Source organism: Bemisia tabaci, chromosome 8 (genome assembly GCF_918797505.1).
Source record: "Bemisia tabaci chromosome 8, PGI_BMITA_v3".
Lineage (NCBI taxonomy): Eukaryota > Metazoa > Arthropoda > Insecta > Hemiptera > Aleyrodidae > Bemisia > Bemisia tabaci.
In genome coordinates, this window is record NC_092800.1 from 30,953,418 (window position 1) to 31,025,506 (window position 72,089).

General features: G+C 40.4%; 1 long non-coding RNA gene across 2 annotated transcripts; it reads right to left on the reverse strand.

Moving 5' to 3' along the window:
• Positions 1-9,498: 9,498 nt before the first annotated feature.
• LOC140225237 (uncharacterized) lies at positions 9,499-38,301 on the reverse strand. Of its 2 annotated transcripts, none has more exons than XR_011900382.1 (3): positions 37,795-38,301; positions 12,206-12,326; positions 9,499-9,638 (listed from the first exon to the last, which is right to left on the reverse strand). It is a non-coding gene; the product is annotated as an uncharacterized lncRNA (long non-coding RNA). The 2 variants fall into 2 exon arrangements; XR_011900381.1 differs by having other exon boundaries at positions 37,842-38,298.
• Positions 38,302-72,089: the final 33,788 nt, after the last annotated feature.

Genomic DNA, 72,089 nt, shown 5'->3' on the forward strand with positions numbered 1-72,089 from the left:
CGAAAAAGTAACTCAGCAACCGAGAAATACGCAGTTCAAAAAGCGCGATTGAGCACAAGGGAGAATTTCATGAGCTGCCGCCCGTGGCTTTCTATGGTCCAAAACTCAAGAATAGGAAGAAATAAGTCGGATAATGACTAAAAGATCACGAGAGTTTCGTTACGGATGTTTCTTGAGTCGCTAATTTCGAATTTGATGTCAAACTGCCAGTATTTCAACACCCGAACCAATTAATTGTGAGCGAGTTTATGGTACGCTGCGGCGCGGCGTGCTGTCAGCCCGAAACGCACATTAGCGCCTGCAAACCTACAGGGATACTTCAAGCATTGCACAGTGCGTGAAGTAGCCGTGTAGGTTTGTAGGCGTCAGTGCGCGTTTCGCGTTGCCGCCGCGTAGCACGCCGTGGCAGAGTATTTGATAAAAAACACAAGGCTTCGTGGCCCATTGTTAGGAACCTCGTGTAAAATCCAGCAGTACATCTTTGGAAATAGATCAATGCTGTGCCTATTAAAGAGTAACCGTATATAACGTAAAGCGCATGTTACATACGGCCTGACATTGATCCAAGTTGCATGAAAGTTCCTGTACTTACGTCGGTATTAAATACTTGAGGGCTCATTCTACCGTGCTAAGGAAGAACACCGTAAGAGCCTTCGGACGTTGCCAAATTTCATTTGATGAGACACAAGTTTTCGGCGATTGTAGTGAAAATTTTCTTCCTGTTTTTCAAAGATGTTTAATCGCGATTTGATCCGAAGAATATGAAAATTTTCAAATAAAATTTAGATAACTTTCTTCAAAAGTAAATCTTTAATCTGAGAAAATCTGGCAACGCTCGAATGCTCATACGTTGTTTATCCTCAGCAAGGGAGCATAGGCCTTGTTTTACCCGATGAAGCTGTCGTCGCGCCGATACCATCGTCCGGTCCAGAACTCTGCCTTGTTACAGATAAGGACAGTAACCCTATTCTATAGTGAGCCTCGAAGCTAATAGGACCACCTAAAAACCGCGGACTCAAGTACTCGTGGAGTTACTGTCCTCTACTATTATACGGCAGAACTGAAGGATGCGCGCTTGCCCGCGAATAAAAAGATGCAATTAGGTGATGGAGGCGTACAACTTGAAGCACTAGGCGCGCGCCGCACCGCTGAAGATTGAAAGTGATCACGGATGTTGCCAAGTTTAAGGTTCTATTTAAAAATGAATGTCCACGTTTTGAGCACGTTCATGGAGAGATTGTGGGCACTGGGCCCCATAAGGACCCTATGGACCCGCAAAAATGTGGCTGCGACTCTGGATGGAAAGAGATTTTTTTATGAATCACTTGACAAGGTACGAATTAAAGCATCCTGAAATATGTTTCCTTTTCAAAATATCACGTGAAACACAATATTCACGACGGGAATTTCTCAAATTACCTCTCAATTGGACTTCATTTTGCAATTTGGAACTACGAATTCAGGCTAATCCATAAAAGCTCTTATGTACATTGGGAAAGTAATGGCACATACGTTATTTTTGAACTAGTCAGAAATTATAGCCCCCTATTGAGAAATGTGGTCCAATTAAGATATTAACTTTTTAATTTAGCGTACGTTACGAAAGATGTTAATTTCCCGCGCTTCAGAAAAACCATAATCTGCATAAATCAAATCGAATCCTAATACAGTTTTGGCAGGCTTCCCCGTCGAGCAATGCTCCTCCCATCACATCCCACCCTGTGTACTCCAAAATCTGAAAAACTTGCAACAACTGAGGCCAAGATTGAGGTTGACATATTTCCAGACCTCAGATAATTTTACGGTACCGTATAGGCTGCGCTTTAACTGAAAAAAGAACTCGGTTCATGAGGAAAATTCTTCTGGCGAATTAATTTTTAAAGGTATAGGACCTTATATTTCATAAAAAAAACACTTACTTATGTCCCAAAAAGTAATTTTCATATGTTTTTTAGTTCTTAAGTATGCTCGTTGCTTATACAAGGCGTAAAGTTATATGTTAATCCGACATTGCACACTTTGAAAATGACACATCCTCATGTAGAAAACTGAGTTTATCTCACTGGAGAATTTTAATTGTTATAATATTGATTGAATTTAACAATTTTTAGCCCCAAAATTTTTAAAAAACACTCTTTGCCCCTTTATTACAAAAGTTTTGGGCGAAGTTAAATGCCAATAAGTATGTTGACTTTTTTCGTATTTCAGGACTTGTCTTGATTGCGGGTGGAAGAGAACACTTGATGGTCAGCTATGTGATAGTTGGCTGATACGGTAAGGTTACTGCCGCCGGCGGACATAGCCATATATTAAACCTTGAATGCTTCACAGCATGGCTGAATTAAAAGCTGATTGGGAGTGACCTTTGGCTCACGCATGTAATGGTGAGGAATAGCTTACACCGGACATTTTTATGGCCGACAACATAAACAAACAGAGCATCAGTGGATTATTTACAAAACCTTGAAAAATTTAGTATGTTCTATCTACATTTCATTTCAGAGCCGAAAACGACCCCAGTTTTTGTCATCACTTAGTGAAAATCAAATTTTCAAAAAACAGGTGTGTTATAGTTTTTGCTGAACAAATAAATGCTTGAAAAATTCTAAGATCATTTTCGGCCTCAGCAGTAGGAAGTAGGCGGGAGTAAACCCAGTAGATTCGTAAGAATTTTTTTCCCCGCCTTTCCAGAGACATAAAAATCAGATTAGTCTTACATGGTGGTATACAGTGGGTAGAGGATGCCTTGTGACCAAAAAACCTCGTTATCAGGAACTGCTAGCCTGGAAAAGTAGTTACTTCCATGTCCTCACTTGAAAAAAAAAGTATAGTAAAATTATGTGTCCACTTGAGTTTTTACACAGTGCTACTATTTAGTGTAGATAAGCAGAATTATGAAATGGACTGCATTTTGCAATTTGGAACTATAAATTCTGGCCCAGTTTAAAAACAACGTACGTGCCATTAGTTTCCCTATGCACATAAGTGTTTTTTCCAGAAGAGCCAGAATTTATAGTTCCAAATTGCAAAATACAGTCCAAATTATTCACCAGCAGTCCGGTGATATTTGGCCTGCATTTTGCAATTTGGACCTATAAATTCTGGCTCATCTAAAAAAACAGCTATGTGCACAGGGAAATTAATGTTTTTGGAACCTTAAGATTCCTTGAAAACCAACCTTACCAACCCTAATAGACTCTAGCCTGAGCTTCCCAGCAAATAGCCACTTCAAGATGAAAGTGTTGCACTTCACCAAGGGAATGTTGCCCACTAATTATTATATTAATAATTATTAAAAACTTATTTTATTATTCATCCGTTGGACGTTGATTGGTCGTTGTCGGAGGGGTGGCAACGATGTCGCCGGGTGATCTGTTGCCTGCGTCGGAGATAGTGATCGGCACTGCCCGAGTCCTTCGCCTGGTTTCAAGCGCAGTGCACTCGCCGAACTCCAACACTCAGCGGTGAACAGTGATCAGCCAACGGCCCAGCCGGCCGCTCTAATCCCGTCCCCTTCGACTTCGACTGGCAAGCTCCAGGCGCCACCACCTGTGCTCTGTTCGGCGTTCGTGCCCACCTCCGCGACACGCATTCGTTCTTGCCACGCTGCTCCAGTAAATATCACTCGGAGGGCACACGCAGTTTAATGGTTCTCGATTTGGTCCTCAAAAGAATGGGATTTCCTGAAAAGAGTGCGTCAGAAATGAGACGGTACAGCGGGCTGATTATTGAAATTGATAAACAAAGCTATAGACAAAGAAGACATAGGTGGTATGGGGCTATCCTATTGGTTGAAATAGGTGGCTCCTATAGACTAAGGGAGAAACTGCATGATTGACTAAGTATCGGGTCTCTCGTGGGTTGTCGTTAATTAGTCTATCACCTGCCTCTTTTGTACATCGGAACCACTTGCTTATTCCACCAATAGGATCCCTCCATATCTCTTTTGTCTTATTTGTCTACAGCTTTGTCTATCAATTTCAATAGTCGGGCCGAAGGGGATCGGATCATGGATGCCAAACACACCATCATGACGAAACAACTTATATGGTAGGCTCAGGTTCAGAGGATGGCATGTGACAGCATGCCGAAGAGGGTCTTGGATTGAAGAGGGCGCCTTTGACGGATTTATGCTAAAAGGAACTAGAGACGGGTGGGAAAGATGGGGTGTGCTCGTGAAAGCTACATAAGAACCAATGTAAAGTGGGGCTGGTTCCTTTTGGGAGAATGGAAAAGTGGGAATTAGCATTAAATCAAAAGGAACCAAGCGCCAAAATATGCTATAACTCATGAGCCGTGGGCCTGTGGCAAGAGCGCTGTGAACAGGGCTCATGAGTTAAAGTGCTCCGATGCCAATTTCCTCATCCCCGTCGTCGACGCTGACGTCACTGGTGCCCTATAATTCCCATTCATTCTTCGGCCCTCAACTAACGAGCACACTCCTTCTTTTCAACTTGTCTCTGGTCCCTTTTAGTGGAGATAAGTCCAATTATAGGATGGAGGAGTAGAGTGGAGATGTTGCATGTGTAAGGAATTTGCGATTTGACTGTTGATTCTTATGTAAAAGTTCGCGAGAAACACGATGGTGCCACTGGTTTTCTCTAAAATCAACTCCCAAGCTCAAAAAAAGCTCTCAAGTTGAGGCCAAAATGGAGGGGATATCCCACGCTATCCTGAGAGTCATCCTCTACATCAAGACAAACTCTCCATGCAAAGCTAGGGAGCAAATACATTGACAGGGCTGCCACCTTATTTGAGGACTCTAAAACTGAAATCACGGCAACCCTGCTAATGTATTTGCTCCCTATCTTTGCATGGAGAGTTTGTCTTGATGTAGAGGTGGACTCTCACGATAGCGTGGGATCCCCTCCATATTGGCCTCAACTTGAGAGCTTTTTTTGAGCTTGGGAGTTGATTTCAAGTGACTTTTTTATGCTTAAAAATCCGAATTTGGGGGCAAATTTTTCACAGCATATGAATTACGACTATAGTTTTATTTAATTTAATTAATATGCCAATATTTTTAACAACTGCACTTATGCGCCTTGTCCTCCAATCCCCTCAATTATTAGTCTGAAGATTGATCATGTATTTTGTAGGTGCCCACAGGACCGTCCGACTTGCGCCTTCGAGCCTCGAGTCCGTTTTGATCATGAATTGTTGGGGTCGGCTATCAGTCTTGGGTCGCGGTGATCATCCAGGAGCGGATGAGTACATTGCAACCCTCATCACCCACAATCCTAACCCCGGGGTCTACTCGCGCTCCACCGAGGAGCTTCGTGATTTCGTGTTGTTCAGCGAATTTTCCCTACTGACCATTCTTTACACGATAGAGAAGCATCGCCGGAAAGGTTACGCACAACTTTTATGCAATGCAATGTGTGAGAAGGTGCTTCCCTCGGGATTCATCGTGGGAGCAACGGTCGTGAAGGTCAATACAGCATTGTTGGCATTATTCAAGTCACTTGAATTTCAACAGAGTCCAATATTTTTGTAAACATTCTTGCGGCACCACCATCGATGGACGAACCTCTTGAAGGACCAGCAAAATCAAGAAATTATCGTTCTTTCGTGTAAAAAATTGCCGGAAAGTGAAGTATTTTGTATTGAAAGTGCCTGGGAACCGTAACCCAAGTAGCAATTTTCAACGGAAAAATCGCGGTATACTGCGATTTTATCGGCGCTAAAATTGCTAGGATCGTCAATATCTGAGCGATTATCCTCGATACTATCGCGATTTTATCGCCTGGCAATTTATCACGATATTGTCGAAATAAAAATCGCCATAAAAGGCGATTCAATCTCAATTTTATCGACGATAATTGATCGCGATTTTATCGAACCAAAAATTGCAATGTATATCGGTTTAATCGCCACATAACGCAATTTTTAATTCGATACTATCGCTATAAATTGCCACCGATAAAATCGCTATTTTCCAGGATCACCGCTACTTGGGATAGGACGTATTTAAATCAAAAGACTGTACATCCACTCTGACAAGAGCTCTAAGTTCCATCAGAATACATGTATGACAGGGTTCATTTCAGAATGGATATGGTTACTTTTCATTTAAATACGCTCAATACGAAGACCCTGCAGCCTGCTTGGCACGCCCAAAACACCAACATTTTGAAACACCTAAGCCATCAGCTAAAGATCTTCAATTTTTTGAGTAGCTGAAACAGTCATTGACAGTTTTAAATGTTAATTTGATCCTATATGCTCTGAAAAGTTTGGTTTTATCAATATAAATTTTATCATATAAGAAGAGCAGACTTGCACGTGCACTCAAAATGACGTACCACATTTAGAGAGATATACGAATAGAACTTCACATGTCCTAAAATTTAACAGTCAATTTTTTTTAAATTTAATTCTCTTGCACGAAATCAGTATGTGCATACGACTGCACAGAAAATGGTGTATATTATTATGTTATTCCAAAAAAATTACCCCAATAAATCCGTGCAAGTAGAAATACTGTTTTATTCACGAGAAATCGGAAAGGAGCATAATAATCTTGAAACAAGGGACAGAAATAGCGAGGGATTTTTTCCTCTCATTTCTGAGAACCCTTGACACCATATTAATTGAACAGACACTGTCCACTTAAAAAAGCACAAGATTATCGTAAACTATCACCTCCTCCGCCAAAATTGAAGTGCTTGGACCCGATCATCATTTAATTCAGCCGGACATTTGCCTGTATCACTAGTCATTTTGACACTCGCAGTCTTTTCAATTACAAAATGTTTTAATTTTTCCGTCACGAAATTTCTTCCGACTACATCTAAGGTAAGTTAGCTCGAAGCAAAGTCAGACTAATGTAATATACATATTTCACAAGCACAATTTATTTTCAGTAGACTTTTTAAAATGTGTATTTTAATCGATTTTGAAGAATTTAAACCTTGTGCAACACCCTCATTTTTGATGGATTAGGTATTAATTATTTTTTTGCAATTCTAATAGTTTCTAAGTACAAATTACATCCCATGAGAGAAAACACGTTGAAGGCCGCCGTTCCTAAAAAATGTAACGATAAATTTCAGATTATTCGACCCGTGCTCCCCTCTTTGTAAAGCTTTGGTGTCGTAGGTCCCTATCCTTTAACATATAGAAACAAAAGTACGTGACGGTCTCCTCGACAGCCCCCCCCCCTTCCACCAGAGCTTCGTGTATTTTAAAGGCAAGGATGGCGATTAGGTGTCGCAGAGCGCCCGGGCGCACTGCAAAGCGACTCGAATGAATGAATGATGTGCCATTAGTTCCCCTATGCACATAAGTGTTTGTTCAGATGAGCCAGAATTTATAGGTCCAAATATCAAGATGCAGTCCAATTGTTTTGTTCCCTCAAAATTATATTTGCTTGCTGCTAATTCCACTTAGATTCCCCTTTTTCGATCCTGTTGTTACAGCGATCAAATGCGCAACCGCCGCGCCGTGTAAAGTTTTACCTTCAGTTCCAATCAAAATATATGCTAAACTGCGCGTTTTAAGTTTCGAAATTGCATGGATTCTAGTTGCGGAAGGAAAGTTCAAACTGATTTTTTGATGCTTAAAAATTGGAATTTGGGAGCAAATTTTTCAGAGAAGATGCATTATAGACTAGTTTCACTTGAAATAATTAACATCTCGAACTTCGTATAGGCCCGTTACATTCATACAAGGGTAGATCTAGAGCGACGCGATTACATGCAGCATGCTATTTCTCCTTTTTCCACTATGAAACTTACAATATTAGTAATGTTTGACGTAATTACTGTTCAATTTGGGTGGTATTGCATTAAATGATGCGGAATGAATCTGTGAACGGTGGAATGTGATTCGGATCAAATTTAAAACCCATTCCTTAAGCACCCATTTACTAGATGCGTATCGCGTAAAGACTACTCCTCATTCGTGTGACTAATGAACAGCAATTACATTCTGCTTATCATGACTCTGATGTGAGAATTTAAACTTTTTTTTTTAATTTAAACTTTTTTTAACAATTTTTTTTTCAACGCCTAGAATGCCTAGAGTGACTTTTCTGTGTAGGATTCAAATGTGTACAGTCTCACTATCTGCTGCTTCAATGAGGATACTTTGGCGTTACGAAATGCACTTTTCACTACTAAGAGAGTCAAATGGAGATCCTGAAAGACCACCATATAATTATGCGCGGTGCCCAAGAGGTTAGTGCCCCTTGCACAGGATTGTCTAATTCATCACAACTTTGAAGTTCATTGGAAACAAAACATGGTATACAGATGGAGAACTCCAGATCAGCAAAAATTAAGAAGTCCGATGTAAGTGACAATAAGTGATGGTGTTTTCTAAAAGAATCTGAGGTTTCTTAAATGTACAATTCATTGACGTATTAATTCCTCATCACATGATGAAAAGCGGCCCTTAAAAAAACAACGAAAGAATTGTAGAGTAATTTTTTAACTTCTTTATGAACTATTTTAGTGACTAACGAGACTTTGTTAATTTAACAAGACACGCATTCTTGAATGAGTAATTATTGCTACACATGATAGATTATTCTCAACCTATCTTGAATATTGAAGGCGACATGCGAATTTTGTAAACTCCATACTCATCCTCTCGCTCGTTTCTTCCCTAAATTTACACTCTAATAAATTCCGGCGCTCCCATGGCAGTATGGCAGTGCCGTATAGCACCCTCCCCCTTGATTTTTAAGCTACTAATATTACATTTAAATACAACCTGTATACATCATTGATTAGACGGCCTAGGTTGAGAAAATAATGAAATGCACCGCCGCGCGCCGTGGCGAATTTCATCAATTACTGTGGTGGTTATGAAGGGCCTAGATGGCACCTCTTCGGGGTGAGCTCTGGTAGGTACCAATTTCTACGTTTTCATTTATTAATGAAAAGACAGAGAAACGAGGCTAAAACATATACATTTTATATTTTCTATACATTATGATCTTATTTTGTTAAAAAGGACATCGTTTTGGCAACTTCAGCTTCTCCCTCTGCTTGCAGGATTTTCTGTTGACGCTATTGCTTTGCTCTTCAACAACAAGGTGGCCGCAGGTGGCAGTGGTGGCGGTGGTGGCGGTGGTGGCGGTGGTGGCGGTTGTGTCGGTGGTGACGGAGGTGGCGTGGGGGGGGGGGGGGGGGGGTATCGAAAAACTCATTTAAACTGAATGACAGCTTAACATAGTTCTAGCTCTTTCGATTAATTCTCTCCTGCCTAATGATGATTCCTGAACAATCCTGATGATTCCTGTTGGTGCGGTGGTGGCGGTGGTTGGCAGCTTCAGCTTCTCCCTCTGCTTGTAGGATTTTCTGTTGACGCTATTGCTTGGCTCTTCAACAACAAACACCGCAGGTGGCATGCTGATTTGTATAAGTCTTCTATATATCTACCCTCGCGATATTTTTCTTCACTTTTCACTATCAAACCTAAAGCATCCGAAAACCACTGAATTTCAGGGATATTTTATGGGTGTGCGATACTCAATGTGTCACAGTCAGATTATTATGAGCTTATTTTGTTAAAAAGGATATCATTTTGATAGCTTCAGCTTCTCCCTCTGCTTGCAGGATTTTCTGTTGACGCTCTTGTTTTACTCTTTCAGCAACAAACACCGCTCGTTGAGCCTCTTGTTGTGCAACCTACAAAAACAAAAAAATTATTAAAGCAAAAATTAGGAGGACTGTGTCTCATAATTACGCAGGCTTACACGAGTTACAATGGCTGTAAATTTACAGAGTTGAGAATTTTTTTTATCTAGTATGAAACAGCCAACAATAGATTCATAATGCTTACTGTCTGATGTTGAATAAAATGTTGTCTATAGGAACAGATGAAACCGCCACGATGGAGTTAGAGAAATGTGTATCTTGGTCAAATTTACAGTCCTGAAAATTGGCAATTTTGTGTCATCGTCTTTCACTTTCTGAAAGTTCTTGAAATTAGGTATAAGAATATTGATCAGTTCTCCCTTGAAAAAATAAAATTAAGAATGGGATTACAGCAATCAAGATATATGCAGGAAAGTCCAGATTTGATGAGATTTGAGTTCTTAGTAAAGGGATGGGCTTTGAAAACTTATTACTTGTTATTTTTAGATTTGATACATTTTTTTAATGTTTAGTGTATCGATTTGTTGCCATGCTGTATTTTTTAATTGTCTAGCTGTACTTTGGGTTTTTACCTGCTCATTGTGTAATAAATGAATAATTGAATAAAACGATAAAAAAAATAAATTGTGCTTAACTAGTTCTATCATCATTATATATTCAGCATAAGATTAGAGGTGATAAATAACTTGAATTTATTTGATAAAATTATTTTTGACAAGTAACAGTATAATTGAGGCGCTGAGTGCGAGAAGGGCATCCTTTGGTTGCGGTATTTCAAACATTGTAGAGAATATAAATTCATGCATTTCATGGAAATTTTTGTAGAATATTCTTCATAATTTTAAAATGCTCATAGATGTAGAAAAAATTCCGGAGAAGTCACTCATTAGATTTTTCTCCGAGATAAAAATTAGCCACGGAGATCCTAGGATGCTTACATCGGAGAGGAGTCCTTCTTACACCCAGCATCTGAATTGTGTGACTTTAAAGCCATGCTCACTCTTATACCTAAACTAGCCGTGATTAGCTCGCTTTGCGAGCTGACACGCCTAGCCGGGGAGTGCCCTGGACCCCCAGTTCTTCGCTTCGCTTCGCGATGAACTTGCGACTCGCTCCGCGAGCCGCCACCGCCCCACATAGTTTTTAACATTGATGAGAAGACAACATTTTCGTCTTCATCTTCTTTTTCACCAAGTTTTATAGAAATTGATGTCCAGGAGCCGGGACCGCACTATATAGCGCAACCGCCATCCTGTATTTTGAAATGTTAAGAATCTGACAAAAAATTGACCCGATGAAAAACACCCCCTGATATCGAACTTCACGAAAACGATCGAAGTGAAGCCAAGACATATTAGGCTACGGCTGCCATCGTGGATTTTAAAATTTTTGAAATCGGACCAAAAATTCGAGTTTCGCGTCGGAATATACCCTCTAATACCGAAATCCAGTAAAATCGATGGATCAAGAGCCGAGATAGCATTTTAGACCACGTTCGTCATCTTGGATTTTTGAATTTTGAAAATCTGACAAACATTCGAGTTTCCCGTTGAAAAATACCTCTGAGGACGAGTATCACGAAAATCGATCGAACAGGAGGTGACTTACGATTTTAGGCCAGGGCCGCCGTCTTGGATTTTTGAATTTTGAAAATCTGACCAAACATTCGAGTTTCCCGTCGAAATATACCCTCTAACGCCGAATTTCACTAAAATCAATGGATCAGGAGGCGACTTCATATTTTAGGCCATGGCCGCCATTTTGGATTTTTGAAAATCTGACAAACATTCGAGTTTCCCATCGAAAAATACCTCCAGATACAAGAGTTCCACGAAAATCGATCGAACAGGAGCCGACTAAGCATTTTAGGGCACAGCCGCCATCTTGGATTTTGAAATTTTGAAAATCGGACCAAAAATTCGAGTTTCCCGTTGAAATATATCTCCTAATACCGAATTTATCAAACATGGATGGATCAGGAGCCGAATTAGCATTTTAGGCCGCGGTTGCCATCTTGGATTTTGAAATTTTGAAAATCGGACAAAAATTCGAGTTTCCCGTTGAAAAGTACCCCCGGACACCAAGTTTCACGAAAATCGATCGGACAGGAGCCGACTTAGCATTTTAGGCCACGGCCGCCATCTTGGATTTTGAAATTTTGAAAATCCGACCAAAAATTAGAGTTTCCCGTCGAAATATAAATCCATTTTCACCCAACTCCGTCGAAAATACCACCTAAAACCTGAAATTTCGTTTATAATGCTATGACGTCACGTGACAGGATTGAGCCTGTTCGGCACGGTGCGTGTGAACAACCTCGTATCTCCAATGCATTACTATACGGAGAAACAACTTTTCGCTCTTACGTGCGTCCTGGGCAACGTATTGGAATCGGAACAATTTTGATCAACTTCTCACGAAAATTTCTAAGCGTGTACAAAGTTTAAAGGAAATTAATTCGGCCAATTTTTCTCTAGGGGGAGCAGAGTGAGTGGTAACAACAGCTTTATATAGATTAATGCATAAGAATATTTTTTTAAAAAAAAACTAAAATTACCTACAGTGATGAGAGATTTAAAAAATGGTCGGAAACTTACTTGTTTGGCTTCGACTGCAGCTGTGTATTCCTTCCGAAACTATAAGCTCAGTGATGGGCACATCATGAAGGATGACATCTCTGGCTCTTTCTATTAGATCTCTCCTGACCAATAAAGAAGCCTGAAATATTGAGATAAAAATTTTTAGTCCTTTCAAATAGATTGCTCTGACTGAGATAAAGCCCCATTTCAATAATCAAACACTCAACTCTCAAACACACAGGGTTTGAGTTTTTACTTTCAATAATCGGCCCGCTGAGCTTTTTCCTGATGATTCGGATAACCGGCACTCTACTGCGCTCGTTTTTCAACTCCAACTATGTAAGTGATCCTGCGAGCCGATCATTGAAATTGATAGACAAAGCTATAGACAAAGGAGAAAAACGAGATATGGAGGGATCCTATTGGTGGAAGCGGTTGGTTGCAATGGACAGAGGAAGTAAGTAATATACTAACTAAAGGCAACCCACGAGGGGCCCGATAGTTTGTCCATCATTTCCTTCCTTAGTTTATAGGAACCACCCATTTTAACCAATAAGACAGCTTCATACTCTCTATGTCTTCTTTTTCTATCGCTTTGTCTATAAATTTCAATAATCGGCCCGCTGAGGAAAGTGACGTCATCGTACCGAATGTAGTTTTGGTGCGATTTGCAGTCGAATGTCTTTGTGAGCACTACCTTGCTAAACGCCGGATGAGCCTTCAGGCGTTGCCAAGTTTCCTTCGATAAAATACGAAATTCCCGGAAAACTTGTAGATATTTTTCTACTAATTTTTTACAGGTTTTCAATCACACTTTAATCTATATTATCCGAAAATTTCAAAGGGAAAATATTCATAACTCTCCTGAAAAATTAACATTTTACTGGAGGAAATTTGGCAACACCTGAATGCTCGTACGGCGTTTTTCCCTATGGCAGAGCATTGCTCAAGAAAAATGTGATTGCCCTCGGGAGAGGGAATCTTAGTATCGAAAAACTTATTGGTGAGTTACTGATGCCAAAAGCAGGGGCCGAAATCAGTCGGTCCTATCACCGTGCTTAAAGATATTTAAGACGAGTCTCGGCTGCACCTAAGTCCGGCTTAGCGCTCCTGATTGGCCGGTGGTGCGGTTTGGACTCGTCGATGGATGTTGCAACTCCATCTCAAAGAGCCGACAAAATTCGGCACTAGAGAAAACTAGTGGCACCATCGTGTTACTCGCGAACTTTTACAGAAGAATCAATTGTCAAATCGCAAATCCCTCACGCATGCAACATCTCCATTGAAGCTGAAATGTCAAGGTGCCCAATCCCCCAAATGCTGTGTATGGTTCGATGGAGGGCAACAGCAGTTAGGTGTCGTAGAGCGCCAGAGAGTACTTATATACATCGACATGTACATTGTACATATTGTACAGAAAAATGCTCGAGGATATTATTTGACGAGGAATACTGTTACTGTAGCTTTGAGTATCGATAAATCATACATAATAATATGCCCATCGACACGAGGATGGGATCTCCGTATCGAAAATTGCCAACAACAAATTTTGCCTTCATTTTATTTAGCTGCAACCTCGCAACACTCAGTTGTTACAATAGTCGTATCATACGCGCTGTAATATAGCTGGATACATAGGGCTAATACCTTGTTAAAGAAAGAATAAAGAGAAGGAGCAGAATTAGAAGAAAAAGTAGAGGGAAAAAAGAGGGAAAGAAGAGGAGGAATAAGAAAAATGAAAAAAGTAGGAAAAAGAACCAAAAGAAAAAGAAATGAAGGATAAGAAAACGAAAAAGGAGAGAAAAAAGAAAAAGAAGAGGGGAAAAGAAAAAGAAGGAGGAGAGAAAAAATAAGAAAAAGAAAAAGGAAAGAGAAAATAAGAAGAACAAGAAAGGAGGGAGAAAAGAAAGAAAAATAAGAAAAAGAAGGAGAGGATATACAAGAAAATGAAAAAGAAGGAAAGAAAGAGGAAGAAGAAGAAAAGAGGGAGAGAAAAAATGAGAAAAAGAAGGGAGGATAAAGGAGAAAAAGAAATAGAATAAGAAGAGGAGCTGAAGAGAAAGGAGAAGAAGACAAGTTGGTTTTTGCAATCGCTAGCGATAGCAATATTCGTCATGGGAACGTTAGCTTCTGGGATATGAAAATGTTAAGGTACAGTTCGTTTGTAGTATCTTCTGAATTGAAGGGGCTATGTAATTTTGTGTTGACATCTCTTTTTTAACATTTTTAATTATTTTCTTTGCATACAAGAAAGCTGTTATGTACCAATTATTTATTTTCGTTGGATTATATATGGTTTTAGGAAGTTAACGCATTTAAGTTTCAGGTTCGCTTTTTCGGCGTAAAGTATACATAAGGTATCCCAAAAAACTTGTTCTGTAACTTCGAAAGTAAGATAGATACAGACATGATCTTGATCTCATTTTAAAGATCAACTCAATACCCATCGATTAAAACCAAGATCAGCTCAATCGGATAAAAATTGACCGAGTTATGGCAATTTGAAATCAGCGAGGAAAGTTTACGCCTACGGTTTTTAAGGAAGATTCTTCATCGCCGTAAATCGAAAAGTCGGCCGATAAAGTGATGCTTATTGTGTTTTTTTATTTTCGAGGTGTCATTTATCAACATTTTGTACCATCAAACACAACAGTTGACAGTGCGTATTATTGCAAAGTACTAAAGGAGTTGAGAATGCACATTTCCCGGAAACGGTCGGACTTGAAAGCTTCGTGGATACTCCATCAAGACAATGCGCGGCCTCACACATCGAGCTTAACACGTGAATTTATGAGTAAAAATGGAGTTGAAACAATCCCTCATCCCCCTTATAGCCCTGACTTGGCTCCATGTGATTTTTGGATGTTTCCTACGCTTAAAAAGGAGCTTCGCGGACGAAGATTCGTATCGAAGACCGAAATCCAGAATGCAATTCAAAACTTTTTCAACTCCATCCCAGAGGAAGAATTCAGGAAAACAATGTTGGATAAGTGGCAAGAGCGCATGAAAAAGTGCATCCGGTTTGATGGACGGTACTTTGAAAAGCAAAAGGAAGTTATGGAAGATTCGGAGGAAAGTGGATACGAATATTTACTTTTTGAATCCTGGTAAGCGAAAAATCTTCCTAAAAACCGTAGGGGTAAACTTTCCTCACTAATTTCAAATTGTCATAACTCGGTCAATTTTTATTCGATTGAGCTGATCTTGGTTTTAATCGATAGGTATTGAGTTGATCTTTAAAATGAGACCAAAATCATGTCTGTATCTATCTTACTTTTGAAGTTACAGAACCAGTCCCGGTACTTTTGGGACACCCTACGTATGATATTTTTACTCTACACATATGCCCGAATACGCATCGTAAGGGACCTATGTGCTTCCTAAGTTGCCAAGTATTAATTATTGTTAGATGATTGGTCTAAAACATTCAATACAACCAGTAAAAATTAGCTGTCCCCTACGAGATTCGAACCCCCGCTCGCACAAAAAGTGACACTCTCCCAGAATCAGAACAGTGGCGTAGCTAACTGAGCTATCTCACCGCTCGGATGATGTGGAGAAAAAGAGAACAGTTAAGTGATCTCGGACGCTGAGCGGGGCTTCACAAAAGACGTCCTTGAGATTTCAACAGTTCGGCCACTGGCGTCCTAAGAGACAACGGATTAACCGTATTACTCTGTGAGACATTGTTTACCTATGCTGTCATATGTCACAAGGTTCATCACACCATGCATTTGCGATCGCGGCAGTAAGCTGAGGCAATATTTCTGTATTCATGGATTAAATCCATCAATCGAGTTCTGATTTTGGCTCATATATCCGTAACGGGTCCTCCAGAGCAATTTTCCACCTTGTACGATGGTTATTATTTCTTTACTATCTATGTTTAAAATTTGAGGTGGGATAATGGCGGCTTCTCAAGAGCAACGAGGTAGGCGATCTTTTGCACCAACGAACAGAAAACTGATGGCGAAAAATAACCAATGAAAACCTCCCAAAAAAAAGAATTTGCCTAAAAACGGAACTTCGTGGTTCTGCGCAGATTTACCAGTCAGACACGACATCTCAAAGTGGAAAAAAACTCGCTGAAAGCGAATTTTAGAAATCAACACAACTTGACGTAGAGACATGATTGGCTAAAAAATACAACGGTTTTTGATACATCGGAAAATCTACCAAAAATCGGAGACTGGGCGAAACGCTCAAGGTCGCAGAGGTATAGGGAATCCCATAGCGAAAGCAACGGAACGATTGTAATATCATGGGGAACTCCGTTCCCATGACAAAAGAAAAAGAATAAGAAGAGGAGCTGAAGAGAAAGAAGAAGAAGAAAAAGAGGGAGAGGAAAAAGGAGAAAAAGAAGAGCAGGAAGAAAAAGAAGAAGAAGAGGAAGAAGAAGAGTAGAATGAGCTCCCGGATTGTTAAAAAAGTTCATGCCTCTGGCCCTGGACCCTATCTAACGCTCCATTCTTCAGAGAAGTTACGAGATCTGCAGCAAGACACTTTGCCTCTGCCCAGCTCTCCACGAATACCTGCAAAACAGCTCGACAAAGGCGATGAAAATAACAATTTGTTCCAGAAAATAGCTTATTAGCGGTTATGAGTCCGTTCCAGGTGCAGAAACGGCCGGCTTCGAGCATCCGAGATTCCGAGGTGGCGGCATGAGGCAAGCAGGACCTTGCCGATTGTTCCTCTCGCGATCCGATCTCCTCTGGAAACGGAAAGTTGGGCGTTTAAAGTTTAATGTCTCGTCACTCCTAGTCGGATCCGTTAATTTGCGACTTGGAACCCGATAGGCGCGGCGGGGGAAGGGGGGCCAGGGTCCGACTCGGCGCGGTCACGTGGTGTGGTCCACAATGAAACTCTAGTCGTGCATCGCCGATTTCTTCATCCGTTCCTTAAAAGTGGCCACGTCCCTCGAGGACCGGTGTCCCTCATGCTTTGCACCCTTGCCAGATTTTTCAGAATGGGCCTGCTGCAAACTTTTGCTAGAGCAAATATAAGAGTTGTTCCTATCAGTAAATATCTCAAAAATCACGGTGGCCGCATTGGCAAAGTTTGAAATGTACTCCTAACTTCCCAACCTGCGTAAGAAATTAGCGTTTTTTTGGAGCTTCCCGCTTCAAAAATGATAGTACGGCACAGCAGCCCGATTATTGAAACTATGTCAGCCCGACACAAGACATAGCCCTATCTTAACCATGCAATACCTATATCGCAATTCGACGTCTTATTGGACTGCTTTAAACCTATTCAATAATCGGCCCGCAGGTAAACATTGGTGGTATTTTGGTGGTTGTTGTCCCTCATGTTGACTCATATTGCTTAGTATCCTAGTTCACATGGGTTGGATGGGACGACACCTCTAACGAAATGTTCACCTGTGCTGTAGTATCGTTTTCGAAACAGGAAGCTCAAAAAAACGCAAATTTGTTTTGCAGATTGTGAAGTTAGGAGTGCATTTCAAACTTTGCCAATGCGCTCATCGTGATTTTTGAGGCATTTACTGTTATAAAGAACTCTAAGTTTTGTTCTAGCAAAAGTTTACGACAGATCCATTTCTTATTTTGTTATTGATGGAATGGAACTTATGCATATGTCAAACATTTGCGATTTAAGAGCTTATTCTGATTTGAGATTTCACGAAAACTACGATACTGGTTTTTCCTGCGATGAACGCCAAGACTCAAAAAAACTCTCAAAGTTGAGGCCGCAATGGAGGAAATATCCAATGTTGCCCTGAGAGTCCACCTCCACATCGAGTCAAATTCTACACGCACAGATAGAGAGGTACTACATTAATAGGGTTGTCATTTTGTTTGGAGACTCCAAAACTGGAATCACTGCAAACCTGCTAATGTATTTGCTCCCTGTCTATTCTTTGACGGTTGGTCGTGGCCACCATTTGTCACATTTCGGAAAATTCTACTATAAATACTCATAAAAAAACCGAAATAACTATGTTATGTCGTCGTCCCTCTAACGTAAGGGCGTATATATCTCGATTTCCAAGTGAATCCTGTTTTCTATATAACGCCATGCTTTCCAGTGCTCATGTGAAAATCGAGTAACGCCCTTATGTCAGTTTAGCGACGATGTGTGCAACAGGCTCATAGGTGATAATATTGATCATTCATGAAGTGAAACAGAATTGAACTTAAAAATAAGACGAATTTTACGGATCTAGATCTCATGCTGATTCTAGCACAGGTTTTTGTTCAATCTGGCGTCCCTGATTCTCAAGTAAAATCTGGCTAATTAGTCGGAGAGAGCAATCGTTAAAACATCACTATGAAAATACTATCAAAATACTCCCAGCGATGAGACCATGCCTTCGTCCACAGCGGATTTCCATTTTTTAACAGCCGAATGAATCTCAAACACCTGTGTTTGTGACATGAACTTAAGTCTTGTTAATGACTGCCAGCAAATGGGTGTGCGGTTACACTAGAAACAAGTCAATCTAAGATAGTACGGTATAAGATTCAGTATAAAATGTAAATTAAAATGTAATTTTTCGTTTTCTATCAAAACAAATAAGAATTTTCCATAGAGTTCATACACGAAAGAAAATGTGGTAATAGGACTCAGGTAGGCTTCACAATGAAAGCACTGTAAACCTTGATAACATTTATCACACGATTTCGTATAATATCTGCCATACTTTGATTATCTGCACCCAGAAGTCTACCTATGCTGACAATCAGGTTGCTTGTGGTTATACTTACCCCAACTTATTTATGCCTACCGTGCTTTTTCTCCATTCAGAAATGACAATTTGATTGCATTTTGCAACAAGGATCCAAGAGCATTTCAATGTTGCTAGGGTTGTGCAGCTTACATTCTTTACAAAAAAATTATTCAATTCATGCAAAAAATTAGATTAACAAAGGTAATTTTCGCCTTGAATTTATAATCTATTGGGAGAAAAAATAAAACTTGTTTAGATGATCAGCTCACACTTGCCAGTTCAAAAAGTTGCACAATCTTAGCGACATTGGAATGCTCTTGGCTCCTTTTTGCAAAATGCAATCTAATTTACCCGATCGCATGTAAAAACAATACCTAAACCTGTATTTCAGCGCTAAACGCGATTTCCTCCATTTATTTCGTCAGGAATAAATACTTGTACAGTCCGATGAAAAACGTGCAGCAACTGGCAGGTGATTTTTTGTATTCCTGGTGAGAGAACCGTGTCCCAGTTCATCGGACCAGGTTTCCAGGTCGATCCGCACCGCGCGAGTTATGGGGCCTCGCAGAGATGGTGACGACTGGAAACTTCTAAAATTCGCCTGAAACCGTTTTGAACGCGATAAATCAAGACGGATCTTACTCGATAAAAATAGCAGTACATCTGAGTGTCCGCGCACAAAAACCTGTCAAGGACGCGACCGGCCAAAGTTCCAAGTTAGGAGAAAAACTCGGCTGCCTATACTGCCGTGCTGAGGAAAAACGCCGTATGAACCTTCAGGCGTTGCCAAATTTCCATTTACAAAACACGAATTTCCTGGTAAAATTGTGAATATTTTTCTTCCAATTTTTCAGATAATTTTGTTCGTAATTTCCTCTAAAGTTCCTGAAAATTTCAAGGAAAAATATTCAGAACTTTCCACAAAAATAATCAGTTTATCGAAGGAAATTTGGCAACTCTCGAATGTTCATACGGCATTCTTCCTTAGCAAGGCAGTATAAACCCCTGATCTCGGATGAGAAAAGAACCTGCAGACATGAGTTCTGGCTCTAGAATTTCCGCCACCTTACATCATTGGGCATTTTCAAGCTGATCGACTGAGGATACCTTACGGGAGTCATTAAAATCGTCACCCGGCTGACAAAAAGGCGTAACTGCATCCTGAGATGAACCCGGAAAAGCATTGAATTGTACGGACAGTAGGGTTCATTGCAACATTTACTCACGCCCTCTTTGTCAGGAGGGAGACAAATTGAGAATTCACACTCTGCTGAATAAATTATGACGTAAGCACGAGTTTCCACGCCCTAAATTTGAGACCGAACAGTTGCGTTGAGAGAAAAAAAAATTGAGCCGGTGGAGAGACAAGTTCCTTGCTCTTTGGCTGAGACTCGGCAGGGCCGGATCTACGTTTCACGTAGGGGGGTGCAAACCCAGATTTTGGCGCCCCCCACGCCGGGGGGTCTGGGGGTATGGAATACCCCCCAGGAAGGCGGGGGGTTCGGGGGTCCCCCCCGGAAAATTTTTGAAAATTACAGCGTACCAGAAGGCCGTTTTCCGTAGTTTTTAGCGAAAAATTGATTTTTTTAAGTTTGATTTTTGAGGTCTCAAAGAGCGGTATACGCGCATGTAAAAATACTTGAAGTCGCATTCCTCAATACATTCTTTATGTGTGCTTTCTATAAAGCACTGACAGATACGTACTTACACTTCACATTTTATGAATGAATATTGGGTGTACCAAAGGGTAGGTTGAAGCTCCAGCGAATGAAGGAGGTAAGTATAAGTAACATTTTTGTGATTTTTAGAAAGACGATTTTAATGTTGAAAAGTTACGTGGGGTCTTGCAGCAAAAAAAAATTATTTAAAATGGTATTTTGAGATGAGATTTGTTCAAAATCACCGCTACAGGTATTTTGATTTTTCAGTAATCTCACTTACTCCCTTCATTCACTGGAAGCTTTTTCAACTGTGAAATTGTATCGTAGGGAAAGGCTTTTTTGAGGGTTAGTTGTTAAACAGAGTACAACAAAAACAAGAGAAAGAAAAGGATAAGTAGGTTTTAATCAATCCCATTAGTGGAACGTGCCAATAACATGTTTTAAAATTGTACTTTTCGTGCCTTCCCTGGTAAAAATTGGCAGTAGAATGTGTGTTCCAAAATACTATAGACCTAAAGCCGGCTGTAAGATTTCCAATAGCTTCTGTAGCCGGCTGTACAATTTCTTATAGCCTTTTATAGCCGATGGCGATTAAGCAACAGCCAGACGATAAAGTTTATGCTAAACGTTACTAAATACGGATACTATAGGACTTAGTTAGTTTTTGGACTACCGCTCTCTTTTTGTGCCGTAGTATCTTGATTTATTTTGCGAGGAAAGCTTCGTACTTTTGAAGGATGCCCGTCATTCTTAATATGTTGGAGAACCTTCAATTTCCTGTGATACTGGGCAATACCTCTGGTGTGAAATAGTTGCTTCAGACGCCGTGGCACGCTGCGGCGCGGCGGGCGGGCAGAGAGCGCAAAACGCGCATTGGCGCCTACAAACCTAACAGGGATACCTCACGCATTGCGCAATGCGTGAAATATCCCAATTGAATCGGTTTCTGTTAAACGGGCGTAAGTCCACAAATCCAAATTTTTCAGGAGAGGCAAAAAACTGATTTTCTCGTTATGCAGGACACCACTAAATTTCAAAAAGGGTTCAAAGGTTGTATAAACACCCGTTTAAAAGTTCTGAAATGTTTTTTTGGCTCAGAAAAATTTTAGTACCCTTTTAGGCTAATTTTAAGTTTTGGACTTACGCCCTTATACCAGAAAACGAAGGATGACTGAGACAGTTTCAAGCCAAAAAACTAATATTAAAGTAAGTTTGAAAAATGTAGCACATGGTTTTTTTCTTTTATATAGCATAGGGAGTTATTATATGTTTTTAAATTTATTTAAAGGCCTAAATTTTCTAGAATTACTCCTATTTTTCCAAAATTAATGAAGGTGACATGGGATATTTTCATTTAAAAAAGTGTTGAAACCAAGTTTTCAAATTTCAATCATGTATTTTTGTGATCAATTTCAATTGATTAAGCACTTTGAGAAGGAAAGAGGCGTTAAGAAGTTGCCACGAGCGCACCGGTAATCGACCGATGACCATTGACTATTCGGATGCTATCTCGTAGATTGGCGCGGGAATTTCGAAAAAACAGTAGGATTGTAATTTTTAAAGTCGGAAATTAAAAAAATTTAAGTTGAGTGAAACATTAATTTTTTTTTTTTTTGTTGAAAAACATTAGTTGCACAGAATGCCACTAATTTATTTAAGAGCTGATGACCTAACCTAACCTAACCTAACCTAACCTAACCTAACCGAACCTAACCGCTAAGTCTTTTTTTTTATTGAGAGTTTAGTGGCTTCTATTCCTTTAGGAATCTACAGCCATCTATAGGCACTATTTATTGTCCGAAGACATCAGGGAGTTTGGTAGACATCCATGCTCGGGCTTACAAATTTTCACGGATTAAGGCCGAGCGAATTCTGCTTACAGATCCACTCGTCAGTTCCATGAAAATTTGTCGCCACCACCGGGATTCGAACCCGGGACCTATTGATCTAGAGTCAGACGCGCTAACCACTAGGCCAAAGTCAGTAAAAGTCGCTGATTTAGCTAACTATTTTCAATATTAAATTAATTGTTGTAAAAATGAGTTTTGACCTAACCGCTAAGTCAGTAAAAGTCACTGATTGAGCTAACTATTTTCAATATTACAATAATTGTTGTAAAAATGAGTTTTGTGACTTATTTGGACGAAGAATCATGATTGGGGGATTTTACAGATTGGAAAAAAAAAAAAATTACTTCTGTGGCGAGAACCGAACTCGGCATATTCACGGTAGTAGACGAATGCTCTACCCGTTGGACCACCGGTGCTAACGATAATAAAGTGGAAATAAGTAGTATATAAGTGTAGCGTTATTGTTGTTGAAAAGAAGATGCATCGTTGACCGGTGACCGACGCGGATGGTTGCTGGGGATTCTGCAACTTTTCATGCCTCTTTCCCATAGAGTACATAGAATCGTAATGTAATTGGGAGAGCTGGCGCCACTTTTAAGCATTTTCCATGTCCCGAATTCCGAGACTCCTGTGTGGCGCCGGGTCACTTTTTCGATACATAATCGATTGTTTGCGATACACGGGTACCCGGCCATCCGATGACAACAACAACAGCAAAGGAGATAGGAATTACCACGTATTCCACACCGCCATTTTGGATCGAAAATGTATCGAAAAGCGACCCGAACTCGGCGCACACCGGGCTCGGAATTCGTCGAGCAGAACATGGCGCCAGCTCTCCCATTTACATTACGACTCTATGTACTCTATGCTCTTTCCTTCTCAAGAGTAAACATCATTTCGATTTGCCCTTCGCATTCACGTGTGCTGTGCCTTCCAGTCTTGCTTTTTTCACAATATTTCTTTTGTACTTCTCAGGATTGTTCTTCTTTACAGGTGTAGGAGGAAGACTTATATCCGTATCACACATTTTTATTGCTTTCCACAAAAAATTTGAAAAAACAAGAAGTTAACACGAAATAACAGAAGATAAACTTCGCGCTGATTTTAGGTTATGTTGATGTTTTGCGTGGAGATTGATGACTGTTTTGTTTACTGAACTCATGTTGCCAGTTTTCAACACCGCGCCGGTGCTGCTCTTTCACTTTTTCTTGGAAAGATTCACAAGTCCAACCATTTTAATGGCGCATTTATTTTTGCTGCCAAATATATTTCTGGTAAAAGGGCAGGAGTCCTGGACATCTGCCCTTATGCAAGAAATTGGAAATTCCGCCCCCCCCCCCCCCCCCTATTCCACAGTCTTCTATACATAGGACTTCCGCCATCTTTTCAGAAAATGTGTATGTACCCTAAAGGAGGCTGAAAATGCAAAAAAAACGATTTTGAAATTTTTGGACTTACGCCCGTATAACAGAAACCGATTCAATTAGGTTTGTAGTCGCCAGTGCGTCGCCGCCGCTCCGCTTTGTGTTAGGCTCTAATATTTAATCTGGCGGAGTCAGCGTTTTTCAACTCATGATTTTGAAATGTTTGCACACTCTGTATGGACTATTCTCATTTAAATTGATGAAAAAAAAAATATGTTTTAAAGGAAAATAAGAAAATGTAATATGTATGTGTTTCGTATATATAAAGGTACTTCCGTATCAAACTTAATGATTTCCAAAGCACACGAATTTCTACACAATTTCTTATAGCCTTTTATAATCGATGGCGAAGAAGCAACAGCCAGGCGATAAAGTGTAAAGCCCGGTGATAGGAACTATAGCCCAAACTGTATACTTTTTTATAGCTTTGTATTGCCCGGCTATATGATTTGCTCCGCTTTCTACAGCCAGCTATATAATTTTCAATAGCCTTCTCTAGTCGGCTATAAGAACTCCTATGGTATTTTGAAACGCAGCTCCTATCGCCAATTTTTACCAGGGTTTTTTTCTGAAAAAATGTCAATTAAGGAATCAAAATTAACCGTGTAGGCAACCACACTTTCGATTGACAGAATGGCCAGATTTGTCAATCTTTCCCGCGACATGGTCGACCGCAAATAATTTTTGATGAGCTTTAACTTACTAAAACTGCGTTCACAGCTAGCGGAGGTTGTCGGCAAAGTGCAATACATACGCAAAGCGATCGCGACATTTGGGAACGTATCTTTCTGGTCATTTTTCGCAATTAAATTCAGAAGGTTAAGAGGGCTTAATTTTTGAAGATTGCCAGAGAGCTCTCTGGCTTGTACCCGAAAGACTTCTGTTTCCTCGACAAATTCATAGGGATCTACGTCCATCGCGTACTTCATGGCGAAATCTTTCGCATGCTTTTTAAATCGTCATCATTCAACTTATTCATCTCTTCGCCGTTTAAAAAGCCCTTTTCCCAAAAATAGATTCAATTTTCCCGTCAATCTTACACGAAAGAAATTCTAAAATTGTAAACGCTGGAATCTTGCAATAGGTTAGTTCTGCTGGTCACAGAATCATGCTCCTTAGAAGATATGAAAACTGACAAATTTCGCCCCTTTTTTCTATAATGTTATTCCTGTTTCGGAACCTACATCTTTTCTTCCTCTCCCTCCCTCCCCTCCCTCTCTCACTCTCTCCAAAAAAAGTCATTGCCATTTTGGCGCCCCCCCCCCCCCTAAAGTAGCGCCTCGTCTTCTTTCATAGTTTAAGTTTACAGTCATCACTCATTGTTATTTTAATTTCGTTCTTTCCTTAAATCTAGCGCCTTTTTCACCCCCGAGTTAGCCTCGTTAACCCATCGGAATTCATTTAACGATTCCGTGTGCATTAAAAATATTGGAATTTTCAATCCATACCTTTAATCTTGACGCCTTATGCTCAGTGCTGACTTTGACTTCAGCTTTCAGGTGCTCTTCAGAAGATATGAAAACTGACAAATTTCGTCCCTTTTTTCTAATGTTATTCCTGTTTCGAGCTTTGTGGCGATTAGGCGTGGTAAAGCGCCAAAGATCGCTATAAAAGCGACTCATATGTATGTATTCCTGTTTCGATGTTCGTAACCTCCCTCTCCTCTTCCCCCCTTCTCACCCTCCCTCCCTCTCACCTCCTTTCTAAAAAAAAGTCATTGCCATTTTGGCGCCCCCCCTGAAGTGGCGCCCGGGGCACGTGCACCCACTTGCCCCCCCCCCCCCCCCCCTAGATCCGGCCCTGAGACTCGGTAGAATATCTGCAAAATGTATGTAAAATTCTACAAATATCTCGCCTCTGCAAGCGCTGGATTCATGATATGATGCACTGAATATGATACAAACTGAAACATCCATGTTTCCTGGTCAGAATTTTATGGAAAATGATTCGGACAACGAGAGGATTGAAAATCAACTCTTAGAAAAGATGTAAGTATTTATGATTGGACTACATTTTTCAATTAGGAACTAATATTTTCTGCTCATTTGAGATCGAGATAACATACGTGCCATTATTTTCCATATGCAGTAGGTGGGTGTTTTAATACATGAGCTATAAAATTAGTAATAAAATATAGACCCATAGTAATTAGGGCTACAACCGACAAGTGGTAGAAGTGAGAAAACTGGGAGCGCCTTCAATTTTTAAGTATGCAATACACACCTCCGTGGAACACGAATAGTTGTATTAAGGCGCCTTAATCAACTCAGTTTAAGTTTTCGTGAACGGAGATGCCTTCAATTTTTGAATATGCAATATACACATTCAAGATACTGAAAATAAGAGGAATTTAAAATAAAACTTGTAAATATAATTATTAACTTTAACTCCTAAGAGAAAATTAAACGAATAAATTGTGTGGACATGTAAATTTCGTGACTTAGTTATTTAAGTTTCTGATGTGATATTTTTTAGTTTCAGTAAAAATCCCGCGATTTATTCGTCAGAATTATATCAGTGGGGGCATTCGTCCGTTCGCATGAATTCGACTCAAACTTATAACGACTGGCCTTCTCGTGTAATTTTCAGACTTTTGACTATCCATTCCGTGGATTGGCTGCCTAGTTCATGGACTGGGCAAAAACACAGGCCAGCTCGCGGACTGGACAACGAGGGTGGTCAGTCCGCGGACAGGGCAAAAAAGTTTTCCAGTCCCCAGACCGGGCAATTTCGCCAACGGGGTGCATTGACGCGCTAAGGAAAAATGGCATATGAGCCTTCAAATTTTTTCATATTTTTGTCATTATAAACCGAATTCACTAAAAAGATTCTGTATGTTTTTTCTCCAATTTTTCAGACAGTTTCGTTCACAATTTTATCGAAAACATTGAAAATTTCAAAGGAAAATATGCGTAACATTCCGCAAAAAATATAATTTATCGAAAGAAATTCGGCAACTCTCGAATGTTCATACGTCGTTTTTCCTTAGCACGGCAGTGAAATACCTAAATACGTCACAGTCATCAAAAAACTTTATCAAATACTGCTTTCGATCTTTTGCTACTTGGATTCAATTATTAAAAACATATCTGACAAATATACCGATTTCACACAGACTATTAATTCTAATTGATTAACTTTCCGCCAAATTAACAGCAAACTTGTAGGATTTAAAGGACAAAAAAGAGTACGGGAGAAAATAAAAAAGTTAAATTTTAACTTAATCTGTAAATTGATCAGGAAATCCTTTGAGCTGCCTGCGCGGCAGGCGGCATGTTCGCAGCATTCTACCGATTATATTTTTTTAATCTCCGCTTGGAACTTGGATTCTGCACGCAAATAAGGGCACGATGAAAGTAATATGAGATCACGCGAGATAAACCCTCTCAGTTAACATTTCGACTTCTTTTAATGACGTTTCACCGTCAAATTCACAGAAGCATTTATTTATTTGCGGCATTAGTGCCGCAAGGCTACATCAGAATCGTGTTAAATACTTCTTGCAAATACGGAAAATTTAACCTCTGCCTGTAATTTTGGGATAAAAACAGAGTCGTCGTTGTTGCCAAAATTTACTGAAATAAAGTTATACTTTTTAGCTCAGATTTTGTAACACACGTGTAAATATGCCAAAAATGTTCCCTGTCGAGGTAAGAAACAAAACTTAGTCAATCTAACGTTCGAAATATAGAGAATATACTCGTATATTAAATATTTGAAATTTCGTTTATTTACTGCATGTATCATATTTGCTAAATCCTTTCGAGCAATAATTTGCAGGTTTTGCCCATACTAATCTCTTCTCAGCACGGCAAAGCAGTTCTGCTATTCCGTTGCCAAATTTCCTCGGTAGATGCATGTTTGTGACATAGGCGGATCCAGACACCTTGAACGGAGGGGGCGTAAGGGGGGTTCGGAGGGCTTCCCAGAAAATTTTCGAAATTTTTTAAGAATCTTATATGCAATTTGAGTCAATTTTTTCATGAATAAGTACTAAATATACCATTATATATTCTTCTTCCCTCCTCCGTTTCTTTCTTATTTTCTTTCTCTCCTTTTCCTTTATTGTTTTTTTTTTTTTTTTTTGACGAACGGGGGAGCGTACGTCCCCTGTGCCCCCCTGTATCCGCCTCTATTGTTAGAAAATGTTATACATATTCCTTTAAAAGTTTAAGATTCAATGGATTAAGTTAGGAATAAAAGTCTCCCAAAAAATTCAATGGAACATATTTGTAATTTTCCGGAAAATTACTTTTTATAGAGGAAATTTGGAAAAAATTCAAGAATATTCCCTTGAAAGTTACAGATCCAGTGGATTGTGGATTAAATTGCGAGTAAATTTTCCCGAAAAATTCAATATTTGTAATTTTCAGAGGAATTATTTTTTATCAGAGGTATTTTGGAGAAAATTCATGAATATTCCTTTGTAAGTTTAAGATCCAGTGGATCAAAATTTCGAAAAAAAATTCTCCCCAAAAAAGCCATGGAGGATATTTGTAATTTTCTGGAAAATTATTTGCTTTCAGAAGAAATGTTAATTCGACGTTTTTCCTCAACAAAGCAGCGTCAAAACCTCAAACAACGAGTCTGTCTCCTTTCGAATCGGCAACAAGGAATCGGGAGTTGATGGCAAGTCGGTGGCATAAAGCGTTGCGAAACGGAGCATTATATCCGACATAATACGGAGCGGTGGAGTTATATAACGGCAGTCCATCCGTTTATTTGAGCGGTTCGCGGCGGCGGTGGCGAAGAAATATGGGGGAGGAGAAGAAATTAGCCCGTTCATGATCAGCGATTAATTAGGACTCGGCGAGTCCCCGATGCGGTCCCAACCCACATCCAACGCGACGATTCGCCCGCCGCACGAGCCACGAACAGCAACGACCAAAAGCTGCTTGCTAAAAAAAATGGTGTTTCGAGATACACTGTCAAAGTTGAAACTGGTAAAAATTCCACTCATGGCCTCTGAAGCAGCGGTTCCCAAACTCCAACAAACAAGGTTTGTAGTCGAGAGGACACGCTCTGATTGAAGCTTTGTCCCCACGGCGGCATGGTAGCTATCGTCCCTAAGAGGGTATGGGCCATATCCATAGTTGTTTTTGAAACAGCTCTATCCCTTAAGGAAGACCCCAAATGCTTCACATTTTGATTATCGGAAGTCTAAGGAGGCCGTAAATACACTGAAAAAAAAGTCTCGGTGTATTTACTAAGAAAAGTGTAAAATTACCAAAAACTCAGGGTTCTATTTGATCCCAGTATTGTAAAATTACCATTTCTGGAATTGGTAATTTTACCGAGAAATCTAGGTAAAATCATTGAACTCTCTCGGTAATTTTACTGGACCTTGGTAAAAACGCCAATATTTTTTAAACTATGGTAGCATTTCCGAGATAAAATGACAAAGTTACCGGGAATTGATTACCAATAAAAGTGGTATTCTTACCTGAAAAAAACAGTAAAATTACCGGTTTTTAAGTAAGTTTACCTGTCTGTCTTGGTAAAATTACCAATAATTGGTAGAAAAGTGAGATGGTAAAGGTACCAACGGACCGTGGTAAAAATGCCGAGAATTTTACTTCAGTGAAGCATGAAAGCATGGAAGCTATCGTCCCTAAGAGGGTGTGGGCCATATCCATAGTTGTTTTTGAAGCAGCTCTTCCCTTAAGGAGGACTCCAAATGCTTCACATTGTGATTATCGGAAGTCTAAGGAGGCCGTAAATATAGTAATATAAAAAGGTCACTTTTTGCAAAATGAAAGAAATGCAAGAATTTTAAAGAGTACAATGGTTTACCTCCGCGAAAAATACGCAGCACAAAAGATAAGATTCTGTTATTTGGACAAACTTTAAGGTACAGTAGACTCTGGATTATCCGGATTAATTGGTGCCGGGCCCGATCCGGATAATAATAGTAAACACATACACCACCAACCAACACCACAGTATTCTTACTATGTATACATCATGTACATACCAACACGAATTTAAAAGGTTAACGCCAAATTGAACGACTCAGTGATGATTGTGAATGGTAGCCGACAACGATAAATTACAATACAACGATTAAAGCGCGCAATGCGTGAAGTATTCATACAGTCTTGTAGCCGCTAATGTGCGTTTTAGGCTAACTAACCGACTGCACTGCGTTTGGCGTAATGCGAGAAGTATTTATGCAATCTAGTAGGCGCTAATGCGTTCCACGCCGACCTCACTGTTTGGCGCAATGCGTGAAGTATTCCTTCAGCCTCGCAGGCGCCAATATGCCTTGCGACCGCTTCTCCGCGGATCCGCTCACTTATCGGAATGCGTACGCAGTTACATGGTTGCAAAATCGATCCGGATAATCCAGAGTCTACTGTACGCAGCTACAAACAGTTTTTTCTTTTGCAGTTCGTATTTTTAGCGGTGACAAATCGTCGTAAAGCAGGAATCTGTTCCCAAAGTTTTGACATTAACTCGACTCTCCTGAAAATTGGGCTTTTTTTCAGGGTTGCAAGTTCGATGTAATTGCAAAATTTCCTGACTTCGCCCTACTTTTTCTAACATTTTAAAAAAATTCCCTGACCACTGGCACTGAAATTCCCTGACATTTCCTTGACTTGTTTAAAATAATAAAGAGAACGGTTGATTTAAAAACAGCCATAGCACCGCAAGTGTACGTATGCAGTTAAACTTGCAATTAACTCGAACACGACAATTTGCATGCTGACTAAAAAGATGATTAATTATTCCTTGCCTGAATATGAAAATTAAAAGAAAAAACGTTTTGCTGTGGAGGTCATTATGAACGCAAACATTACAGTTGAAGTCATTCGCTTTTCGAACATCGCGCTAAAACAAAATGGGTGATACAACTATTTCAACTCGTGAGCCGCTCAAATTGCGTCCGTCGTGTTGAAGGCGAACTTGATTTCTCACTCTCCTTTTCAGCGATTCAGATATGAGTGACCCTTCAGAGAGGGGCTACATTCTAACTTTTGCAATTTACCTCAAAACTCGAGAAGAAACTCCTTCGAGGATTTAAGATCAGGTTGTGAATATTTGTAGCAGACAATTCGTCTCAACGTCTACGATATAAAAATGACATTACACCAAGTTACTAGGGTCTTATGGTTGTTCTTGTAACATTCTCTGCATGTAAAGCTCGATTTTAACATGTATTCTTCGTTGGAAGTATAATACCTAGTTTTGACTCTCATTGCGCTGGATGACCCACGAGCCATACTTTATGGACCGCTGTTCTGGGGAAACTTTAAGCAGTATGAACTTGGTGTGGTCTTCGTTTGTTTTGATGAGGGGCGGCCCCATCTGACAGGGCACAGCAGCGATATTTCTTAAGGCACTCATAAAAGGAATCATAGGTCGCAACTTATGCGATGCCAAATTTACCATTTTCGTCATGAAGTTGCAATTTACACATTATTTTAAGGACGACTTAACATGCCTTGAAAAAAGTCTGTTAATAGTATTAGCTGTCTGGAGGATGTGTGACACTGGGGGTCCCCGATATTTATGCATCGTTCCTTTAAAAAGCAGATAAAGTAAACAGAAAGTACCGATTATTGTTTATCACCGGAGAAGGTGGTAATTTGAAGGAAGGAAATTGTTTTTTAAAATTACTAAATGATTCTAATTCTTCAGACTTTGATTGGCTCTCATACTGTCCCAAAAGGTCCCATGTATTACATTATGACAAGTTTCAAATTCTACCTACTATGGATCAATTAAATTATAGCACGGTAGGGTCAAACGAACGAAGCATGGTTGAGAGAGCCGAGAAATACAATTTTGGAATTAACTTATCAAAAAATCCGAAAAATTTTACAAATTGATGTGTGATTCTCTGACCGTTTGGGACATAAGGATTCAAAATGTTTTAATTTTTACGATGAAGGAACTCTAGATCCATCCAACTCTACCTTGTCAAATGTAATATTAGACCATTTATGCCAAAACGAACTATATGCAAATGAATAAAGTCAAAAGGATTTTTGCTGCACGCAAACCCCATGCAGTTCCTTTTGATGTAATCCAATTGCAAATAGTTCTTTTTAGCACAAATACATGGTCCATTTGGACCGAGTTCATCAGAAAGGAACCAACCCACATTTTCGAAAAATTTAAGTTAGGAATGTTTTTAGGTTTCACTAGTCGCATATGTTCCCCTGCTAAGAACTCAAAGTCGAGAAAAAAAATTAGTCCATATTCAGAGGTGTTAAAGTTTATTTTCTACATTGAGCTTTATGGAAGTATAAAACTTCAAACCTCTTTTTCTCAGTTTCAACTTAATGTGGGTTGGTTCCTTCCTGTTAAGCTCTGTCCATTTGAGACATGATCCGTCATAAAATTCACTAACTCTGCAAAAGTGTCAATTAAGGCTTGAGTGCTTTCAAGTTATTTTCCTCCAGTGCTTTGAGCACTGCAGGATCGGATTAACTTTCTTCGTTTTTCATCTATATTGGCAACGACGTCCAAGACCGTGACCTTAAACCGTTAGGTTTGCGGAAATTTCGCTGACGGGCCCGAAGCTCATTAGCGGACGCTTCCTCTTCAGATTCATCGCTAAAAAGTTGCAACAAAAGGACCAGAACCAATAATTTAAGAGCCACTCATTTATCTCGCCGACAAATTGAAATTTCCTCTCCAGGCGTGTAGGATGCTCACCTCAGATGAACATTCAAACGTTTAACGAGCGTTCCACCGTAAGGTCAAGTCTTGCGGATGTTAACCCGAGCCAGGAGTATAAAATATCACATTCCTAGAGATATTTTTAGGGAGCGGAAATAGAATAGAGATATAAGTATTGCTGAAATATTGCCTATGTAATATTTGATAATAATCGAACTCGTAAAGACACAATTAAATAGAAGCCCCGCCCTGTTTTTCCTCTAAGTGCAAAAATTACTTTTGCATTTTGGGTACGATCGATATACCTCAAATTTTAATTTTAATTATTTCGGGAAAATTTAAATTTCAGTCTACAGATAAATTATTGAAGAATGCTCGTGCCGAAAATCATCCTCCAAAATCTTAAAATGAAATCAAAAGTACTGTTTCCAATTGACCATCGATATCCATACATTGAAATTGGTTGCGAAATGGTAACATTACTTTTGACTTTCTTTTAAGATTTTGAAGGATGGGTTTCGTTTGTGAACACTCTTCGAGGATTTATCCACAGACTGATGATTCCCAAATTTAGATTTTCCCAAAATAATTCACCTAAAGGTTAAAATTTGAGATGTATCGATCTAACCCAGAATACATTGCGCAAAAGCTGCAGATTCACCTTAAGACAACGCTCAAATTCGCCCAATGAGGACTTATTGCCAAATATCGATGGTGAGACTGCCGAACCACGTATCTCGCTTACGGTGTTTAAAAATCCCAGCCCCGCTTTATTTTTTAAAGGAGAACAAGTCGACCTCACTCCATGACGTTTCCTCAGATTTTGCTTTGCACCGAGGAGACAAATGGACCGCGTATAGTAGATAGGAGCCAAGCTACATCAGCGTTCGCCGAATTTAACTGGGTAATCTAATTTTTTATAAGAGAACGTTTCAGCAGATTCCTTTGAAAATTTTGAGGAATTTGCTTCGTACCATGCAGAAAAATCACTAAGATTTGCACAAAAATCCACACAACCGTCTTCATGTAAAAAATTTAATTGTCCAATTCAATTTGGCAGTAGCTAATGTGGCTTGACAGTGTTCGAAACTCACAGGCGCCAAAAAAATCGGCCATGGCGCCTAAAAAATGAAGGTTCTGCGCCAACGTGGCCCCTTAAAATTGCTCCCTAAAAATCTGAATTTTCATATTAGGTGATTATTCGAAATTTCTAATTTTCCTTATTCGATTGTTTGTGCTTTTTCTATTCTTCAAGGTTTCATTCTAAGTGCTTTTGTCTTCCCCAAGTTACAGTTGCTCACTAGTTCTGTCACGAAAACATCTTGCGTCCAACTTTTCACTAAATGTGCCGTAATATGTAAGCAAAAAGTCAATTATGCCCCTAAAAAATCTTCAATGGCGCCTAAAAATCGGGCTTGATGCGCTACATGGCTCCTAAAACTCTAAGATGAGTTTCGAACACTGTGGCTTGGTTCTTTTCTGCTGAACGGAGTCCATTCAACCCTGGATTGCACGCGACCAATGAGAAGGAACGAATCACTAACAGCTTCCAACTTATTTTAACCAGTCCCTGGCCACTTTTAAGCCTCAATTTGTTATTTCATTAAATGCCGTCTCCGTGATACGTCCGACTGACCCATTGCTCTCGGCGACCGCCTCCTTCATTAGGAATCCCCCCTTTGACCCACGATTTGCACGGAGCGCTAAGTATGCAGTTGGCAGACAACACGCGCCCGGGTCACCCGGGTCCTCAACTCCTCACCGCAGGATTTTCGCGCGTGAAGAACAACTCGACGCTCCTCTGGCATAAGATCGCGTATCTTAATTTTGTCTTTGAACTCTGGAGATCATGGAGTTATATGGACATTAAGGCTCAACTCGTTAAGCAATTACTTCCTAACGTCACAGGAGCAAACAGCTGATTGTGAGACCGCGGCTGCACGGTATCCGTTGCCCCTGCCTGTTATTAGCGAATGTTGAAAGGCCCGTTAAGTGGTTTTTGAGGATTATCACGTATTTAACAATACTGCGCTGGGTTTTCACCTCTATAGGGGGAGTATGGCCACCGCGGTTACCACCTCTGATAGGCTCAGCCATCTTAAGCTGAATGGAGCCTTCTGGGGCCCAAAAATAGCGGATGCTGTGAGTAAATGTAAATACAAAGTAACTCAAAGTGTAGTTTTATTTGCATATCGCATCGAAAACTTTGCTTAAATGCATAATTACGACGTATTTACATAGTTTTACGGCTAGTCTTGTGCTATTTTTGAGAATACTCATCTTAGATGTTGTAAGGTTGGCAGCAAGTTGTGTGCAACTACATTTGGTGAAAACCAGGTGATTGGCAATGACCAAAAGTTGGCAATGACCCCCTCCCTCCCATCCTCAAAAACCAAAATAAAGCGCCGCAATTTTGAGGCCCTAAGCCCCAGTGGCGTGGCGTGCTTTGCGATATATCGATTGATCTGTCATTTAAACCTATGGAAAAGGATCGATTAACAGGGTGTTCGCAGCGAACACCTTAATAATCGATTCTTTACCAAAGGTTTAAATTACATAACAATCGATATATCGCAAAGCACGCCACGCCACTGCTAAGCCCCTCCATGGGGCCCAGTGGTCATACTCTCCTAAAAGGGTACTCTACGCTGGGTGAAAGGGAGGTAGGAGGTAGGACATTACTGCATTTCGTTGACGTCATGCTCATTGCCACAAATTGTCGCTCCTCTGACGTAAGGGCGTATATCGATTTCCGCATGAGCCCCAGGAAGTATGGTTTTATATGTAAGGCGGGGCTCACGTATGGAAATTGAGATACCCCTTAGATCGTCGCTCCTCTGACGTAAGGGCGTATCTCGATTTCCACTTGAGCCCTGTTTTACATATAAGTCCATGCTTTCTGGGGCTCATGCGGAAATCGATATACGCCCTTACGTCAGAGGGACGACGAGATCAGAGGAGCGACGAAATTCCGCAACTTCGTGAAAATCCGAATGAAATTTTCGATGGACTATGGGCATGGAGCATCGACACAAAGGTAATCATAAAATCGTTCATGATTGAGCCCTGATTAGCATAAGGAGAGAAAATTCGACTTCTATTTTATGTGTACTAGGCTGTTGATGAACAATTTGATATCTCCGTAGGATTTTCGCGCGTGAGGAACGAGCGAGAGAGCATCCGGTGGCCACGCTTAATATTAGCGAATGTTGAAAGCCCCGTTAAGTGGCCGTCGGTGATTATCGCGTATTTAACAATGCCGCGCTGGGCGGATGAACTTTGATTCGCCGGGTGGGTGGCTGGGGGACTGGACAAGGAACTCTTAATTACAGACCAAAACCCGGGGAGGGGGTGGGGGCCGTTAGCAAGACGGCGATGAAGACGGAGATGTCCGTTGGGTGTTGGATTGTGGGTGCGATCCTTGCGTAACCCGGACCCGGCCGTTTGAACTCCGCGTGACCTTTCGGGTCAGCGCACCGCGACGCCCGCCGCCACCGCCTCGGATCAAACGCGACGCTTCCACCGTTGTCGAATGGACCGTTTACGGTGAGGGGGGGGGCGAATTTTGGGGGCAACGTAGAGTCCCTTTATACTGAGAGTCAAGACAACACCCCCTCATGGAGTCACAAACGGGAATAAAGATTACACAAATTGAGCGTTTTTCGTAATCTTTGATCGGCCCGTTCTCGAATTCCTTTCTCCGTTCCTTCCCTCATTCCGTTTGTTCCTTGTCGAACCCGTAATTCCTCGGTCCATTCCAGATTATAATCTTTGCAATTGGGGAAAATGTAATCTTTATTCCCGTTTGTGACACTGTGGAGGCCTAAAATACGGCAACCAATCAGAAATGGATTCACATTGTCTTGACTCTCAGTATAAAGGGACTCTAGGGCAACGAAAGTTGATGTTTGGAATGGAGGATTTGCATGTGTCTGGAATTTGATGGATTTCGTGCTTAAGTGGAAACTACTGAGTGAACTGAACACGAGGATACCCTTGGTTCGTGAATCGAACAATTATTGAAGATGATATGGCACAATGATCTAATCTGCTGAAATACGTGTGTTTAAATGGGAAATGCCGCCAGATGACGTCACAAAGTGGCACATTTTCTCACTTTTCAATCTATTTTTCTCCGATTTCCCATTTCAGGAAAAATTTATGAAAAATACTGCAAACTCAGCTCATTAAGTACTCTCAGATGAAGCAATAAAAATTTTGCATGCAAATTCTCCATTGTGGGCCTCTAGACAAGGTTATGAAAACGCATTTTTCCTTTTCAGAATTTTACTTGGAAAGCAAACCATGCAATGATAAGTTCGAGAATCAATCCCTGAACAAGTTACTGACATGCACATTTAAAATTGAGTCGATAGCGTGCATATCATGCAAATACCAGTATTCGTGTCATTGACTGCTAACCGAACCGCGTTAAGCAGAAAGGAACCAAGCCTTATCAGCTATTGCCAAATTTAATTGGTCAATTTAATTTTTTACATGAAAACGGTTGTGCGGATTTATGTGCAAAGTTCCTTAAAATTTCCACAGGAATCCTTACAAACGTTCGCTTGTAAAATTCTAATTTGTCGAGGTTGAATTTGGCAATACTTCCAATGGATAACGGTGGAATCCATTTTAACTTATGGATACAACTATTCGAGCTCCACAGTTGTCCGTGTTGCATACCCACTAGGATGAAGGCGTTTTCACTGTCCAGGCACTCACCGCTCCACCCGCGGCGCGGCGCCAACGGCGTAATTTACTGAGATGGCAGAGCACTTTCAATTCTTCGTTCACACTACAAAGATATTTCCTAGACACGAATAGTTGTGTACAGGAGTAAAATATGAGTATCTCTGTGTTTTAGTTTTGATATCGCGATGTGCTGAGCATGTTTGTACGGCGACTATTCATTACTAAGAGATGTCTTCGAAGTATAAGTGTAGAATTAAAGACACTTTGTCATTTAAGATCCTCATAGTGAAGCCTGCCGCACAATGAAACGAGCCTTTCAGAAAGATTGAGCATGATTTTTTCGACTAAAACTGCAAATTTTGATGATACTTTCTTCACATCCTAAATTGTATGGGATGCTTCTTAAAAGAAAGCTTACTAGGAAATCAATGAAACCACTTCTATAACATCTACTTTCCGTATTCACATCGATATGAGTTTTTCATGTTTCCACATTATGTCCGAGTGCTCTCATTGACTCGCTCCACTGATAGCGGCTGAGGAGGCAAATAATGTCTTGAGTTCAAACGCCTTCAATCCCGTGAGGATGCAACACGGACATCCATGGAGTTCGAATAGTTGCATTCAGGCGTTATAATGAAATTCATTGACTAACCTTCGCGTGCGACACTAACTAAAGCTTCGATTATTTATCTTACGCACCTTAACTTAGTTCCAGCGTTGCTTAATTTTAATGTTAGTTAATTAATATGTATATATACATTGTGTGGGGCACTTTTTGAAGGCAATTTTACTAGAAAATCCATTAAACCACTTCCAAAACCGATATTCTCTTTCCGTCATTACAGAAACTTCTTCATACAGATGTATGAAACTCAATTCATACAGTCCAACCTTCACCCTAAAGGCAAAGAAATCCACGGCTCACAAACGTAGTGTTCGGAAAAAATACTGACTGCTATGCTTATTATTAAAACACGCTTTGTGACGTACGCGATTGACTAATTATACGGTTCAACTTTTTGTCTTTATTGAAGGCGGATTAAAAGTTGCGAGCAAAAGTCGAGCGCGGCAGACTGCGTTGCCTGTTTATTTTCGTCGATGTTGAGTGTTGGCGGACCACAAAACGCAGAGATGGACTAATAATATAATTTTACGCTATCAATCTGGTACATCTCCATTCCGCCAAATTTAAAAGTAAATTATCAGTTAATTTTCAGCTGGAACTTTCATCGTGTTTATTCTGTCGCAAAATAGAAGGGAAAACAGTTTGAAAAAAGAGATTTAAAAAAAATGAACATATTCAGGAGCATATAAACGGAATGGCTTTAAGTCGATTGAAAAACGTGGTTTCGTCACGAAAAACGAAGAATTCATAATTCTAAAGGAAATATCGATGGTGTAAGTCGGCAATCACGTAACTCGTTTGCGGTGTCTGAAAATCTCCGCCTCTATGTTATTTTTTTAAAGGAGAACAAATTGATCATTCCTTGAAGTTTTTGCAGAATTTTCTTCGCACAGAGAAGAAAAATCACGGCAATTTTAAAGAATTGCCGTTGAGTAGTTTGCCGTTTAAAAAATAAAGTATGACAGGAAGTCAGCGACGTCGCAAACCGAGTTATGTGATTGCCGACTTACACCGTCGATATACCTTCTTACTGCTTAACTGACGTTCCAAAATTCCCCATAGGAGCCCTTGGTCTTTCCAAATCACTGGTGGCTGTTTGAAGCCTAAGACCTCCTTACTCACATAGAAGATAGAGATTCATTTAGCAGGCCGATTATTGAAATTGATAGATAAAGCTATAGACAAAGAAGACAAAAGGGATATGGACGGATCCTATTGGTGGAAGCAGGTGATTGCAATGGACAAAGGAGGTAGGTAATAGACTAACTAACGGCAACCTGTGAGGGACCCTATAGCTAGTCTTTCGTTTACCCGCTTACTCTATAAGTACCACCCATTTCAACCAATAGGATCCCTCCATGAAGAGTATCTTTTCCGCAAAAAGTATATTTATGGTAATTTTTCCAATTATTGTTGCCGCACAAAATGCAAACGCCACAAGAAATATTGACTTCAACTCGTACGTTTAATACTTACAAACACATCACTCGCTTACAATTTATGGAAGAAAAGGCAAAAATTAGGAAGGAGTTGAAGTATAAGCACGCAGATGGAAATGAAAAATTCACGGACGAAAATCTGGATCCTGACGATCCCTGTTGGACTGCTGAGTAAGATAAGAGATAATTTTTTCAATCTTTGTTCCCTCATTTTTCTTGAATATGCCTCATATTTTTCTCGACTCTGCCAAATTCTACAGAGAAATATTTGTGCGAAAATGATTTTGTGCGGCAACGATAATCGGAAAAATTACCGCAAATGTACTTTGTGCGGAAAAGATAGTCAGCCTCGCTCCATACTCCCCATGTCTTCTGTGTCGAACGCTTTGTCCATCAATGTCAATAATCAGCCCGCAGGTCACGCGTAATGGACCTTGATTTAAGGATCCTCCTCCCGTTTCAGGAATCTCTGTTCATCTTTTCAGAGATGCGTGAAAGTAGTTCACAACCAAGTTTGCACCGCAGAATGCTGTGTAAGTGTGCGTGTGTATGTTTCTGGGAGCGAAGTACGTGTGCATGAGTGTGCGTGGGGGAGGAGGGGGGGGGGGGCAATTGAACCAGATGCGTCGTTCGCCGAGAAAACACGGAGCATTGCGTAAATACGCGCATAACAAGGATCCGAAACGGACTGCATTCCGCCAGAAATCCGGGCACTTATGCTGCCATGCTAAGGAAGAGCGCCGTATGAGCCTTCAGGCGTTGCCAAGTTTCCTTCCATAAAAACTTAATTTACTGAGAAAATTGTGAATATTTTTTTCCAAAAATGTTAGACAATTTTGCACTCAATATAATCTAAAATATCTGCAAATTTCAAAGAAAAATTTGCATGATATTTGTCAAAAATAATGTTTTATCAAGGGAAATTTGGCAACTCTCGGGTGTTAATACGGCGTTCTTCCTTAGCACGTCAGTATATGACAGTGCCACCTTGCAAAAGAGGAACGTCGTATGAACATGCGAATATTGCCAAATTTCCTCGACAAAATATTTAACCTTGAGCATATTTATCGAGTGTTTTTCTTCAAAATTTTTCCCTATTCTAGATCAACTCACCTAGAAAAATCAGTGAGAAACATAAAGGAAAAATTCACAATTCCTCCATAAAATGCATATTCTATCAGGAGTAATTTGGCAACGTCCGAATATTCATACGACGTTTTTACGTGGCAAGATGCAAGGTAGAGCAACCAGACTCGCCAAGTATCCGTCTTGACTGCCGGTCGGCCTCCAAAAATCGTAATTTTCGGTCGTTTATATAGAAAATCAGTGGGTGGAGGAGGAAGGGGGGGTTAAGTCCCTTCAAAGTACGAGTTAAGACAGGTCGGAGTCTGATGTCACCACCAACCGACGGAAAGATTACACCGTTTGCCCGGGTTGCAGTGGGCTAGGTTCGGCTAATTCCCGTATTCCTGTGCTTATTCCCGCTTATATTCTGCCGTGCCAAGAAAGAACGCCGTATGAACATTCGAGTGGGTGGGATAAATACGCTCAAGGTTAAATATTTTGTCGAGGAAATTTGGCGATATTCGAATGCTCATACGACGTTCTTCTTTGGCAAGGTGGTGCTGTCATATGCTGCCGTGATAAGGAAGAACGCCTTATGAACATCCGAGGGGTAAGGACGTCGCTGGTCTGACGCAAGGGCGTAAATCTACTTCAGCATGAACCCCGGAAAGCATAGGCTCATATGGAGCATAGGACTCACGTGGGAATCGAGATGTGCTCTTACGCATGAGAAATTACAAGAATACTGCCGTGCTAAGGAAAAACGCCGTATGAACCTTCAGGAGTCGCCAAATTTCCTTTGATAAAACACGAGTTTGCTGGTAAACATATGAATATTTTCCTTCCAATTTTTCAGATCCTTTTGCTCTCAATTTCACCTTAAGTTCCTGAAAATTTCAAGGAAAAACATTCATAACTTTCCTCAAAAATGAACATTTTATCGAAGGAAATTGGCAACTCTCGAATGTTCATACGGCGTTCTTCCTTAGCACGGCAGAATAGAGGGCGCGCCCGCGTGCCCTACAAATAGCGCCTTCTACATCTCAGTGATACTTCCAACGCTACACCCTAACACGTATACATTCTGCTGTGCTTATTGCCTATACTGCGCGCTGCGTCTGCCGAGGTGCACACCGTGTTTTAAAATGTGCGCACACCAAATCCCCGGATTACGCAATCGAGTTTGACCAATTTGGGACTACGTTGGAATGCCATGTTGGTGTCAACATGGTTCCGTGTTTCACCAGTTAACATGGTGTATTAAGTAGGGATTTACGATACCCACCATCCCATTCAGAGGACGTTTACGTCAAAGCAATGTACAATACTCTGAATTTTTGAGATCAGCTGCTCTGCCACGAAAAAATACCTGTAAGTTTTCTTGTAAATATAATACCTGGAAGTTGAAAAAGCGAAAACACTGTGTTAAACACATGAAAAATGAATGATTACAGAAAATTTGCAAAATTATTCTATTTTCATTTCATTACCTTTCCTGTTTAGATTTAAACATAAATATGTTTTAACAGGGTAGTACGAATATTTTTGTTGAAAAGAATTGTAAACTAAGGAGGCTTCAATAGCACCTTTCACGTCTATCTCTTTGCGCGTACATAGTAGACCAGAAAGTCTTTTGAAACGGAAAATGATCACCAACGTTAAAAATACATCGTTTTAGAGTCTCCTCTCCTTAAAAACTGTCATATGTGCATCCGTCTGACTGCTATGCATATTTATGTTGAAAAAATTGTAAATTCAGGAAATTTCAATAAAACCTTTCAAATTTCGCTCTTTGTACATACACAGTAGACCAGAAAGTTAAATTTTTGAAACGACAAACATGAAACTTGAAAAATACATCATTTGAGGATCTTGGAGGACAAGGCACATTGAGGCAGTTTTTGAAAAAATTGAGGTATTTATGATTTCAAGTAAAACTAGTCTTAATGTATATTCTGTGAAAAATTCGCTCCAAAAATCCATTTTTAAAGCATCAAAAAGTCAGTTTGAACTTTTTTTCCGCCATAAGGCTCCATGTAATTTCAAAACTTCAAACATCTATTTCTCAAAATAGCAAAAAGTGCACTTATGCGCCTTGTCCTCCAAGCCCCTTATTTTTGAATCTCCTCTCTGCAAAGACTATCATGTCCATCCTGCCGTGCTAAGGAAAAACGCCATATGAACATTCGAGAGTTGCCAAATTTCCCATGATAAAACATGCATTTTTAACAACATTCATGCATACTTTTCCTTGAAATTTTCAGATATTTTATATTAAATTGCGTACGAAATTGTCTGAAAATTTTGGAAAACACTTTTCAGAATTTTCCCAGTAAATTCGGTTTTTAATCGGAGGAAACTTGGCAACGTCTGAAGGCTCATACGGCGTTTTTACATAGCATGGCAGAATCAGTCTGGCAACTTGATACCGGAGGAGCCTTCTCTTTCCGTCCCCCTCCCGTCCTAAGTTGGGACCTCCTGAAAGCGACATCTCTGGTCGCACGTCGCGAACGTCACACGCGCGATTTTATTCATTAAAACACGAGCGAGACGAAAAAATGAGTAAAAAAACGCGGCGAGGCACTCGCCGGCAGCACCAGGCTCGTTTTCTTCAAATCTCGATTTTCTGCTCAATTACGTCACCTGCCATCTTAATGGAACTGCGTCCTGACGCATCGCTTGTTACACCCGGTGACAGACATACACTGTCCGTGCTAAGTAATAACGCCGTAAGAGTATTCGAACGTAGCCAAATTTTCTCCGGGAAGATATTTACTTTTGATTAGAGTCAGGCCCGCCACATCCCATCTCGGGCCCTGGTACCAGTTTTAAGGTCCGGGCCCCAAGCACGGAGGGGGGGGGGGGTGCGAGGGGCATCCCTCGAGAAATTATAGAATTTATACGACTAATCGGACGCATTTTGAAGTTTCCATAAAGAATTTTTCCATCTATTTCTGCGGAATAATTATGTTTTTTTTTTTATACTTTCAGCACAAAATAGGTACTTGCGAATTGTTGCATTCAAAACATCTGGAAAATTTTTATTTTTTTTTGGGGGGGGGGGCATATGATACTATTTTCAAATCTATGAGGGCCAGGCCCCCCTGGACTCCCCCTTCGTTTGTCTATGGCAAGGGAGTTGAGCCATGAGCCATTGAAGTCGAGGATGCCCAGACTGGAGACCCTCAGCATCTGACGACGGAAGAAAATGAAACGCAGTTACTAAACATATCCCTCTGTACTGAAAATCTTAGATAGAAATCTAGATAGGAATTTTCCAAGGAGTATACTTCTTTGAAAATTTAAGAAGAACTCTACAGTGCCCCAGCGTGTTTCTGAAAATCTATTCACCTTTTGCGAAATTTTTAGGGTAAAATTTTCACTTTTTCTTACGAGACAAGGGTTGCCTGTGAATTCGTAGTGGTTTTTCACGGGTAACACGGGCCCCGATACCAGGGACCCAGTATCCCCCCCCCCCTTGTGGCGGGCCTGATTAGAGTACCTATATAGAGAGAGTGTTGTTGGAGAACATGTCGAAAATTTTGAGGTTAGGTGATGGAGCTCTTAAACCCCAAAAGGGTAGGCAAACTATGAATTCAAATTATCCAGAGTGATTTATAATCACAATTGTTGGGAACTGTCGTTGGTAAAGCACGTATTTGACTTGGTTTTTGCATAAACTTTCTCATTTTTGCGGAAGAATGCTTACTTATGAATTTTCTTGTCCATTTTCGTTTGATATTGGAGTCTAAAGATTGACCGTGACATTTTTCGTTTTCAAAGGTTAGGTCCTACCCTTTTGGGCCCTAAGAGCTACGTATTTCGAGTTGTCAATACTTCCTATATAGGTACTCTATTTTTGATTACATTTATGCATATTTTTCCTTGAAATTTTCAGAATTTTAGATTAAATTGGGGGGGGGGGGGGCAAAATTTTCTGAAACGTGGGGGAAAATATTCAGAATCTTTGTAGTAAATTCTTCATTCATCGAAGGAAGCAGGGCTACGTCAGGGGGCTCATACGGAATTTCTACTTAGCACGGTAGTACAGCACTTTTGGCGTGCCGAGCTCAAAAAATCACATCAGGACAACTGCCACTCGACTATGTATTAGACCGTCTGGTTTTTGAGAAATTAGGGGGAACGCGTAAGTGGGGTCCAGGGGGCTTCCGCTTCCCCCTACCTAAAATTTTCGAAATTTTCAAGCATCCAATATGCAATTTGAGTCAATTTCGCCATGAACAATTCCCAAAAGCGTTCTTCCTTCTTATTTCCTCCGTTCCTTCCTTCTTTATTTCTTCTTTTTTTCAACCTCCTTTTTTGTGGGCGAACGGGGGAGGCTCGAGGCGTATACCCCCCCCCCCCCCCTGGATCCGCCTTTGACATACCATTTGAGCCACTCGTTTTCCCAGACGTGCATGCGGTGATGTGATTCAGAAGTCATAGGAAAGGCCCGTAAAATACGGAGGTCCTCTTTTTTTAGTTCTCCAACAGAAAGACACTTTTTTGTTCATTTTATATGCCCAATAATCCTGGAAATCAGAGAAAATTCCAGAATTCGTGATAAGTGCGAAAGTATGTAAATTGCCTACCAAGGAATATATTGGATGATTCATGCGAGCCACTATTTTTTTCCCCGGACGTGAATGTGATCTAGTTGAGAGGCGATAGAGAGGACCCGTGAAAGATGGGGGCCCCCGATTTTGATATTTTAATACACACGTCGATTTGGTCCTCAAACGTGGCTCTCCGAGGCGGAGAGGGAAAGTGACTTGGCTAGCGCCCCTCTCTCCCTTCCTTTCAGCCAAAATACGTAATATCCGGGACATTCTTCGGTAATTGTTTTAAGCAATCGAATCATTGAAGATTCTAGTGCGGCCTGCAGCCTGGCACAGAACCCACCACGGCCGGCCATGAGCGTCCCCTACTGCCGCGCTAAGGAAGAGCGCCGTATGAACATTCGAGAGTTGACAAATTTCCTTCAATAAAATGTTTATTTTTGAGGAAAGATATGAATATTTTTTCCTTGAAATTTTCAGGGATTTAAGATGAAATTGCGAACAAAATTATCTTCAAAATTGGAAGGAAAATATTCATAAGTTTACCAGGAATTTTGTGTTTTATCAAAGGGAATTTGGCAACGCCTGGAGGCTCATGCGGCGTTTTCCTTAGCAGCATGAGCGTCCTCTATGGCGCAGTGGCGTGTCCAGTGTCGTCCTATGCGATGAATCGATGAATCTGTCATTCAAACCTATGAAAAAGGATGGATTCTTCGAGTATACCTGAATAATCGATTCTTTGCCATGCCTTTCAATGGGATATAGTCGATTATTCAAGCTTCGCCACTGCTCTGACGTCATATACCCCCGCGCCGCGCCGGACACTCGCGAAATTGCCGATGCGTTCAAAATGTGATGCAGTCACCTGGCAAGTTCGTAGCGCTGTGACTTGAATTTTAAGTCGCTGGTTGATTACAGGGAACCGGCGAAAAGGTTAGGTGCCGCTCGATTGGAAATAATTTGGTCTCTGTAAAATTTAATGGGATTTATTCGTGACAGAGCTGTTGAGAAAATGAGGTGGTTGACCCTTCCCCTCCTGTTTTTAAATACCTTTTTTGCGTAAATTAAATCGTGAAATGACGTGTGCTTTGTCATTTTTATTCATTGGAATTTCATTTGAGCGAGCTCTGAGTTCTTTCAGAGAGAATGATTAGACAAATAGACTAAATTTAGCGTTATAAGTAACGAATATTTATGGCTCATTTTAAACACAACGGATGTGCATGCCGATAGTTTCTTTATTCGAGTAAAAGCTTTTAACAGTGAGCCAGAAATAATGGTTCCTTATCACAAATGTAATAGAAATTTTCTAAGTGGCCGCACAGCACACAGTCTACTCTAAAAGGGCCACTTTTTGTGGAAATTCCACTTAACCAACAAACTCTCTATGAATTCCTATATAAAGAATATACCTCTGATAAAGTCTCATAAAAGGAATACACCTCCGTTAAGTCACGATAAAAAGAATAGGCTGTGCTCACCCTGGTAAAAATTGGCGATAGGAGCTGCGTTTCAAAATACCATAGGAGTTCTTATATGCGACTGAAGAGGGCGATAGAAAATCATATAGCTGGCTGCAGAAAGTGGAAAAAATCATACGGCCGGGCTACACGAAGCGATAAAAAATTATACTGCCGGGCTATAGTTCCTATCGCCGGGCTTTACACTTTATTGCCTGGCTGTCGCTTTTTCGGCATCGGCTATGAAAGGCCATAGGAAATGGTGTAGAAATTCGAGTGCTTTGTAAATCCTTAAGTTTGTACGGAATCACCTTAATATTTACAAAACGCACATTATATTTTCCTTTACTACATATTTTTTTTCATCAATTAAAATGAGAATAATCCATACAGAGTGTGCAAACATTTCAAAGTCATGAGTTGAAAAACGCTGACTCCACGAGGTTAAATATTAGAGCCTAACACAAAAGCGGAGCAGCGGCGCACTGGCGCCTACAAACCTAACAGGGATACTTCACGCATTGCGCAATGCGTGAAGTGTCCATGTTAGGTTTGTAGGCGCCAGTGCGCGTTTCGCGCTGGCTGCCCGCCCGCCGCGCCGCAGCGTACCACGGCGCTTGAAGCAACTATTTCACACCAGAGGTATTGCACAGTATCATACGAAATTGAAGGCGCTCCACCATATTAGGAATGGCAGGCATCTTTCAAAAGTACGCAACTTTCCTCGCAAAATAAATCAAGATACTACGGCCAAAAAGGAGAGGGGTAGTTCAAAAACTCACTAAGTCCTAGCATCCGTAATTAGTAACGTTTAGCATACACTTTATCGCCCTAGGCTGTCGCTTAGTCGCTATCGGCTATAAAACACTAAAAGGAATTGTGTTGCCGGCTATAGAAGCTATTGGAAATCTTACAGGCGGCTGTAGGTGTAGGTCTATGGTATTTTGGAACACAGATTCTACTGTCAATTTTTACCAGGGCAAATCTTACATCGAATACGTAGAAAATGTTTGAGGTCATATGTATTCCTCTTGATTTGGTTGGTTACATTGGTTCTGATCCTTAAAAACCTTATGGAAAGCTGATAAAAGATGGACCAATCAGAGAACGGCACGGACATGGCAATTAATACTGTCCCCATATAGGTCCTGTACCTACTTGAGACTTGAGACCCCATGGGAGCCAATCAGAGACAGAGAAACGGGAACATAATAGAGTGCCTCTTCGGGGAGGAGACGGACACGTCAATATGTGGAGCTTTGCTTAGGGCCCAAAAATGCGTAAATTTGCTACGGATTGTAACAAATGCAATAATAAATCGCTCTGGCTAAATTAAATTCGTAGGTTGATTGCGCTTACCTACTCGTCCGTACTCTCTCTACATAAGTAGTTTAGCTCTAAGGAACCCTACCTGCCTCACTAATAACCTCGTTTCCCCGGCGTAAAAAGAGACCGCAGGAGCCGACACCAGCCCCCACTAGATGGCGCTGAACGCGAGTCCGCGGAGCCGCCGTCCAAAAGCACCGGGACGGAACCGTGCCAGGCCGAATTCAACGAAACCGAAAGTGAACGGTATTACGAATCGCGGTCGCGGTCGCGTCCGCCGTCGAGCAAAAAAAAAAAAAAAAAAAAAAAAAAAAAAATAGAGTAAAGGCGGCCTTTGGCTCGGCGCGCGGAGCTTTGAGGGGTTCGCAGAGCGCGGCGGCGGCGGCGTAGGGGGGGAAGGCGCGGTCGGTTTGCGAAGCCCTGGCAGAGAAAGGAAGCCGAGAACCAGTTTAAAAACACAGCGCAGCCTTGACTGCAAGGATTGAGTAAGCTCCGGCGAGTGCTGATTGTATGTGAGCAGCGAGCGAGCGCGGTCGGGCCCGGCTCGCCAAGGCACACGACCGCTAACTTTCTTCTTAGTCGAAGCATATCGAGAAAGAGGAGACCCAGGGCTCCGCTGCCACATCATGGCCACCGCCGGGCTTTCCCGGGTGCCCCAAGTCGGATTTTCTTCCATTTTCCGTCTCTGTGAGCTCATTCTTGAAATTGAGATGTTGCATCTGTGAGGGATTTGCGATTTGACTGTTGATTCTCATGTACAAGTTCGCAAAAAACACGATGGTGCCACTGGTTTTCTCTGAAATCAACTCCCAAGCTCCCAAGCTTTTAGAGTATGGACATGTCGAAAATTTTAAGGTTAGGTGATAGAGCTCTTGAACCCCAAAAGGGTAGGCAATCTATAAATTCAAATGGAGATGTTGCATGTGTGAGGAATTTGCGATTTGACCATTGATTCTTATATAAAAATTCGCGAGAAACACGGTGGTGCCACTGGTTTTCTCTGAAATCATCTCCCAAGCTCAAAAAAAGCTCTCAAGTTGAGGGCAAAATGGAGGGGATATCCAGCAATCCTGAGAGTCTACCGCTACATCAAGACAAACTCTCCATGCGAAGAAAGGGAGCATTTACATTGACAGGATTGCCGTGATTTCAGTTTTAGAGTCCCCAAATAAGGTGGCAGCCCTGTCAATGTAATTGCTCCCTATCTTTGCATGGAGAGTTTTTCTTGATGTAGAGGTGGACTCTCAGGATAGCGTGGGATATCCCCTCCATTTCGGCCTCAACTTGAGAGCTTTTTTTGAGCTTGAGAGATGATTTCAGAGAAAACCCGTGGCACCATCGTGTTTCTCGCAAACTTTTAGATAGGAATCAATTGTCAAATCGTAAATCCCTCACACATGCAACATCTCCATTGGTGGGCTAAAATTCGGGCAATGGAGCTCTTGCATATATCAGAAATTTGCGATTTAAGTTTCCTGTGAAAAATTTTGCAAGGAACACAATGGTGCCTCTGGTTTTCTCTGAAATCAACTTAAAAGCTTAAGAAAAGCTCTCAAAGTTGGCAGAAATTTGGTAACACAGCAGCCAACGTGCGTTAAAAATCAGCATAAAGCTGAAAATCTCTATACAGCGGGGGAAAGCTCAAATGAGCACAATTTTCCCTCGAAGATAGATTTTCCCTCAAGATTTTTCCCTCCGTATTGACATTTTCAACTTTATGCTGATTTTTAACGCACGTTGGCTGCGTTACCAACTTTCTGTCTGAATGACTCGTGCGTCTACTGCAATCAGTTTGTCTCAAAGTTGAGGCCGCGATGGAGAGGATATTCCACGCTATCCTGAGAGTCCACCTCTATCTCTATGCAAAAATAGGGAGCAGATACATTAACGAGGTTGCCACTTTCTTTGAGGACTCCAAAACTGAAAACACGGCAACCCTGATAATATATTTTCTCCCTATTTTTGCATAGAGAGTTTGTCTTCATATAAAGGTGGATTCCCAGGGAGCGTGGGATATTCCCTCCATTACGCCCTCAACTTTGAGAGCTTTTTTGAGCTTTCGAGTTAATTTCCAGGAAAACCAGTGGCACCATCGTGAATCTCGTGATATTCTATATAAGCATAAGTATTCAATCGGATATCCCTCAAACATGCAAGAACTCCATTATCGGGGTCATTGTTGGGCGTGTGGCATGTGCGGAAAGCAGGTGATGGCGATTAAGAATGGAGGTAAGACCAAACCCACTCGCGAAAATTCACCTGAAGGGATGGTGGAGCGATAATTTTGGTTGAAATAGGTGGTCGTTATGGATCCAGGGGGTGATTGAAGGATGCCTCGTGAGTTTGCCGTCAGTTAGTCTTCTTCTTACTTCCTTCGTTCAATGCAACCACTCGCTTCCACCAATAGGATCACTCTATTTTCCTTTTGCCTTCTTTGTCTATCGCTTTGTCTATCAGTTTCAACAATCGGCTCGCTGGAGTTCGGACAAGAAACTTTGTAACAAAAGCGGAGCCTGCGTAAAGCAAGTCTTCATTTACCAGTAAAAACGTATGGTGATTGTCATTATATTCCTTCCTAAACAAATAATAATTTCTCGTAGCATCTATAGGAACTCCCATGGATATGACTTTTATTCCTTTCATCCCCGTACACTGCTTAAATTTATGAGTTCTCGGTCCACCCAGGGCCCCATCAGAGAACCCTCTGGAGGCAACATCAAATTCGGATTCCTTGGGGTCAATACTCATGATATCTCTTTACCGAATCTGTACGGCAATTTAGCGAACTTCCATTTTTTCTAAGGGGGGGCTCTGTCCCCCACCTTATGGGGTCTATATTCCAGATACGGATGGACGAATTTTGGATTTCTTAGGATAATCTCTGTGTAAAATTGTTCGTATTTTCTGATTCCGATAAAATGCTCTCAAAATGTTGACGTAAGCCCCGACTCATGAAGCGAGGACCACCCTTTTGCCCCTCAAGAGTTGCCCCCGGGGAGGGGGGAGGCTTTGGGACCATGAATGTCCGATTTCGTGGGGTCGATTCCCTATCCGCCCCCGCAGTCCTGAACTTCGTCAGACCTAAAATAACCGAGAAGGAAACCTGCTACGACAGGTTTGAATCACCCTGTATAAACCTGATCAGGAATCTAGTGACCATTTACGTTCTTTTTCATCGATGTTTTCTTCTCTTTACTTGACTCGAATAATTTTCTTCTCCCTCCTTTGTTATTTTTGAAAATATCCATGGTGACATGTATATTATAATCCGCACCACCCCTATCAGAAAAAATTGTTAGTGGCTACTGAATGCCGGATTACATAATATGATCCGAATGATAGGAAATCTAGTAACCAGCACCAGATTTTTGACAGAAAAATTTATGCAACTTTGAAAGAACTTTAATACTGGTCACTGAGTGTCTTGAGATTAATATTCACGAGTGTAATCACTAACATTCTATTTTATCGGTATCTCTCGTTTTCTTCCTTTAGTTCAAGTAATAATTGGACCGCATTTAGCAGAAAGGCAGTTTTTCAGCTGCTCATTAGCTATTGCCAAGCACTGAGCAATTGAATTTTTTACAAGGGAACGTTCGTGCAAATACTTTTGAAAATTTTTTAGAATTTGCCTCCAACTATGCAGAAAATCCACTAAAATCAGCACAAAAATTCACAAAACCATTTTCATGTAGAAAATTAAAGTTGGCAATAATAGCTGATGTGGCTTGATTCCTTCTAGAGTACCTGTATAGCGAGAGTATAGACAGATGTGAAACTCCGAAAATTCATCAGGCCTTCACCGATGCCTCCGCGAATAAAGTTAGGGCCCAGAAATGCAGCCAACCTATGAATTTCAAAGGTCCAGAGTGATTTACAAATACAGTTGTTACGAACCGTCGTTTATAAAGCATGTGATTGGCTTACTTTTTGCATAATTTTACTTATTTTTGCGAAAGAACGCTCATTAAAGTACATTCTTGGCCATCTTGGTTAGAATTGAAATCTGTAGGCTGGCAGTGAAATTTCGTGTGTTAGAAGTTGCTCAGAAGGGTGGCTGCACTTTTGGGCCCTAAGCTCTCCATCAAGTGATCTGCCCATACTCTCGCTATAATTCCTTCCTGCTTATCGCGGTCTATGTATAATAATTGGCCTCTCTCTCCTCTGCCATTTTTCTCAAAAAAACCAACGGTGGCGTTTACTTTGATCCACAGCGCCTCTGCACGCTGGAAAAAACCATGCTTTAAAAAAAAGCGGGATGCCAGATCAGACCTGCAGACTCGAAACGGTCCGAAGTGGCAGCGTTGTTCGGACGACTGGAAGCTCGCTCGGTGCCTCGTCGCTGGATGATGGTAGTCGCCCGATGGCTGCAATTCGAAAGAGTCGGGTCGCTTCGTGAGTCTAATCTCCGGACCAGAGAATCACGATTGTTTTTTTACGGATTGGTGCTGTTTTATTTTCGGATCCGCTCCGACTAAAGTTATCTTTCAAACACTCATTTCGGTTTTCGCCTCGAGTTCTGTCCGAAACTCGCCGCCGAAATCCCAAAGCTCAGCGGTGAATTGTGGTGTTTCTAATTTCATTTTTTATGGTTCTATTGTAGAGAATTTCTTGGAAAAAAGATTCTTTCTCTGGTGCGCGGTTGTGCTTGAATGTTTTTATCAGTGAAGTGTTGATTCGCGGCTTGTGTTCTGAGTTTGGAGTAAATTTTTGCAAATCGTGGTTTGGATCTCAGTGAAAATCTTATTGGAGTACGTTCAGCTGTAGAGACTTTCTGAAGAATAAGAAATCAACGTGGTGAGTGTGATTTTATGACTGTAACACTATTGATCATCTGAAAATTAGTGTATTTATAGCGATCGTCAATTGTACCGATGAGGATTTCAGCGAAACTACGAAATTTGATGGAACTCGTTTTTATCATCTTGAGAAGTCAAATCTAAATATAGAAAGCAGAGGTTACGTGTCAAATTGAGGGCACACGTAACCTGAAATCCACGCTTTGAATGCTACGTATTCAAATGACGCTCTTCTAATGAATTTTTGAGAGAAAAAAGTAAAATACACATATTGAAAATTTCATACGTATATTTATCAAATATGGAGATAAAAACGCAATTTTTTTACGGAATGGAAAATGATCCATTTCATTTCAATACATAATGCGAAAATATTTGCATAATTTAAATCGATATACGTGTGCATTTGCACTGCTGGATCCTGGTTATTCAGAGACGCGGTCCTTCATATAGTATTGAAATATTGAGTTTGTCCCTCTCGTTCATCGTACTGGCAACAATTTAAGATGGAAAGTGTCAAGAATCAATATCCATCTAGACGATTTTCTCACAAGTTAATGATACAACAAGATAACCGGTATTTTGAGCTCAAGCGCTCAGTTTTAGAGACTGTTTAGCTGAGGAGTAGGTAAACTAATGCCAGTGAATTGAGGCTAAGATTAATTAGCCCAAATAAACAGTTTTGTTACTGCAAATAATCTCTGGTACCAGTATATATTAAGCCAATTTTAGGCTTAACTGCAGGAGCTCGATACCTTGGTACCGCAATAAACATTTCTCCCTCTCTTCATGTGCACATGAAGCTAACTTCACAAGTTGGATGTTCTGCAGCTTAATACTGCTGATGGTAAGGTTAGGAGAACTAACCTATCACCGAACTTAGTAGCGCTGCTCTCTAGAGGTTAATAATTTTGGCTTCATCTTTTGAAGGAAATCAGAATCAACCTAACTCCGATTTACGTGACCTAGCTGTCTCTCATTTTATTACTTTATTCCAAAAATAACCACACAACATAACGTCTTGAAACTTTTCATTAGCTTCTCCAGGTTACAAAAATACGCTCACACCTGTTTCAAGTCAATTTTTTGCTTAGTTCCCTGTTAAATGAAGTAACACGTGGGAAGAGATTAGGCAACGTCAGATGTAGTAGCGATTTTGGAAGGTGGCAACGCTGTTTTTCCTCCACTTAAATCCTTTAAAAATCTCGATTGAGGTAAAACAAGCTGTCTTACTAAGAATCGATTGTTTTACATATGTTTTAATGGAGGAAAGCAGTGTTGCCAACTTACAAGAATCGCCATTGTTATAGGTGATTTTGGCAATCGAAAATGTCAAAGAATATTAACGGTTTGAGCACACCAAATCTGACCAAAAAGAAGTTTTTCACTTGAAAAATAAATCTCAGTTACCCGTTTTTCCCTAATTTGTTTTCCATGTTTTCTCGCGCATGATGTTTTCCGTGCATTATGTGGAAAACCCAGATCAGTAAAATATTCATCAATATTGAATATGTCGTAGGATATTTTAAGTGCACACTGCTCAATCGGTCGTATTTATGCTGAAAGAAACTATGTTACATGCAAATCCTATGCTCATAGTTCCTTTTAGCATAAATACGTCCGACAAAATGCAGTGGGGAAACCAGAGACTCTGACTTTATGGAGAGTAGCCATGGATAGCTGGAAGAGGAATGAATCGGTTTGTTTCTCGGTCTTATATCAGGTTCTGCGTTCATCAAATTAAACCTCTCCATTACTCTCACTCTCACAAACTCATTCTTTTGAACAGTACTCGCGTATCCGCAAGAAAGTGTTTGTACGGCACGCGCGCCGAATCATGTCACTGCATTGCATCGAGTTTGGTTTGCAGATAAAAAAGTTGGAGAATATACGAAAAGAATCTCCACTTTTTCTTCTTCTTTTTTCGTGGAAATTTTTCTAAATGTCATTAAAAATATATGTACACCTTTCATTGAGGAATAAAAAGAAGAAGAAGGGAAGAAGAAGTTGATACAAAAGAAGGAGAAGAAGAATTTAAAGAAGAGGAGGGGAGGAAGGAGAAGAAGAAGAAGAAAAAGAAAAAGAAACAAAGATAAAAGAAACAACGGACACGGAGAGAATAAGCCGCAGAAATGAATATAAAAAATGTAGAAAAAAGTCATGAAAATGAAATGAAGAGAACGAAGAAAAATGAGGAAGAGAGGAAAAGGAATAAGGAGAATGAAAAGCAGAAGAAGGAGAAGAAGAAGTATAAAAACTATATGATATTTTAATGATACATTTAAATACCATAAAATGTTGTTATTCAAACATTGTTTCGATCAATACTCGGTGTTCAATACTCTTTAAAGATAGTGTGGTTTCTTTCAGCATTGGAGCCAACGACAATTTCAGGAGAAGTGTACTATTCTAACAAATTCATTTCCTTAAATGTTTGAAATATGAAGTTTTAATATAGAAATGAACGGTTGCAACTAGAAAATTTCGATGACCAAAAATGTTAATCACATATCAGGCCAATTCCTGAAAAATGCGATTAAACGACAGATCTCTCCTACAGTGCTGAAAAAGCATTGCTGGCATTTGGACTTGAATAAATTTATCTTTGAATAAGGCTTGTTGGAAAATGAGACGGTAACCAAAATAAAGGCGTGGTGCAACAACCTTTAAGATTTATAAAATAATGAAGAAAATGATAATCAGTTGACTACTAAAGATAAAGGGAAGATTGAGTTCATTTTCCATTTTAAAATCATAATTTTTTTAATTGAGGGAAGTAAATTTGGCGGCCTCTGTTGAGATACTTAACCTTCTACAAATGGTTTTGATCTCGAGACATAACGCGTTGAGCTAAGGCGTTGTCAACACATTTAGGGAGGAATTAACTTCTCAGTGTTGCTCGGTCGCACTCTTCCACCTTTCACACAATATTCCCCCTTTTTTGTCTACAGATCTAGTAAATTAAATTAAAATTGGCAAGTGATAAAGTGAATTGATTTCTGCTATGAGATGGAATGAGAAGAATTCAACAAAGATACCTGTGTTAATACTAAATGTCACGGTGCAAATTTCATAAAAATTTCCCTTTAACAGGGTTTGCTGAGTGTATATATGAAAAAAATACTCTCGATTAAACTTTGTTACAAGTTACAATGACAAATCTTGAAATTTCACACCGGAATTTACAAATTTGATTGTACATATGTAAAAGAATCAAGATTGATTGACTTCAGATGCGACAAAGATCCTCCTCAATAATAATCGATCATTTATGTTAAACGTAAATGGAGGGGAACATGTTGCCGGCTTTTGAGTAATGCCGCCAACGAGAAAAGCACATTGATAATTCAGACCCTAGCATATAAGTCCGCCGGAATGATCATTAATGTACATTCAATCGAAGGAGGGATAGAATTAAAAATAATAACAGTGTTAAAATCTACACGCAGGAGAAATCCCCCAGCAAAGAGTCAAAAAGACTTTTAAAAGCTCATCAAATAAAGATCGAAAGTGATCAATACGGCGGCGGAGATTTGAAACTATCGGGCTCCCGTGTCAATACTAAATATTGCTTCTCTGCCACCTCTTACATAAACGACATGAACAGTTCAATATTGTCTGACTAGCATTCTGCCATCGACTTCTTTATTTCTCCATAACACTCGCATAACTTCACACTCTCCTCACGATTATGACACCTTCAATGTGCGCCACCGTCTGGTTTATGGCCTGTATCCGTGTCTCAGTCATAAGATAGTTTATGAGGGCAGATTTAGAACACTATACAGACGAACAATCAACTGAATATATAGTGTATCAAATTTACCAACCTAAATGCTCAAGTTTCTAATTTAAATGTTCATCCGTAGAATTTAACTCAGATTTGCCTTTATTTTTTTTACCATGTCTCAGGGTTGAAAAGGGAGGGGGAGAGTAGGTGAGAGAGATGAAGTAGAAATATAGTATAAATCATCCTCAAAAACAGTATTGCCAGTTCCTCTATGATTTATGTCTGCCTGCATCGTCATGAACTTGCCTTTGAATATTACTCTAGTCTCGAGAATTTTGGGTAGCGTACCATATCAATTGATCTTCAGGAATACACCACGCAAATATTCTATATAAACCGGTGTTCACAGACTTCTAATGCTTCTGGGTCACGAGAATTAGGGAAGGGGAGAATATAACATGATGTAGCAACCTGAATTAAATATGAAAAAATTATAAATGGATGAATGCGAGTGAGCAGATTTTACATTGTCTTGGAGACTTTAACGAACGGGTAGAAAAGTAAGCAGTTTCCCAGCTTTGATAGTCCGCTTACCTTATCGAGCTCACATTATGTTACCATGTATATTTAGAGTCATTTTGTCAAAACATATTTAGAACCGCTTATCACATCAATTCTATTCAGTTTCGGTCTATTATCAACTTCTTTGGGCCTTTTGTAATTGAGGTAAAACCAGGTAAAACGAGCTCATTGAAGGAAATTCAAGCGGCACGTCTTGAAGAGAATTCACAGCAACTTCTTGCAGTATTTTTAGGAGTTTTCATTGCTTTTAAAATATTTAGCTATAATGACATATTATTTAAAATCAGCGTTTGACTTTTAAACTCTAAAAATGTGCATTTTAGAGCAAAAGTTTCAAAGACAAAAAATGGGAATTGAGATTCCTCTAAATTTCGGTTGATTTTTTTTTTTTTTTTTTGTTTATATTACGATAGATCTCCAAAATGGTGATTATATATATTTCCTACATAAATTGAGTGATGTAAGAGTACCCTATGCATGTAAAACTTGGCATAATTTTCAACAAGACAGGAGAAAATGCATGTAACTCTGTGAGAGAGCTGCGCAGACAGCTGTGCTGTACAAATTAACATCCTTTCTGCCGACTTATTACTGTCAGATTTGTTTGTTATTACTTTGATACGTAACCTCATAGGCATTCAAGCAAGCAGAAGGTGGCACATAATATACTTCTGTCTTGCGTAACATGTTTTGTGGAACTTGTCCCCTTTTTATCTTAAAGGTAAACTTCATCAATACTCAATCACGCCAACAATTCCCGATACGATTTTAATTGATAATCGTACGTCAAATGAACAATTTGTTTAAAACATAAAAAGTCAATAGCTACGAGTTCTTAGAGCCAAAATAAGTGGAAACATCACAACCTCTCCCGCTTCATTTTAAATTTCAAAGAGGTTTCGGTTTTCCCGCGATACCGTCAACCAATTGAATCAGTGAGAACGAAACACGCCAACTCGTTACATGAAATGCTCAATTCCATTAAAGACAGTAATTATATGAAGGTCATGATGTATAGCGCATCGTCCAACTTCAACCTTAAGGTCCATAAGTACTTGTCTTCGGCAGCAAAAATCTTTTCTTAAATATATCTTCACCTAGTGTGCAGTTTGTGTGTGTCTTGATATTTCATTTTCCGAGTTAGTAGTTTTCGTCTCACTGATTCAATTAGAAGAGCGACTTCGTTTCACAGTAGATCCAGCAATTGGCAAAGCGAAATCCCTCCATGTAAACCTATGTTGAATAATCGATTCTTGTCAGAGCACCTAGCCCCTCTGGAAATCTATACATTTCCATAGGTTTAAATGGAGAAAAACAATGTTGCCAATTTGCTATGTCCGCCAATGCTTCATTTTTAGCTGTGACGTAGCACGTAGAAAAGTACATTGCTCCGCTTGCCACACCACCCTCTGTATTTTCTCTATGGCTCTCCTCAGTAGAAAATCAGAATTGGCAACGTCGGAAATCCACCTTAAAGTCGGATAACACCATTAGCGCGCGCGTAAAAATATGATTCGTTATCGAACGACAACAATCGGCAGGATATTCTTATTACGAGCATCCGTTCCATAATCCAAGCTTCCTTTCGGTATTCGCACCGCAGCAGTGGCGCGGCTTGCGATATATCGACTGATCTGCCATTTAAACCTACTGGAATGGATCGATTAACAGAATGTTTGCTTCGAACACCTCAATGATCGATTCTTTACCATAGCTTCATATGGGGAAATATCGATAATCGATCACTCACGCCTCGCGACTGTATCACCGGCTGCTCCGATGCAGCGCAGAAACGAGATCTGATAGCGGAATGATTGACAAGACGGTGAGGTGCTCCAGCGGCAATTATGGACATGATCGAAGGAAGGCCGCGCCATTACTGATTTATTCTATTTTGAGATGTTATTTTTACACTCTCGAGACTCATGATTTGACCAAGGTCATCGTTGTATTTACCCTCGACGGACAAAAGTAATTTCAACCGTGGTGCCTTCTCTTTTCGGACATGCGTGCTCCCAATTCCATGCACGATGTCCTCTCCAGAACATGATTTTTTTGGTTGGAAAGTGATGGTGAAACCTAATAAACGGGCGAAAATTTGAAATAGGAGATATTCTTGTCCCTGGTCTTTTATTAGCATATAAAATTCACTGGAAAAAAAAGTCGCGTGGATCTAGAGTCCAGACTCTTAAAAGCATTAACAAGAAAAAATACTCTTGATTCTAGCACATTTTTACTTAAAGCGAGAACCAAGCCTCTTAATTTATGCGGATTTCTTTTTGATTCAAGCAAAAATCCGATTGAATCTAGAGTATTTTTTCTTGTCATTGTTTTCAAGAGCGGAATCTAGATCCAAGCGACTTTTTTTACAGTATTGAGTTTTCTATTCCTATTTTTTGGCCTAAATATGAAGAGATCACATTTTCCTATTAAGTGACGTAAAAAAATTGCCTGGTATTCATTGTTTTTTAAAAAATTTACCCTTTGAATAGTGCCAAACTCATGACCGTCACGCGTCTCTGAACATTCCTAGTTTGCGATACAACTCAAAGAGTGAAACATTATTCGAGAGCTATTTATGTAAAAACGTTCCTTTATTGTAAAAAATATGTAGAAGATAAAAAATCCGCATTATAATTCGTTCACAAGCGGATTAAAGCGTTCAAAAAAGTTCACGACCGTCATAGCTAGACTCTGAAGATGAACACTTATGCCAAAAAGCGTCTGAGTAGCGGAAACAGGATCCGGTCACGGCGTTGCAGTTGCATAGGGATGCTCTAAAGTGGGAAGAAGTATTGAGATTTGAAGTTGTAATTTGATTGAAGTTGATTGAAGATTGAAGTTTTTGGTGAATCGCGACAGCATTAGTTGGCAAGTAATAATTGAGCTCATGACTTCGGGGGATAACCCCTAACACTTTTTTCCGTGTGTGTGTGTTCTGTATCCTTATTTCTATGGTAATTACTATTAAGCCAACATACTATGTTGTTTACTTTACTACCCTGGTATATCCCTCTATGTCCTCCTAGGATAGAGGGATAGTGGCGCAGAATCGAAGCCACCATTTCTGCCCTAAATGCACTTGAACCCTCTAGGTATCACTGAACCAGTGAAAAACGTAAAATTTCATGGGTATTTTGTAGGAATAATTGGGATTGTTTCCTCTTGGAAAAACCGATAAGTTTGACTCTTGCTCAAGTCTTTTGAAACGCACCAACCGCATTTTGAGGTTAGAATTTCAAGAGAGCAGTTTTTGCAGTCAGTGATCATTACGTCCTCGCTGCTGGTTGAGGTCTCTTAATCAGTTCTGTCGCAATTCTGCAACTTCTCACTCCACTTGCGGTCGCCACCAGGGCGGCGCTGTCAAATCGCGCCCCCTACCGATAAAAACCCCTATCTGCTTCTTAACATGAGCTTTTAATCACACCGAAAAGCATTGTTACCAAAACACATGCCAAGAAAGAGATAGGCTCTTTCTGCTGAGCTAACCAGTCTTTCATCTGCTTCGGCGTGGGTATACGGAACCGGGTGGACAGCTTAGACTAACTTGATGAACATAGTCCTGCTAAGCAAGAACCACATAAAGACAAATCGTATGTTCCTGCGTGGGTTGTGCCAAGCATGTTGGGACAAGACCTATTGGCGATCATGTGGTGGCAGAAATGATCGAAACCATGACAGAGCTAGAATGATAAACCAAATAATCGAAGATAATGCATAGAAGAGCTGACTTCATCGATGGTACGTAGGTAGATTTTTTTGACCACCGCTCGCTGAATCGATGTGAATGTTGCCCGTTGCCGTGCTAAGGAAAAACGTCGTATGAGCCCTGCCGAGCGTTGCCAAATCTCTTTCGAAAAATCATGAATTATCGGGCAAATTTGTGAATATTTCTCTTTTAATTTTACAGAGGATTTTAATCGAAATTTGATCTAAAAAATCTAAAAATTGCAATGACAAATATTCATAATTTTCTCCAAACTTAAATCTTTTTGAAAGGAAATTTGGCAACATTCGAATTTTCTTACGGCGTTCTTCATTAGCAGGGCAGGATGAATATGGGAATAGATACAAGCGGAATACTACTGTGTCTTAACTTGAAGATAATTTATAATAGTTTTTTTAATACGACAGTATTGCCATTTGAATATTTAACATTTTCAGCCTATAGATCCATGCTTTCTTAAAAACTATTTGCAGCTTCGCTGATTTTTTTGAGCACAACTATACGTCGAAAGTTTTTCTAGGGGGGAAATGGGCCCCTTTACTTTTCACGGGAGAGCACTTTACATACTTTTTTCTATTGCGCGGTACATGCGGCCACAGCTTTTCTGAAAAGGGCACCAGCATTTTGAAGAGAGGAAAGTTCTCTCAGGTTCCCTCCGGCTATGTCCGCAATTTCTGATTCGTCCATGTTTTGTAGGTATCGTTAATCTGACGAAACTTTCCGTGATTTGGCTTGCTGATCAGTCTGCATTATAACCTCATTAAATGTCATAAAATACGCAAAATCATTCACTGGGATGGGTCACTTGTGCAGCACAAGTTGTGCTGGCCACAGAATCATTTTTGGATGGTTGACTCTTGTAGATCAGCTAAAAAAAGATCTGTCCAAACCACAACTTTCTACGTTCAATATCAACCGAGATATGGCACTCAAAAAAATTTGGTCTATGTCATCTTCCACCGCGGTAGTGATACCATTGCTCTCTTCCACCTCGGTTTTTTCCGAGTTTTACGTTGAGAAACCAATGCAAATGTGTGTCTCACTGATTGATGACAGAGATGTGGAAGAAACCAAGGGTGTCACTACCGTGCGTGGTTGATTACGCCATAAACCGAATTTGTCAAACCGCCTTACCTCGGTTAATTTTGAACGTAGAAAGTTACGGATTGGACAGATCTTATAACTTTTAGCTGATCTACAAGAATCAACAATCAAAACACAATTCTGGAATCGCACAGGAAAAAAAACACACTGGATCTAGAGTCCGGACTCTTGAAAACATTGACAAGAAAAAGGACTCTTGATTCAAGCAGATTTAAGCTTAAATCTAAAGGAAATCCGCTCAAAGTAAGAGGCTTGGTTCTTGATTTAAGGAAAAATTCGATTGAATCAAGAGTATTTTTTCTTGTCGATGTTTTTAAGAGTCTGGACTCTAGATCCAATGTGTTTTTTTCCAGTGCAGCAAAACTGATCAGTTATCTTAATCTTTTGATTTTAAAACTATGATCAAAGATTTCCAACACCTCGATCAAAACCGGAACTGATTCACACACGAACGACATCAAACAACGAAAAACTTTCGCAACGGGGTCCCGCGTAGCAGTCAGAGAGCAGGCCCCCAACTTTTCCCGACTCACCAAACGACAAATACAGAGATCACTCGTGTCCAGGCAGTGCGGATGCAGTCCCGCGAAGGAGCCATGATGAAGTTTTAATGAAGTAATGATGATTAAATGAGATGCCGGGAGTAAGAGCGGCGCTTTGATGACTGTTGATGTAATATTGGGCCCACGGATGGGCCGCGCGGTTATTGGCTGACTGCAGTCGAGTGCAAGTTTGCCGAGTGCAGCTCTTCCGCCTCCATGCACCCGCCGCGCCGCCGCTTGGCATTTCGTCGCTCCAATTGGACGTATTTCTGTCAAACGGAACTATGTGCATTAAGACATGAGCCCTAAAACCCATAGGCATATGTGCATAACACGGCTCACGTCATGATGCACATAGTTCCGTATGATAGAAATACGTCCAATTCAGGCGGCCAGATGACGAATCGCTCCTCTTGCCAAGGAAAATTATGCTCTCGTGTTCCATGTTGGCGCGAGTGCGTTGCGCACACGGTTGAGCAATGAGGAACGAGGAACAAGTTCGTCGAAGAAAGATTTTCCTGGCACTGCTTATCACTCTCCGCGGACACACCTTACCAGATGACGTCACTTGATAAAACGTATAGCTACCCCAGGTGGCATTACACGTGAGAAAAAAATGAAATATTGGAAATTTCAGTGAAATATTTCATTAAATTTCAAGAAGCTGTGAAATATTTCATACTTTTCAGGGGCTAGAATATGCAACCCACACTCAAACATACAAAAATAGCGGAAAGTCACAATTTTTACATTTTACGAAACATGAAAAGGAACCGGTATTCTTCAATATCTTTAATAAATTTTTGAAATTTCATGAAATATTTTACGTGAAATTTCAAGGTTTTATTTTTCATGAAATTCTGCCACCCTTAGCTGCCCTTGCTGTATTTGGACTGCATTTTGCAATTCGGAATTATTTTAATTTCTAGCTCATGTGTAAATGCACCTATCAGCAGAGGAAAACTAATGATCCATACGGTGTTTCTTAAATAAGCTGGAAATTATAGTTCTCCATTTCAAAATGTAGTCTAGTTGAGGTATCGACGGTGAAATCGCAGCAAGGTGTAATTCGTTTGCGGTGTCTCAAAATTTGCACTCCGACTTTACTTTGCCAAAGGAAAATAAGCCAACTCTGGTGTACGTTGCCAATTATAAAGTTGATTTCAATTTCAGCGTTTTTCGAAATAACATTCCTCTGAAACCAACTTTCTACTTTTAGTAACTCTTCGGAAAAGTTATAACAAGATACGACTAGATGAGAAATTGTGAACTTCTCGACAGTAAGAGTCGCGGCGTGGCCTGTGTTTACCAGGGAGAAGTCATTTTTGTCTGATGCAACTATTACTGCTCCACAGCTGGCCGGGTTGCATACGCTGAAAAGTGAAGGCGTTTTTATTTTTCTTGCCCTCCTAGCCACAAACTATCACGTCCTGCCGTTTTACGTCACCGGTCTGATTTTTTACTCCGATGAACGACAGTCGTGATGAAAGAGAACAAGGACTGTGAGAGGTGTCTTTTTTTCTAAGAAAAAGTTTCTGGGCGATACCTAATTTCAACCAAAAAGTTCCTAGAAAGCCTCTCAAGGCAACAGTGATTTCAGAAAAAGAAACAAAAAGGACGTGACATGTTATAAAAAAAAGTCTTCTCATTTGGACATCCTTAAGCAGAATACATCTATCTACGGCGAGAAGTTTTAAAAGAACTGCATTTTTCAGAGTATCATATTAGGTCGTGCGCTTTTTTCAAAACTTCTTATGTGGATATTGTCATATTGATCCCAAGAAATTAGAAAAACTATGTGCCTCAAATGGCCCCCTTAAGGCGAGTCGCAATTTCATCCTTTTTGATCTGCATACCGCATGAAATTGAGTTCTTTTACGGTATGTACCGTGGTTACTGTAACATGTAAAGTTATAATTGGCCAATGGACCACTAGACAAGGTACGAATTTAAGCATTCTGATACATGTTTCTTAACCAGAATTTCACGTAGAATACGATTCGCGCAACGAAAATAACTGAAACCAACTCCTGACGGAGATATTAACATTTTTATTTCACATTGGTCACGAGGAATTTGAACTGCCCGCTCACAAGAAACTCAAAGCTCTACGTGAGTCAAATCGCGCACTATGACGATTTCAGCAAGCTTCTCAATCGAGCGATGTTCATCTCCCACCATGTGTTTTTCAAACTATCAGTAATTTGCTATAGCTTAACCAAAGCGTCAAGATTGATGGTTGTCAGATTTTTTTATCGCAGAGACTTTCACGATAACGTTAAGCGCGCGATGTGAATCACGTAGAGCATTGAGTTTTCATGAGCGGTTGGTTTCAATTCACGCACCAAGAATCATTAAATATCTTCGGAAGGAGTTGATTTTGGTAATTTTCGTTGTGCGCATCGTGTTTTACGTAAAATTTTGGTGAAGAAACATGTATCAGAAAACTGAAATTCGTACCTTGTCTAGTCGTCTATTCTGTCCAAAGAGCCATTCTACGCACACTGCCCACCCCATCAGCATGTCAGCACACTCATTGCTTCAGTCCAAGCCTCACTATCCTCGCTCTTGCCGTGACACGCAGCCGAGCATTCACCAAAATAGGCATCCGTCGATCCGCACGTATATATTTGGAGGTAGCCGATCACTATTAAGACCGTGTGAAGTTCGGGCGCTTGAAGGGACGAAGCGAACCGAACATGCACGGTGCGCCAAAAGGTCATCGCCTGTGTCGTAACGTCGTTCGCTCGGATGCAAACCGCCGTTTTATAGAAAACAGCAGTGTGTTCATTCTAGGTTGAGCCGCGAGACACATAAGCTATTCGCTAACCGTGGCTCATACATAAATGCACTTGCGGCTCTCTTCCATAACACGACACCGAAGTGCACGGCCGGTTCGCCGTAATTGCGAAGAGAGCAGTAAATGGATCTCTGTATGAGCCATGGGTAGCACATGCTTTTATGGGGCTCGAGGTTCATCCCAGCATGCACTTACTGCTATCTTCGCAATCACGGCAGCGGTGTTAAACGGTGTCAATTAACAGGCGGCAGCTTCTTAACTAGCTCTGCTCTTTTAAGGAGGCGAATAATTTCGTCCCTCTTACGTAAAGGCGTACCTCAATTTCCACGTGAGCCCTGATCTACGTTTAGCTTTATGCTTTCGGGGGCTCACACCGGGGTAGAGATACGTCTTTTCGTCAGAGGGTGACGGTTTGTGGCTCCGTGTGCACCGCGCGAATTCGCCGTGAGTCGCCCTAAACCCGTCAACGGTCGCGGAACCTTGGCACTCTTGGACGCTCCCATCGTTCGTCGCTTGACTCACCTGCAGGTTGATTACGGGAACTTTGTCGCTCTTTATGACCTAACCTTTGTCGATGACCTTGATCGATAAAACCCCGCTTTTAGTGGCATTTGACCATCCTCAGAACTTTTGAGAACAATTCGATCGTTTCTCAGATTTCTGCCTGTTTTGCGCAAATCCTGAGTCACCGTACACGCGTCTGCGGTTGTAAGAATCTTGGGACTTTTGAAAAATAATGCCGTCCGTTGGTTGACTCACCTGCAGGTTGATTACGGGAACTTTGTCGCTCTTTATGACCTAACCTTTGTCGATGACCTTGGTCGATAAAACCCCTCTTCGGTCCTTTGTCCATCCTCAGAACTTTTGAGAAATATTCGATCGTTTCTCGGATTTCTGCCTGTTTTGCGCAAGTCCTGAGTCACCATAAACGCGTCTGCGGTTGTAAGACTCTTGGGACTTTTCGACAATATTTACGTTTGTCGGTTGACTCACCTACAGCTCATCGGCGTATATAGCAAATGGTGATGTTGCATGTGTGAAGAATTTGCGATTTGACTGTTGATTCTTATGTAAAAGATCGCGAGAAACACGATGGTGCCACTTTTTTTCTCTGAGATCAACTTTCAAGCTCAAAAAAAGCTCTCAAGTTGAGGCCAAAATGGAGGGGATATCCCACGCTACCCTGAGAGTCCACCTCTACATCAAGACAAACTCTCAATGCAAAGATAGGGAGCAAATACATTAGCAGGGTTGCCATGTTTTCAGTTAAAGTGGCACCCCTGTCAATGTATATGCTCCCTATCTTTGCATGGAGAGTTTGTCTTGATGTAGAGGTGGACTCTCAGGATAGCGTGGGATATCCCCTCCATTTTGGCCTCAACTTGAGAGCTTTTTTTGAGCTTGGGAATTGATTTCAGAGAAGACCAGTGGCACCATCGTGTTTCTCGCGAACTTTTACATAAGAATCAACAGTCAAATCGCAAATTCCTCACACGTGCAACATCTCCATTGGCAAAATTGTTTTTCTCCATTTAAACCTATGGAAATGTATCGATTCTTTGAGGGGTCATATGGTCCAGCAAGAATCGAAATTTTGACATAGGTTTACATGGAAGGCGTCCAGTGTTGCCAAATTGCTGGTTCCGCCTCTGCTGCAGCTTGATTACTGGAACTTTCCCACTCTTTAATTTGGCCTAGCTTTTGTCGAATGGTACTCTAAAGGGGTAGTTTGATAGTCGATCGATCAAATTGATTATTTTCCTCTGATACAAATATGCATACGCTGCATAGCTCTGAAAAGGGAGGGAAATGAGTAATGGAAAATAACTAAGTTTAACAGGCAAATGAGTTTAATGTGGTAAAAACAGTGAAACAACAAGACTTTTGAACCACCATGGGCTGAATTTAGCTGGAAAAATATGAAAATGAATATCATGGAATTTGGCCAACTCTCCTAATTCATCTTAATTTTAGTACTTTAACTAATGCCTAAAACTGACCGTACTACAATTATTAAGTGCTATCTCTTTAAAATTTTTATCATTTTAGCTTTGTTTGCCAATTTTACCTCATAGGTATCACTGCCTTCTCACCCCTCCATTGGGACATACTAAAAGTCGGTTTTTTAAAAAAAAAAAAAAAAAAAAAAAAAAAAAAAAAAAAAAAAAAAAAAAAAAAAGAATCAATGTATTCTTAACGATCATTTAGAAAACTTTTATAGTTTGATAGATGCCTTGTAAAATGATTCCTCTGTGGTGGAGGTAGTGTTCAGGGGTAAATCCCTTAAATATTTTGATGAGAGCCAATTTGTATATTATCCGAATCGTAGATGTTTCTCCTTCAATATAGACTCAGTGTGATGTCTGAATGCCGCACAAACCAAACTTGGGTCACTCGAAAAGAGATTATCATTCCGATATTGATAGCCACCTGGGTCCAAGTTCATCCTGACCAACGACAAATGAGAAGTGACGGAAAATAAATGCAGCGTGTTCGGCTCGAACTTCAAACACGTGTGTTTACTTTCAGGACACACGGTGTGTGTGCATTATAGAAGTCGTTGCTCGGGCGCGTTACGTAAAAGTATGTTGGATGTGTGAGTCTATTCCGATCAAATGACGGAAGTAGTGCGCGGGTCACCAAATTAACGTCTGAAATGTTGGTAACGCACAGAGAGCGAGAGTGGTTGATAACCTCCTTACGAACATCGCGGTCCACTTTGCCGCGTTGTCACGGAAATCCTTCAATTTTTGATGCGAAAATGCAGGGTATGCCATTCGAATATTCAGGGTATGACATGCGAATATTCAGGGTATGACATGCGAATATTTAGGGTGTGGATTGTGCAATGCGAATATTCAGGGTATGCCATGCGAAAAAACTTCGGTCATAGGATTGAACGTTGATTCATGCGGAACGCCAAGGTTTTTCATCCACGTTACGATTATTATCAGTCATAGAAACCAAATTTCGGTCTACGTGGCCGAATTTTGTTTCAGATCAGAATACGAGCTGTAAAAACAAAAACTTAGGTTACCTGAAACCAAAGTTTGGTACCTATTACTAAAAATTTCGATTATTAGGATTGAACACTTTCAAGTCCGACTAAAGCGAAGTTTTAATTCTCCGTAGGAACTAGATTATTGCCGAAATTCTAAAAATAAGCACAGACTTTCCTTCAGATATGGGTTTCATCCCCATAATGCCAAAGAGAAAATGATGAGGTACTGAAAAACTACAACTGACTGCGGACGTTTAGAATAATATTTCTGATTATACAAAGCAGCAACCTTAAGCTACGAGTTCTATTTTGGGCACTGCTACACCTGTTACCAAACACTGTTATATCCCATTTATCAAATAACAATCGATGTAGGATATTCTGTAACCCAAAAATTTTCGCGACTATATTGTAAAGTTGACAACTTTGCGCATGATCAAGTGATAATGTTACATGACATAATATGACTTCTTTTTTTGGGTGTCCAAGCTGACCTAAGCAGGTTTTTGAACTTGGGAGACAAGTGAACAACAGTCCGCTTATCTTAAAAGCAGTTTTATTCCAACAAAGACGAGTATCCAGCTATACATTATGCATGTATTTAATTCCTTCAAGACACGTATGATAATATTTTTCACTCCATGTTTTTTCTTTGATCGTCTCATTAAACCAATGAAAAAGGTTTGCAAAGGAATAATCTTTCCTTAATGTTTCAAAAGGAATGTAATAACACGAGAAAAATTAGACAAATAATTATTAAAGAAGAGAAATGTATCATCCCTCATACATCCCTCTAACTTAAAATAGAGTTGGGGGATGTTCTTCCTGCATCTTGGCTTTTTCTCCTCTTCAATATTTGCACTCATTCTCCCAGGTTTTCCATATACCCAGAAAAGGACGTGACTCCGCCGGTCTTACTGGCCATTTTCTTTCTTCTTCCTTCTATGCTTTTTTTACTCCCCTTCCTCCATGCAAGGTTCTGTCCCCCACTTCGTTCATGTTCCTTTGGGGGTCGTATAGAGGGATCACAGCTCCCCATGTGCGACAATCCTCTTTCGGTCGTCATTCTTTCCTTAAAATAGCTTTGACATTTTTGGACATTCTTTCCAAAATCCCTCATATCAAAATCATTCTGCTGAATGCTTCATGTACAAAATCTGATATTAATATAGTTAGAAATAACACTGAAACTCGAGAGAGGATGACGAAAGATTATAAAATAAATCAGTATATCTACTCAGTCCGAATTTTTATTTTTTATTTTTATTTATTTATTTTTTTTTAGTTGCCTCGTGGTAGATTGTTTTTACTTGTATATTAAGACCTGACGCACAGCAAAACAATATAATTTCAATGTAAAAAAATAAAAGAAATTAAAAACATTCTAATTTAGAATTTATCAATCGGTCGATCGCCTATTGAACCGTTTTCTTCAGTGATGTAGAATGTATAGATCCATCATAACTTTATCAACCGTAAAGCCTAAATTCCCTCTATTAACCATCCTTTCTTAGAGGCTTATCGACGAATTCCAATTCGGTGGTCCTTACGTGCGTCCCACTTCCGACCCCTGGTGGTTACCTGGCAGGCCACGACGATTGGATGACATAACGACGCGTGCCGCGCTGAATACAAAAAACTGATCATATTCATAGACCCACGGTTGCCAAACACTAGGCGATCAGTAAGTCGAGCTCCTTGGTCACGCTCGCGTCGCAAAAACCGCAAAACTTCAACGTAAATTATATTCGTCCCCTCAGGTCAGCGAGGTTAACAAAGTGGGTGAAAGTTCACTGCGGCTACGGGTCAAGCATGAGGATCTGTTCCGGCACCTCGCCTTTCAAAACTGAAAATATGTATTGAAGCAAGAGAGCAAAATTTATTTGAATAAAAAAAAGCTTAGTATTGTGGCTACTAGACTGTTTGACTCAGGGTGGCAAAATTTCGTGAAAAATAAAATCTTGAAATTTCACGTGAAATTTTTCATGAAATTTCAGAAATTTATGAAAAATATTGAAGATATTGAATCCTTTTCATGTTTCGCAAAGTGTGAAAATTGTGACTTTCTTCTATTTTTGTGTGTTTGAGTGCGGGTTGCATACTCTAGCCCCTGAAAAATATGAAATATTCCACAGCCTCGTGAAATTTCATAAAATGTCCCTGGTAAAAATTGGCGACAGGTGCTGCGTTTCAGAATACCATAGGAGTTCTCATAGCCGACTAGAGAAGGCTATTGAAAATCATATAGCTGGCTGTAGAAAGCGGAGCAAATCATATAGCCGGGCTATACGAAGCTATATAAAAGTATACAGTCGGGCTATAGTTCCTATCGCCGGGCTTTACACTTTATCGCCATTGGCTATAAAAGGCTATAAGAAATTGTGTAGAAATTCGTGTGCTTTGGAAATCATTAAGTTTGATGCAGAACTACCTTAATATTTACAAAAAACACATTAAATTTTCCTTTAAAACATATTTGTTTTTCATCAATCAAAACGAGAATCATCCATACAGAGTGTGTAAACATTTCAAAATCATGAGTTGAAAAACGCTGACTCCGCCAGATTAAATATTAGAGCCTAACACAAAGCGGAGCGGCGACGCACTGGCGCCTACAAACCTAACAGGAATACTTCACGCATTGCGCAACGCGTGAAGTATCCCTGTTAGGTTTGTAGGCGCCAATGCACGTTTCGCGCTGGCTGTCCAGCCCACCCGCCGCGCCTCAGCGTGCCACGGCGTCTGAAGCAACTACTTCACACCAGAGGTATTGCACAGAATCATAAAAAAAATTTAAGGCGCTCCAACATTTTAAGAATGACAGACATCCTTCAAAAGTACGGAGCTTTCCTCGCAAAATAAATCAAGATACTACGTCACAAAAAGAGAGCGGTAGTCCAAAAACTAACTAAGTCCTAGTATCTGTATTCAGTAATGTTTAGCATAAACTTTATCGTCTGGCTGTTGCTTAATCCCATCGGCTATAAAAGGCTATGAGAAATTGTACAGCCGGCTACAGAAGCTATTGGAAATCTTACAGCCGGCTTTAGGACTATAGTATTTTGGAACACACATTCTACTGCCAATTTTTACCAGGGGTTTCACTAAAATTTCCAATCTTTCATTCCTTTCTTACGCTTCATGCCACCCTGGTTCGACTGCGTGTGTACTCCTTGGGAAAAAAGTAGCCACGACTAGATTTGATTTGCTTCCATCTAAAGTGCTCTGTACTTGAGGAAAACCTAAAAACTGAATTAAGTCGAAAAATTTCTGTGAATGGAAAATTTTCTTTCATTCAATCCCCAAAAATCTTCCTGTCGACAAAAATAAGATTACATAGTACACATAAAAATATAGACCAAAACAACTAACCAAAAGAACAATGTGTTGTTTCTGAGAATAACTCTACTAGCAACGAGAAATAACAATGGTCCACTCGATTCTCGCCTTCAATTTCACGCATAACTCACTAAAAAATCGGTCATGGCGCCTAAGAAATGAAGGCTCTGCGCCAACGTGGCCCCTAAAATTTTCCCCCTAAAAATCTGAATTTTCATATTAGGTGATTATTCGAAATTTTCAGCACCACAAGTGAAAGCTTTTTCTATTCCTCACGATTTCATCATTTGTGCTTTTGTCTTCCCCAAGTTACAGCTACTTACTAGTTCTGTTACGAAAACATTTCGCGTCTAACTTTTCACTAAACGCGCCGTAATATATAGGCAAAAAGTCAATTCGGCCCCTAAAAAATCTTCAATGGCGCCTAAAAATCGAGCTTGATGCGCCACATGGCTCCTAAAACTCAAAGGTGAGTTTCCAACACTGGTAGCAGTCCATGGATGGTAGCAGTTGGATTGTTTCTCGTGGGAAAAATTTAATAGGAGCGGAAATTTTGAAACACGGCAATGACGATACGTGATTTTGCACTTCATCAAGGATGTATTGTTCCGAAGGGCCGATGGGCAAGGACTGGGATCCAGGTGCGTCCTTTCTATAAACTGTATAAATTTCAAGATACAGAGTTGGGTTGTTTCCCATCGAAAAATTAAAAAGGAGCTGAAATTTTGAAACACGGCAATGGCGATATGTGGTTTTGCACTTCATCAAGGATGTATTGTTCCGAAGAGGAGTAGGGATGGGCCAAGGACTGGGATCCAGGCGCGTCCTTCGACACGAGATGGAAGCGAT